The sequence below is a fragment of the Macaca thibetana genome, chromosome X, assembly GCF_024542745.1.
Source record: "Macaca thibetana thibetana isolate TM-01 chromosome X, ASM2454274v1, whole genome shotgun sequence".
Classification (NCBI taxonomy): Eukaryota; Metazoa; Chordata; class Mammalia; order Primates; family Cercopithecidae; genus Macaca; species Macaca thibetana.
Window position 1 is genome coordinate 139,092,182 of NC_065598.1, and position 72,089 is coordinate 139,164,270.

The 72,089-nt window shown below is 37.3% G+C and overlaps 1 pseudogene; it reads left to right on the forward strand.

Moving 5' to 3' along the window:
• Positions 1-42,005: 42,005 nt before the first annotated feature.
• Positions 42,006-42,711, forward strand: LOC126945920 (ribonucleoside-diphosphate reductase subunit M2-like; annotated as a pseudogene).
• The last annotated feature ends 29,378 nt before the right edge of the window (positions 42,712-72,089 follow it).

Here is a 72,089-nt window from a genome sequence, read left to right on the forward strand (position 1 = left end):
TTCCATCAATACCGAATTTATTGAGATATTCAATGCCGTCCCCATTAAGCTACCAATGACTTTCTTCACAGAATTGGAAAAAACTACTTTAAAGTTTATATGGAACCAAAAAAGAGCCCGCATCGCCAAGACAATCCTAAGCCAAAAGAACAAAGCTGGAGGCATCATGCTACCTGACTTCAAACTATACTACAAGGCTACAGCAACCAAAACAGCATTGTACTGGTACCAAAACAGAGATATAGACCAATGGAACAGAACAGAGCCCTCAGAAATAATACCACACATCTACAACCATCTGATTTTGACAAACCTGACAAAAACAAGAAATGGGGAAAGGATTCCCTATTTAATATATGGTGCTGGGAAAACTGGCTAGCAATATGTAGAAAACAGAAACTGGATCCCTTCCTTACACCTTATACAAAAATTAATGACGAGTTGATGGGTGCTGACGAGTTGATGGTTGCAGCACACCAACATGGCACAAGTATACATATGTAACAAACCTGCACGTTATGCACATGTACCCTAGAACTCAAAGTATAATAATAAAAAAAAAAAAAAAAGGAAAAAAAAAAAAAAAAAAAAAATGGATCAGAGACTTAAATGTTAGACCTAAAACCATAAAACCCTAGAAGAAAACCTAGGCAATACCATTCAGGACATAGGCATGGGCAAGGACTTCATATCTAAAACACCAAAAGCAACGGCAACAAAAGCCAAAATTGACAAACAGGATCTAATTAAACTAAAGAGCTTCTGCACAGCAAAAGAAACTGCCATCAGAGTGAACAGGCAACCTACAGAATGGGAGAAAATTTTTGCAATCTACTCATCTGACAAAGGGCTAATATCCAGAACCTACAAAGAACTCAAACAAATTTACAAGAGAAAAACAAACAACCCCATCAAAAAGTGGGCAAAAGATATGAACAGATACTTCTCAAAAGAAGACATTTATGCAGCCAATAGACACATGGAAAAACGCTCATCATCACTCGCCATAAGAGAAATGCAAATCAAAACCACAATGAGATACCATCTCACACCAGTTAGAATGGCGATCATTAAAAAGTCAGGAAACAACAGGTGCTGGAGAGGATGTGGAGAAATAGGAACACTTTTACACTGTTGGTGGGACTGTAAACTAATTCAACCATTGTGGAAGACAGTGTGGTGATTCCTCAAGGATCTAGAACTAGAATTACCATTTGACCCAGTCATCCCATTACTGGGCATATACCCAAAGGATTATAAATCATGCTGCTATAAAGACACATGCACACATATGTTTATTGCGGCACTATTCACAACAGCAAAGACTTGGAACCAACCCAAATGTCCATCAGTGACAGACTGGATTAAGAAAATGTCACACATATACACCATGGAATACTATGCAGCCATAAAAAAGGATGAGTTCATGTCCTTTGTAGGACATGGATGCAGCTGGAAACCATCATTCTCAGCAAACTATTGCAAGAACAGAAAACCAAACACCACATGTTCTCACTCATAGGTGGGAACTGAACAATGAGATCACTTGGACACAGGAAGGGGAACACCACACACCAGGGCCTGTTGTGGGGTGGGGGGAGGGGAAAGGGATAGCATTAGGAGATATACCTAATGTAAATGACGAGTTAATGGGCACAACACACCAACATGGCACATGTATACGTATGTAACAAACCTGCATGTTGTGCACATTACCCTAGAACATAAAGTATATATAAAAAAAAGATCAACAAAGCCAATAGATGCTTTTTCTTAAAAAAATAAAAAAGATAGATGACTAGCTAGACTAATAAAGAAAAAACAGAGAAAACCCAAATAATCACAATTTGAAACGACACTGGAGATATAACCACTGACCTTAAATAAATAAAATAACCATCAGAGACTATTATAAACACCTGTATGCACACAGACTACAAAATCGAGAAGAGCTGGATACATCCCTTGACAAATACATCTTTCTAAGACTGAACTAGGAAGAATTTGAATCCCTGAACAGACAAATAACAAACTGAAATTGAATCAGTAATAAATAGCCTACAAACCAATAAATAAAAAATAAAAAGTACAGGACTAGATGGATTCACAGCTGAATTCTACCAGATACACAAAGAAGAGCTCTTACAATTTTTACCAAAACTATTCCAAAATATTGATGAGGATGGACTCCTCCGCATTTCATTCTATAAGACACACATCATCCTGATTCCAAAATTTGGCATAGACACAACGAAAAAGAAAATGTCAGGGATATATCTTTGATGAACATCAATACTAAAATCCTCAACAAATGCTAGCATATCAAATCCAACAGCACATCAAAAAGCTAATTTATCACAAACAGGAATGCTTCATCCCTGAGATTCAAGGTTGGTTCTACATACACAAATCAACAAGCATGATTCATCACATAAACAGAACTAAAGACTAAAACTACAAGATCATCTCAATAGATGCAGAAAAGGCTTTCAATAAAATTTTACATATTTTATTGAAAACTCAACAAACTAAGTATTGAAGGAAGATACCTCAAATAACAAGAACCACCTATGACAAACTCACAACCAACATCATACTAAGTGGGAAAAACTGGAAGCATTCCCCTTTAAAACCGACACCATACAAGAATGCCCTCTCTCACCACTCCTATTCAACAGAGTGTTGGCACTCCTGGCTAGAGCAATCAGGCAAGATAAAGAAAAAAAGGGCATCCAAAAAAGAAGAGAGTAAGTCAAATTACCCCTGCTTGCAGATGACATGATTCTATATCTAGATATCTTCATATCTCAGCCAAAAGCTCCTTTAGTTGATAAACAACCTTAAACAACGTTTCAGGATACAAATTCAACATACAGAAATAACTAGCATTCCTATACACCAAAAACAGCCAAGCTGAGAGCCAAATCAGGAATGGAATTCCAGACACAAATTTCACAAAAAGAATAAAATACCTAAGAATACAGCTAACCAGGGAGGCAAAAAATCTCTTTGATGAGAATTACAAAACACTGCTCAAAGAAAGCAGGGATTACACAAACGAATAGAATAATATTCCATGTTCTTGGATAGGAAGAGTCAATATCATTAAAATGGCTCTACTGCCCAAAGCAATTTACAGATTCAATACTATTCTTATCAAACTACCAATGACATTCTTCACAGAACTAGAAAAAAACTAAAGCCCTATGGTATAGCTTCAAGATGGATAGTGTTATGACTCCTGCTTTGTACTTTTTTGATTAGAATTATCTTGGTTATTGGTGGTCTTTTTTGGTTCCATATGTTTTGTAATTCTCACTGTAGAGATTTTTCACCTCCATGCTTAGTTATGTTCTTAGCGGGAGAGTGGGAAGAGGGATAGAAGCAGAAAAGTAACTATTGGGTACTAGACTTAGTATCTGGGTGCTGAAATAATCTGTACAACAAACCTCTATTACATGAGCTTACCTATATAAAAAACTGCACATGTACCCCTGAACCTAAAAACGTTTTTTTTTGTTTGTTTGTTTTGTTTTTTGAAAAATCAAGTCCATGTATAATGGTAAAAGGACAAAGATGGAAAATACTGGGATGGGAGATTGGAACTGGAGTGTAGATATAGGTCTTTTTTGGACATGTCAAAGACTGTATTATTCTATTTTCACACTGCTATAAAGATACCAGGCAAGACTGGGTAATTTATGAAGACAGAATGTTTAATTAAGTCATAGTTTCACATGGCTGAGAGGCCTCAGGAAACTTACAGTTGTGGCAGAAAGTGAAGGGGAAGCAAGGCACATCTTATATGGTGGAAGGTGAGAAAGAGAGAGTGCAGGGGAGACTGCCACTTATAAAACCATCAGATCTCATGAGAACTCACTCACTGTCATGAGAACAACATGGGGGAAACCATCCCCATGATCCTATTGTTTCCTACCAGGTCCCTTCCTCAACATGTGGGGATTACAATTCAAGATGAGATTTGGATGGGGACACAGAGCCAAACCATATCAAAAGCCAAATGTCTCCTAGACTTCTAAGTGGAGATACTGCATATGCAGTTAGATTTGTGAATCTTGATGTCAGTAGTCACTGGACTTGAGATCTATTCATAAAATGAATTCATTCTTACAGCATATGTGTGACCATGGTATTGGATGAATAAAAAAAATATATATGTGTGTGTGTGTATGACCATGGTATTGGATGATTGGATGATTTTTTATATATATATATATATATGGAATAAGAAAAACAGGATGGTTCATGAAATATGTTCCATTATTTAGAGATTAGAAAGAGAAGGAAAGACAACAAGAGAGAATAAAGTGAAATAACATGTGAGCTGAAAGGCAAGCAAGGCAATTGTGGGGCCTCCAAAATACAGAAAAAATTTAAGAATAAGTGAGTGATGAATATTGTAAACTGCTTCTGAAAAGATGAGTAACGTAAGTGGAAAAAACTGGGAATGGTGGAGGTCACTAGTGATCTTGAGAGATGTGGTTTCAAGGGAGTGGTGAAGAAGAACACCTGGAAGCTGTGGGTGGTAAGACATAGGAGTTTTGATTATGAGGGAAAGTAGGTAAATCAGGAGGAAGAGTGTCTTGCATCTAGGGATAAAAAGGATGTGGGTTCTAACAGAGGGCTTTGTCTTTTCATTTTTTAAAAAAATAGGAGCTAATTATAATAGGAAGTGGTATTATTGATGGGAATTATCTAATAAGAATGAGGAAATTCATCATAAAGTAGAGAAAGTTGGAAGAAATGTAGGAACAAAGTCTTTGAGTATAGCAGAGAAGATGGGGATCCACGGCCCAAGTAGGAATATGTCAGTTGATATTTGTCTGGTATAACAATTTGAAGGGCAGTATATATGGATGCAGGTGTTGTTAGGTTGATAGGCTTGGTGGTGAGAATGTGAGAGCTATTTCTTTTTTGATTGTTTCTACTGTCTTGGTGAAATAAAAAGTGAGACCTTTAGTTGAAAGGTAAAAGTGGAAGAAGCTAAGAGAGTTTTAATAAGAGGGGAAAAGTTTAAAACACTCTTCTTGAAGGGCAAGGGAATAAATACATTGGGAAAGGCATCAGGATTCCCAGACAATGTCGAGTGCCCAATTATGTGCTTTCCTCTGGCAACACTGAACTGCTCAGGGGTAGGTTCATAGTTTGTGGGAAACTGGCAAGACAGACAGAGTACAGAGGTATAAGGGAGTGAAGGGCACACGTAATAGAGTGATTTTAATGAATTCGCGTATTATATAAACTGGGTAAGAAGGGAACTTGTGGCACACGATTGAGAATGAGCAATGGAACAAAATGTGGTATAATCAATCAATTAAAAGTCATGTTGGTTTAAAATAAATGGTGTTGGAGGTACTACAAGTGAGCTAAAAAGATGGTAGCATTGTTCAGAAAGAGGGGTCCTGAAATAGAGGTTTGGGCTTTGAAGCTGTTATCTCTGATGATAAGATCTGGAGTGTTTCTATGGTAGTGGGTAGTTGGAGTGAGGTGGAATAAAATACCCATGGAAATACTCTAGATATCAAAGATGTACGATCTATACTGAGATTCTTGACAGAAGGTATGGTAGACATAAAAATAAATCAGAAATCCAGATATCTTAACTCAAGTTTGATTTATGGTTTGAATGTATGTTTTCCAGCAAAATTCATATATTGGAACTTAAATGACAATGTGATAATAAAAGGTGGGGCCTTTAGGAGGCGATTAAGTCATGAGGAAGGAGACTTTGTGAATGGGATTAGCAATCTTATGAAAGGGTTGGAGAGACTTAGCTAGGTCCCTTTTTGTCCTCCATTGCATCAGCCATGTGAGGCCACAACATTCAAGGTGCCACCTTGGAAGCAGAGATCAAGCCCTTATTAGACACTGAAACTGCTACTGCCTTGACTTTGAACTTCCAGCCTCCAGAATTTGAAAAATAAATTTATACTATTGATAAATTACCTAGTATGGGGTGGATTGGTATTGCAGCCCAAACAGACTAAGACAGACTGTCATAACCAAATACCATAGCCTGGATGGCTTAAACAACAGACATTTATTTCTCAGAGTTTTAGAGATTGAGAAGTTCAAAATCAAGGTGTTGCCTGATTCAAATTCCCCTTGAGACCCTTCTTCCTGACTTTCAACAGCCACTGCCTTTTTGCTGTATTTCTACATGATGAAGAAAGAAACAGAAATAAATCTGGTGTGTATTCCTCTAATTTTATTTTCTTTATAGAACCAGCCTCACTATGCTGCCCAGATTCCAGTGCAGTGGCTATTCACAAGTGTGATTATAGTGTAATATAGTCTCAGACTCCTGGGCTCAAGCAATCCTCCCTTCTCAGACTCTCCAGAAGCTGGGACTATAGATAAACACCACCATGCCAGCCTCTTCCTCTTGGACACTAATGGACACCAAGCCCATCATGCGGGCTCCACCCTAATCAAAATGAACATTTCTTTTCAAATGACTCATCTCCAAATTTCATCACATTAGGGAGTAAGGCTTCAACAAATGAATTTTTGGGTGACACAAATATTCAGTTCATAACACCAACTGATAAAATCTACAGAGTATGAAGGGAAATGACAAGAAGAAAGCAAAAATCACTCACTAGTTGAGAGGGGATGCAGGGAGTCTGCATTGCCAGTAGAAAGCCAGCTTTCATTTAGACCAAGAAGATGAAGAAAATATAGAAAGAGATTAATTGTAGTGAAAATCTGAATGAGAACTGTGAGTTTCAGTTGCACAGTGGAACATTTCGGAAGATCAGAGAAGCATGGGTATTCGGTAAGATTAAATTATGTACAAAGCTACGTGGAGATAAATGTCTGTGGAATTTAGGCACCCAGTAATGAGTAAGATAAACAAGGATTATAGGGAATGTTTGGATTAGTCCGGATGGTCTCTCAGAAAAAGTGATTTCTCAGCCATCAGAGAAAAGTTAAGTAATGTTTGGTGATGCTCTTAAGGAAGGTTAGGAAGAATGTTCTGGTTCTGTTCAAAATGGCTACACATGGAGATGCAGGCTCTATGAGAGTCAGCAAAATGAGAGAAATGCTAGACTCCAGGTTTATCACTTCTACCATATACCTAGACAAGGGATATTTGACAAGACACCAAAACTCTGTCTTCCTGTTTCTTCATCTGTAAAATTGAGATAGTGATATTATCTACCTCAAGGTATGTTATTAGAATTAAATAAATTAATGTGGTACATCTAGTTCTAGATCCTTGAGGAATCGCCATACTGTTTTCCATAATGGTTGAACTAGTTTACAATCCCACCAACAGTGTAAAAGTGTTCTTATTTCTCCACATCCTCTCCAGCACCTGTTGTTTCCTGACTTTTTAATGATCGCCATTCTAACTGGTGTGAGATGGTATCTCATTGTGGTTTTGCCATCCCATTACTGGGTATATACCCAAAGGATTATAAATCATGCTGCTATAAAGACACATGCACACGTATGTTCATTGCAGCACTATTCACAATAGCAAAGACTTGGAATCAACCCAAATGTCCATCAGTGACAGACTGGATTAAGAAAATGTGGCACATAGACACCATGGAATACTATGCAGCCATAAAAAAGGATGAGTTTGTGTCCTTTGTAGGGACATGGATGCAGCTGGAAACCATCATTCTTAGCAAACTATCACAAGAACAGAAAACCAAATACCACATGTTCTCACTCATAGGTGGGAACTGAACAATGAGATCACCTGGACTCGGGAAGGGGAACATCATACACCGGGGCCTATCATGGGGAGGAGGGAGGGGGGAGGGATTGCATTGGGAGTTATACCTGATGTAAATGACGAGTTGATGGGTGCTGATGAGTTGATGGGTGCAGCACACCAACATGGCACAAGTATACATATGTAACAAACCTGCACGTTATGCACATGTACCCTAGAACTTAAAGTATAATAATAATAAAAAATAAATTTAAAAATTAATTAATTAATTAATGTATGGCTAGTGCTCGCCACAATAACTCAAACACAGTAAAAGCCTAAAGTACTACTATCAATACCATTATTAAATAACATATTTCATTTGTTATGAAAAATATATTTATAGGCTAGTTCATATCCCTCAAAGTCTTGATAAATGAGGTCCTCTCTCACATGTGTATATTAACTAAAACAGGTCTATGTCCCACATTAAACCATTTTTATCCCCCTGTACTCTTCCATTTGTTTCTCTTTTGCTCTTAATTTGCAGATCATCTGACTGCATACCAAATAAATTACATTTACACCTTTATTAGTTATTAAGTGTTTGCTTTTAATTCCAGTAACTTTCCTGAAAGTGGATACTGGTGTGATAATGGAATTGATCTGCTGCTCTAGCTTACTAGAGGACTTCCAACAGTTGAGTTTGACTATATATTCATATGTCAAGTGTAGAAGATATTCTGATACCTAAATTAGGGTTTCACATACACTTTTTTTTTTTTTTTTTTTTTTTTTACCAGAAGAGCTACTTGGTGAAAAGGTTAAGGGTACTAGAGCACTAACACCTACTAATATGAAAGCTAAAGGGCATGACAGTTTGAAAAACAGATGTTTGGTCAATGAAAAATAATTTATTTTACCTTAGACAGCTCTGCTCAAGTAATTTTTCTAAGAGTATGGGGGATTTTAGTCCTTCAGAATTTCCCCTAAAATACTTGTTTATAAAATATTGTGTTTTTATGTACAGTTGGTAAATATTTTACTCATTAATTGTAACAGATAAGCTATTTTGTTCTATATGTTTGCTCCATAATTATACATTTATAATCCTGGAAGGTAGAAATTATGATGGTGGATTCATGCCCCTACATCCCTACCTATTCTGGTAGTGACTTTAACAGGTGACAATTATGTAACTATCAATAAAAGGAAAAACTTTGATGTTATAAAGACAATGGAAGCCCTTAGATGAAGAAAACACAGTCATTCCCAGATTTTAATGCATGTTTTAAATCATTTCCATGGGAACCAACATTTGGCACGAAGGCCAAATGAAAAACAGTTTAAAGGCAGCTTCTACCAAACCAGATGGTTAATTTGTAACAGGGGACTATAACTATGAGGAACTGGGTTATATAACCCCTAAAAACCCTTGATAATGGATTCAAGTGGACTAAATCACTGGGCTCCCTTCCAATATTCTCTCAATGCTACTATATGTGGCAATAACATTATCAACCACAGGAGGAACCACCACTAATTGCAAAGTGTCTAGAAAGGTAAATGCCACAGCTAAAAAAACATAGGAGTAAATATTTCTAGACTGATCAGGATTGTGTGGGTCATGAACCCTGAGGTAATCTAAATAAATTTATGTAAAGAGAAGCAGCAAGGCAGAGGAAGAAAGTGTATTGGTTTAAGATCCCAGAACAATTAAAATAAAACTAATTATTCGGATTAACTGTCAGTATACCTTCAAGCCAGCATTGTGTAATGTCACTTTCCATTGCATAGAATCTAAGTATTCTCTGATTTTTGTGCTAAAAGGAACAATAGAGATTCAGTGAGTTACTCAAAATTACAGAGCAATTTATTGACACAGCTAGGACATTCGCCCTGGGACTAAAACTTAGGATAATCAGTACAATGAGAGTTATTTGGACACGCTGTACCCTTGAGAAAGCGCTGGATCCTGTCCTTGGAAAAACTCTTGAAACAATTATTTCCCAGGATCTTCTGCCAACTTATTATGGGAATATCTACTCTTATCATACCTATAGTCACATACTGGGTCACAGAATGTAAACAGAGGTGAGACATTATTTTTCTCCTTCCTAAAGGGTAAAATTAGTTAAAGTTACAATATTAGGAAACAACCCCCAAGACACAAATACAAATTCATACAAACACATACTATAGTGTGTTGCTATATGGAAGCAAGACATCAACATCTTGAGGTTCTATTCCTGAGGCTACAACTTTAACTTTGTTGTGACATTGTGAAAAAATCAAATTTTTCATAACTCAATTCTTCTAGTTATAAAATAGGTTTAATGATGACTATCTCAAAAAGTTATTACAAATACAATTAACACTTTAATTATGAGAAATCATATTACACAAAACCAATTTCACAAGAAGGAACATATTGCCTATAAGGCTTCATTAACTGGTGCATGTTTCATATTTCTTTCTCTTTCCTTATTCATAATAAATTATTGGTTTTATTAAAATAGTATAGTAACAAACATATTTTAGTAAAATCTAAAAGAAAAATATGTATAATGTGTAAATAAAATATACTTGTTGAAGAGTAAATTACATTCTCTGAAAATTTCATATAATTTGAGAAATATTTTTAGAAATATAAAAAATATGAATGCTAACATTTGTGACTAAAAGTTGTTTACTTCTGTCACATTTTGAAGAATTGATATTTAGCTTTTCTTCTTCCCACTGGTGATAGAATTATCTGTAAATGCCATCAACATTATTATTATCTTACCTTGGATGAGTAATTCATCATATGAAGGAAAAGGCTCACTTTTAATTAGTTTGGCTATTAAGGAAGATAGTTAAATTGTTAACAAGTTTTTGCAAATATTAACTGTAGAAAAATACTTTGAATCACTGCTTACACTCATTCAAAATGCCAACAAGACAACTTTGTCCTTGTAATTTTCTACAGAATGCAACAGAATTGGCCCAAATACTATTACTTGTTCATTGCTAGTGCTCTCAGTGGGCTCTCTCTTGGAACATTCCAGCACAGCAGGCATTGTTCAGTGCCTCCAGCCATAGTTTAATGGAGAAAGCTGTCATGATAAACTCTGTTTAAAAAAAAAAAAAAATCAGTGCAGGATCCAACAGTAGCTCTTAACCTCTGCAAAAACATGTCTTGGAATCTAGATCCATTCTCTTTGCCTTATGGAGTCATCCTGACCTAAAGGGCAAAATTCGGTATCAGAATTCTCATACCCTCAAATTTTGCTGGAAAGAGTGCCACATTAGTACTTCTATAAAGAGACAACAGTCTAAATAAAGAAAATGAATTACTCTCAAATACACTGAGCTTTTTTCCTTCAGTCTTTGTGCTTCCTTGGGATATGTTTAAAGATACTCTCAGGATTTCAATGGCAGGTCTCTAAGTGTGACCCGAAAGGCCAGTTGCAAAGAATATTGCATGCAATCTCAAAGGAATCCCCTCCCCAAAGCTGGTCCTAAATGACTCTGCTCCTGTCTCATTAAAGAATTTCTATCATTCCTCCAATCATACACAGGACATTATTTACTTCTGCCTTGTCTTATTCATAAGTCGCTGCAAATGCCAACCCAGATTTTTACTCTTTTCTGCATAGGAATTCCTCTGGGTGGGGCTCTCCCCAAGTGTACATGTTCCTTACCCACAAATAGGGCACCCTTCATTCAGGCCTTGTTCTTGCCACTTATTATAAGTTCTCACTCATCCTCTTTATGCCACCAGTTGGAATTATCTGCCGGAATTAATCAAGAATTTGATCTTTGCCTCTTCGTTATTGGCTTAGTAGCAATCCCTACCCCGAGTACACAGTGGCTACCTTGATTTCAGTGTTCCTCATAGATTATTCTTACTCAAATGCAAGCCCACATACAGAGACCGACTAATCCTAACATGGAACCCAGGCATAAGGCCAGAAGAGGTATGCCCCTCCCCAACTCTAATATTGCTGCAAGCAGTTAAAAACTAATCCAGTGAATTAACTGAAAGGTAATGGTTTCTCAGGGCAGGGCAGTAACAGTTCAGATGGAGAGAAGTGGTAGGATTCTGGGTATAACTGAAGGTAGAGCCAGCAGAATTTATTAATGGATTGAATGTGCGGCATGGAAGACGGGAGTCAAAATAACCTCCATGTGGCGGCCTGAGCTGCTAGAAAAATGGACCTGCCATTTTTTTGAGACGTAAAAGACAATGAGAGTAGTAGATTTAGGGAGTGGAAACCAAGATTTTTTTCCTAAAACTTGTTAAGTTCAAGCTGTCTATGAAGCATCTGATTTATACATGAGACTGGATGAGATCACCAAGCAATTGAGTATCAAAGACCAAGGACTGGACCCTGAGTCAGTGTTACATTAAAAGGCTGAAGACAAGCAAAACTTCCCAAAAAGAGATTAAGAAAGAACATTCAGTGATATAAAATGAAAATGAAGAGTGTGTAGCATCCTGGAGAACAAGTGAAGACAGTATATTTAAAAAGGAGGGAGTGATCAAATGAGTCAGATATTGCTGATGAGTCAAGGTGAAGTAGAGAAACTATTAGTGATTCTAGAAATGTTGAGGTCACTGGTGACTTTGGTGAGAGCAGTTTTAGTGGAATGCTGGGGACAAGGGCCTGAGTGAAGGGGGTTTAAGAAACAATAGGAGATCAAATGGTATTATTTCTAGTTCTAGATCCTTGAGGAATCACCACACTGTCTTCCACAATGGTTAAAGTAGTTTACAGTCCCACCAACAGTGTAAAAGTGTTCCTATTTCTCTACATCCTCTCCAGCACCTGTTGTTTCCTGACTTTTTAATGATTGCCATTCTAACTGGTGTGAGATGGTATCTCTTGGACTTGATTTGCATTTCTCTGATGGCAAGTGATGACCCAGCCATCCCATTACTGGGCATATATCCAAAGGATTATAAATCATGTTGCTATAAAGACACATGCATACATATGTTTATTGCAGCACTATTCACAATAGCAAAGACTTGGAACCAACCCAAATGTCCATCAATTACAGACTAGATTAAGAAAATGTGGCACATATATGCCATGGAATACTATGCAGCCATAAAAAAGGATGAGTTCATTTCTTTTGTAGGGACATGGATGCAGCTGGAAACCATCATTCTCAGCACGCTATTGCAAGAACAGAAAACCAAATACCGCATGTTCTCACTCATAGGTGGGAATTGAACAATGAGATCACTTGGACACAGGAAGGGGAACATCACACACCAGGTCCTGTTGTGGGGTGGGGGGAAGGGGGAGGGATAGCATTAGGAGATATACCTAATGTAAATGACACGTTACTGGGTGCAGCACACCAACATGGCACATGTATACATATGTAACAAACCTGCATGTTGTGCACATGTACCCTAGAACTTAAAGTATAATAAAAAATTAAAAGAATAAATAAAAAAAGAAAAGAAAGAAAAAAAAGAAGCAATAGGAGGTGAAGAATTGGAGACAGTGAATATAGATATTCTTACAATAGGTTTTCCTGCAAAGAATAAAAAGGACATGTGACAGTAACTGCAAGAGGATCAGGAAAAGCATTTTTTTTTTTTTTTTGCCTGTTTGTGGATTTAAATGGAAGAAACTAAAAAAAATAATAATGTTCCTGTGCTGATGTGAATAATTCTGTAGAGAGGTAAATATTGATGGTGCACTGAAATGAAACATGTGGCATCTAGTAGTCAAATGGTGAGATATTAGGTTGATGCAAAAGTAATTGCTGTTTTTGCCATTATTTTTCTCATTAAAAGTAATGGCAAAAACCTAATACCTGGGACCGCATTCTTCAAAGACAATAAGCAGCTGGGTGAATGTGGTGGAGCACATCTAGGAAAGTTTTCTTCTAACTGACCTAGTTGTCCAGTGAGGTATGAAGAAAAGTCATCATCTGAGCATGAAATTGGAGGAGGAGGGGGAAGTTTTGGAAGTGTGAGGAGAGAGAAAAATGAATGAAATATAGAAGAAGGGAAGGCTGAATTAACCAGGGAAGTGTAGTATGATTTTTCTGTAATAAGCAAAAAAAGCTGTGAAGTTACAGCTAATCAACTAGAAACATGCATAACCTATAGGATGCCTCTGCATGGGAGTGTATGCAGTGCAACAGTGTGTGGGTACAAAAATAGGTAATCAGGATAGCAGTCTGTGGAAATACGCAGCCAATAAAATATTTATAAACAGTTTATCTGCTTCCTTGTAGTCCCACTCTCTTCTGTTCAGCCATCCAACGTTGGAATGTTTCAAGTCTTTCTTGTCTTCTCACCCTACACTTACTTGCCTTTCTGGCAATCATATCCACTCCCTGGATTTCCATTGCCTTTCTGTATGCAGCTGACACTCAAAAGCATATCATCATATATACTAGTACCTTGATAGACTAGATGATGTGATATCTGGAATTAGCTTCAAAATGATTCTGGATAGAGATATAGTATGTGGGCATATACATAAAATAAAACTGATTATGAATTGATCTTTGTTGAAGATGCAGTATGCATACATGTTGCTTATTCTAGTTTTCTGCCTACTTTTGTAAATATTTTGAAATTTTCACAATATAAAATAAGAGTAAATATCTAGTTGCAATGCTTTTTCTCAGCTGAACCTTGCTATATGCAACTACTTAATTTACATCTCCTCTTAGATAATAATAGTAAACAGAAATGAAAACAGCTAATATGTTTTGAGTACATAACAAGTACCAGCTCTCCTCTGTGCCCTTTGTATTTATTCCTTACAATAGTTATATGAAGTTACTATTAATCATTATTTATGTTTTACAGATCAAGAACCTAAGGCACAGCAGTGTTAAATACCTTCCCTGGGTTACACAAGTGGCTACCCTTAAATTCCAATTCAGGCAGTCTGTTGCAGAGCCCTACTCAAGTATCAAAAGTACTTTAAACTCAATATGTCCAAGATGAAATACGATCTCCCCTTCCCAGCACCTGTTCTTTTCCAGTGTTCATTTTTTTCTGTTCATGTTGACTCCATTTACCCAGGTGTGAAAGCCAGAAATGTAAATGTCACTCTGATATTTTCACTCTCACCTCATATCACCTATGTAACACCAAATCCTTTTGACTACACCTACTAAATAGTTACAAAATTGATCGATCTATCTAGGTATCTATCTATCTATCTATCTATCTATCTATCTATCTATCATCTATCACTCTATCTATCAATCTATCATCTAACTATCATGTATCTATCTTTTTTCATCTTCCACCACAATTCAAGAATAAGTTACCATGGCTTCTTTTCTTCACTTTTGCAGATTGTTCTTTGCAAAAGAAAAATCTGATCACGTGACACCCCCAAAATTAAATCACTACAGAAATTCTAAATTAGGTTACAAATTAGAATACATCTCTTTCTTTTTTTTTTTTTTTTTTTTTTTTTTTTTTTTTTTTTTGAGACGGAGTCTCGCTCTGTCGCCCAGGCTGGAGTGCAGTGGCCGGATCTCCGCTCACTGCAAGCTCCGCCTCCCGGGTTTACGCCATTCTCCCGCCTCAGCCTCCCGAGTAGCTGGGACTACAGGCGCCCGCCACCTCGCCCGGCTAGTTTTTTGTACTTCTTTTTAGTAGAGACGGGGTTTCACCATGTTAGCCAGGATGGTCTCGATCTCCTGACCTCGTGATCCGCCCGTCTCGGCCTCCCAAAGTGCTGGGATTACAGGCGTGAGCCACCGCGCCCGGCCCAAAACTACCGTCCTTCGAGCCGGATAATACAATCTTTAGGTCTCTGTATATCCTGATTCCTTCCTTCTCTTTCATTTATCTCTCACCTTCACTCTGCAGTTAGCCACACTGGCTGTGTCTGAGTGCCTCTCACACACAGTGGACTCTTGAAAAAGTTTTATTTATTTTTTCCCTTAGGCTCATCCACAAGGCTCTCTTCACTCCAGTATTTACCTGTTAACCCTACCTCATTTATCATTTCTCAGCTGTAGTGACTTCTCTCATCTCCCAGTATGAGTTTACAGTTTTAGGGGTTTTTTTTTCTGTTTTTCTTTTTAATTTTTGTGGGTACATAGTAGGTGTATATATGTATGGGTTACATGACATATTTTGATACAGGCATGAAATTTGTAATAATCGCATCATGGAGAATATGGTATCTATCCTATTAAGCATTTGTCCTTTGTGTTACAAACAATACAATTATACATGCTTTTAGTCATTTTTAGATGTACAATTAAGTTATTATTGATAATAGTCACCCTGTTGTGTGGTCAAATAGTAGGTCTTATTTATTCTTTCTATTTTTTTTTTTTTGTACACATTAACGATCTCCACCTCCCCGCCATACCTCCGCTACTCTTCTCAGCCTCTGGTAACCATACTTTTATTCTCTATCTTAATGAGTTCAATTGTTTTGTTTCTAAGATCCCACAAATAAGTGAGAATATCTGATGTTTGTCTTTCTTAGCCTGCCTTATTTTACTTAACATAATGACCTGCAGTTCCATCCATGTTGCTCCAAATGACAGAATCTCATTTTTTTCCTCTGGATGAATAACACTCCATTGTGTATAAGAGCCACATTTTTTTCTGATTTATTCATCTGTTGGTGGACCCTTAGGTTGCTTGCAAATCTTGGTTACTGTAAATAGTGCTGCAAAAAAACACGGATGTGCAGATATCTCTTCAATATACGGATTTCCTTTCTTTTTGGCATATACCCAGCAGTGGGATTGCTGGATCATATGGTAGCTCAATTTTTGGTTTTCTGAGGCCTCTAAACTACTCTCCATAGCTGTTGTACTAATTTATATTCTGACCAATAGTGTATGAGGATTCCTTTTCCTCCATATTCTCACCAGCATTTGTTATTGCCTGTCTATTGAATAAAAGTCATTTAAATTGGGATGAGGTGATATCTCATTTTGGCTTTGATTTGCATTACTCTCATTATCAGTGACATTGAACACCTTTTCATATGCCTGTTTGCCATTTGTATGTCTTCTTTTGAGAAATGTTTATTCTGATTTTTTGCCCATTTTCACATTGAATTATTAGATTTTTTTCCTAAAGAGTTGTTTGAGCTCCTTATATATTCTGGTTATTAATCCCTTGTCAGATGGGTGGTTTGCAAATATTCTTCCATTCTGTGGGTTGTGTTCTCACTTTTTTGATGGTTTCCTTTGCTGTGCAGAAGATTTTTAACTTGATATGATTTCATTTGCTTATTTTTGCTTTGGTTGTCTGTGCAAGAAATTTTTGCCCAGTTCAATGTTCTGGAGATTTTTCTCTAAGTTTTCTTGTAGTAGTTTCATATTTTGAGGCCTTAGATTTAAGACTTAAATCCATTTTGATTTTATTTTTGTATACAGTAAGAGATAAGGGTCTAGTTTTGTTCTTCTGCATATGGATATCCAGTTTTCTCTGGACCATTTATTGAAAAGACTATGATTTCCCTAGTGTATGTTCTTGGCAAGTTTGTTGAAAATGAGTTCACTGCAGGTGTGTGGATTTGATTCTGGGATATCTATTCTGTTCCATTGGTCTATATGTCTATTTTTATTCCAGCACCATACTCGACTATGACTCTGTAGTATAATTTGAAGTCAGGCAATATGATTCTTGCCAGTGTTCATCCTTTTGCTCATATAAGCTTTAAAAATTTTTTCTAATTCTTTGAACAATGTCATCGGTATTTTAATAAAAATTGCATTGAATCAATACATTGCTTTGGGTAGTAAGAATATATCAAGAATATTGATTATTTCAATTCCTGGATATGACATATCTTTCCATTTTGTTGTCCTCTTCAATTTCTTGCATCAGTGTTTTATAATTGTCATTGTAGAGATCTTTAACTTCTTATAAGTTAATTTCTAGTTAAATAACTAGAATTTATTAAATAATTTTATTTGTGGCTACTGTAATGAGATTACTTTTTGAATTCTTTTCAGGTTGTACACTGTTGGTATATAGTAATGCTACTGATTTTTGTATATAGATTCTGTATCCATCAACTTTACTCAATTTGTTTATCAGTTCTATTAATAATAACTTTGTGTGGTGTTTTTAGGTATTTCCAAATATAAGATCATATCAACTGCAAACAAATACAATTTGACTTCTTATTTTCTAATATGAATGCCTTTTTATTTCTTTTGGTTGTCCTATTGGTCTAGCTAAGACTTACATTACCATGTTTCATAACAGTGGTAAAGTGGGCATCCTTGCCATATTTCAGACCTTAGAGGAACTGCTGTCATTTTCCCCTATTTAATATGATACTAACTGTGAGTCTGTCATATATAGTTTTTATTATGTTGAATATGTTCCTTCTATACCCATTTGTAGTGATTTTATCATTAAGAGATGACGGAATATATCAAATACTTTTTCAGCATTGATTGAGATTATCAGATAGTTTTTGTCCTTCATTCTGTTAATATGATGTGTCACATTGATTGATTTACGTATGTTGAACCACACATGCATCCCAGAAATAAATCCCACTTGGTCATAATGAAGGATATTTGTATTGTATTGTTGAATTTAATTTACTAGTATTCTGTTGAGAATTTTGATGTCAATGTTCATCAGAGATATTGGCCTATAGTTTTTTTTTAATGTGTCTTTGGTTTTGTTATCAAGGTAAGACTAGCTTTGTAGAATTAGTTTGAAATTTTTACCTGTTCCTCTATTTTTGAGGATAGTTTGGGTAGGATTGGTATAAATTCTATTTTTAATGTTTGGTAGAATACAACAGTGAAGCCATTGTGCCCCTGGCTTTTCTTTACTGGAAGACTTTTTCTTAGGACTTCAATCTTGTTACCTTTTATTGGTTTATTCAGGTTTTGGATTTCTCCATGGTTCAATCTTGGTGGGTTGTATGTTTCTAGAAATGTATTATTTTTTATGGATTTTCTAATTTATTGGCACATAGTTTCTCAAGTTAGCCCCTAATGATCTTTTGAATTTCTGCAGTGTCAGTTGTAATGTCTCTTTTTTAATCCATGATTTTATTTATTTTTGTCTTCTCCCCCTTTTTAAGTTAGTTTGGGTAAAGGTTTGTCTATTTTGTTTATCTTTTCAAAAATCAACTTTTGGGGACTAGGGACGGTGGCTCATGCCTGTAATCCTAGCACTTTTTGGGAGGTCACTTGACGTGCGAAGTTTGAAACCAGCTTGGCCAACCTGGCAAAATCCTGTCTCTATTAAGAAACTAGAAATAGAAATAAATCACCTTTTTGTTTTATTGATCATTTGCATTGTTTTGTTCATTTCAAATTCATTTGTCTCTGTTCCAATATTTAATATTTATTTTCTTCTAATAATTTCAGGTTTGGTTTGCTCCAGCTCTTCTAGTTATTTAAGAGTCATGCTTAAGTTATTTATTCGATGTTTTTCTTCTTTTCTATGTAGGCATTTATAGCTATAAATTTTCCTCTTTATGCTGTTTTGCTGTATGTCATAGGTTTTGGTATATTGTGCTTCCATTATCATTTGTTTCAGGAATTTTTGCAATTTCCTTCTTAATTTCTTCACTTGGTAATTAAGAAGCATATTGTTTTATTTCCATGTGTTTGTAAAGTTTCCAAAATTCCATTTGCTATTGATTTCTGGTTTTATTCCATTGTGGTCTGAGAAGATGCTTGATATTATTTCCATTTATTGAATGTTTTAATACTTATTTTGTGACCTAAAATAAGGTCTATCCCTGAGAGTAATCCACACGCTGAGGATAATAATGTGTCTTTTGTACCCAATGGATGAAATGTTCTATTAGGTCCATTTTTTCTACAGTGCAGATGAGGCCTGATGTTTCTTTGTTGATTTTCAGTTTTGGAGATCTGTCCACTGCTGAATGTGTGGTAAAGAAGACTCCAGCTATTATAGTATTGATGCCTGTCTCTTTTTCTGGCACCAATAATATTTGCTTTATAGATCTGTGTGCTCCAGTATTAGGTACATCCACATTTACAACTGTTATATTGTCTTGTTAAAGTGACAACTTTATCATTATATAATGACATTATTTGTGTCTTCTTTTGTCTTATCTCTTATTGTCTTATCCCATGAGTAAACTTTCTACTGCTATCTCTTTCTCTACCTCCACTTTAAGGTAAATAATTCTTAGATTTACCCTTTTAAGGCTATTTCTTAGATCGTGTAGTTGTACTTAATTATATTTATTCTTTTTTGTCTCCTCTGACTGTGTATTTTAAAATATCCAGTCTTCAAGTTCATGAATTCTTTCTTCGGCTTCATCAGTTCTGTTACTAAGAGGCTCTAATGTATTCTTCAGTATATACATTCCATTTATTAATTCCAGAATTTCTGCTTGATTATTTTAACTTAATTCTTTGTTAAATTTATCTGATAGAATTATTAATTTCTTCTCTGTGTTATCTTGAATGTCTTTGAGTTTCCTCAAAACAGCTATTTTGAATTATCTGAAAGGTCACCTGTCTGTTTTTCCAGAATTTATCCTTTGTGCCTTATTTGGTTCATTTGGTGAGGTCATGTTTTCCTGGGTGGTCTTGATGCTTGTAGATGTTCTTTGGTGTCTGGGCATTGAAAAGTTGGGTATTTATTATAGTCTTCACACTCTGGGCTTGTTCGTACCTGGTTTTTTTTGTTTTTTTGTTTTGTTTTGTTTTTTCCTTTTGAGAAGGCATTCCAGATATTCAATTTTTTTTCAGGTATTAGAAGGGACTTGGGCCACAGCCCAGTAATGCTTTGGTTTTTGCAGACTCATAGAAGTACCACCTTGGCGGCCATGGATAAGGTTCAAAATAATTCTCTAGATTACCAGTCAGAGACTCTCATTCTTTTCCTTTACTTTCTAGCAAACAAATGGTGTCTATTTCTCTCTTTTTTCTTATCTGCTTAGAACTGGGAGCATGGTGATTCAGGATTCCCTGTAACCACCATCACTGGGACTGCACTGGGTCAGACCTGAAGCCAGCACATCACCGAGTCTTGCCCAAGACCCGCTGTAACCTGTAACCCCTACCTGGCTGCCAGTGCTTCCTCAAGACCCTAGGGCTCTATGATCAGCAGGTGGTAAAGCCAGCCAGGTTTGTTTTCTTCCCTTCAGTGCAGTGAGCTCCCCTTATCCCTGGGCAGGTTCAGAGATGCATTCTGAGTTCCAGGAATTGAAGTAAAACACTTTTGAAATTTATCTGATTTTATATTTTAATGTGACTAACCTGGTACACAAGCACCACACAAAGTCCTTCCCACTCTTTCTTCTGTTTTCACATGCAGAAGAGCCTCTCCCTGCAACTACCACCAATACCACCAGCCACCAATGATGTTCACTTAAAGCCTAATGGCTCTTCTGTTAACCTGTGGTGAAAGCTTCCATGCCTTTGACTCATCCTTCAAGGCAGTTGGCTCCTCTCTGTCCCAGCATAGGTCCATAAATGCTGTCCAAGAGCCTAGGCCTGGACTCAGGGACCCCAAGAGCCTGCTTGTTTCTCTACCTCACTGTGGCTGAGCTTCTACTTAAGGTGCAAGACAAAGTCCCCTTTACTTCTCTCTCTCTCTTTTTCTTAAAAAAAAAAAAAAAAAAAAAAAAAGAGTCTTTCACTGTAGCCACCACAGCTGAGAGTGTGCTAGGTCATACCTGAAGTCAGCACATCTCAGAGCCCAAGGCTTATGGTGTATTCCCTGGGTATCGTTATTGGTTATTCAGGGCCCCAGGGCTCAGCAGGTGATAAATCCTGCCAGAACTGGGTACTTCCCTTCAAGGTAGTAGGTTCTCTTTTGGCCCAGGGTGTGTCTAGAAATACCATTTGGCAGCTTGGTCCTGGAATTGGGGGCCTCATGACTCTGCCTGGTACCCTATCCTATGATGGCCGAGCTAGTATCCAAGGTGCAAGGCAAAGAACTCTTTACTCTTCACTCTCTTCTCTTTAAGCAGAAGTTAGGAGTTACATTCATTGCTGTGAGCTGCACTGCCTGTGGTTAGGGGAGGAGTGTTGCAAGCACTCCTTTAGCCACTCTGATGTCTGCCCAGTTCATGTGTCATCCTAGTCCACTGACTCTGAGCCTAGCCCAGTACTAGGAGTTGCCTGGGAATTGCAATTTTTGTGTGTTAGGCTGCTTTTCAAGTTTACCTGGGATCCCAGAGCACTTTGGCTACAATGATGAGGATTGCTAAGAGACTGAAGTTCTGACTGTTGGGTTGAGTGATTCTCCTCTGGCTAGATCGGCTCCAAATGCTCCCTTCATGTGCAGGCACTGGCTGATAATAGCATGATTTCTCTCAACTGTGACAAGGCAGCACTTAGTTCAATTTAAAGTCCCTCAGTTGCTGTGCTCTCCATCTTCCAGGTTCGCAGACTGTTTGTGCTTCTCACCCTCTTTTGGGGAATGGGGGAGGGTTGGCATCAGCTATTTAAGACTGTCTTTCAAACTCTCTTCAATACCACTTTCAGGGATATAAAGTTAAAACCAGGTACTGTTATTTCTTACCTGATTTTTGGTTCCTGTCACAGTATTTTCTGTGTGTAGATAGTTGTTGAAACCTGGTGTTCTTGTGAAGGGGATGATTGGTGGGGCCTATTCTTTTGCCATATTACTCTTCCCCTAGTTTATACTTTTCTTATGTGCTCTTGTAGAAGCATATTACTTCAAGCACTTATTGTCAATCCATGTTATTATTTGGCTCTCTCTCTTTCCATCAAGGCTCTAAGCTTTATGACATCAGGCATAATACCTGCCACTTAGTAGGTACTTAATATTTTTGATTACATGAATGAATGAATTAATATACCAGTAACATCATATTTTGCACACTAAAGTTTAAGAATCCTTATTGTAAAAAGGCTACTCTTCTTTCTACTCGTCTGCGTCCATATTAATTAAGGCTACATATATTGCTAATGTCTTTCCTAAAATCCGACCGGTCCTAGTTGATAAGGCTCACATTTATAGATGGACTATATTAGTAAGTCCGTCAATATCAAGGGTTAGACAGACTGGATGAGCAACAAGAAATCTCAAGAATCCTGGTTAGGATCTTCTGCTTTAGAGAAATGTTACATAAGCATACCACAAAACATGCATAGATATATTAAAAGCAGCACTGTTCATATGAGTGAAAATTTTCAAACAATTCAAATGTCATCAACAGTTAAAAGAAGAGATACATTGTAGCATGTACCATACAATAGAATACCAATGATATGGTTTGCCTCTGGGTCCCCACCCAAATCCAATCTACAATTGTAATCCCCACATGTTGGGTGAAGGACCTGGTGGGAGGAGACTGAATAATGGGGGCAGACTCCCTTCTTGCTGTTCTTGTGATAGTGAATAAGTTCTCATGAGATCTAGTTGCTTGAAAGTGTGTGGCACCTCCCCTTCTCTCTCTCTCTCTCCCTCCTACTCTGCCATGGTAAGATTTGCTTGCTTCCCCTTCAGTTTCCACCAGGATTGTAAGTTTCCTGAAGCCTCCCAGTCATGCTTCTCATTAAGCCTTCAGAACTGTGAGTAAATTAAACCTTTCTTATTCATAAATTACTCAGTCTCAGGTAGTTCTTTATAGCATTGTGACAATGAACTAATAAAGAAAATTAGTACCAGGAGAGTAGGGCATTGCTATAAAGATACCTGAAAATGCAGAAGCCACTTTGGAACTGGGTAACAGGCAGAGGCTGGAAAAATGTGGATGGCTCAGAAGAAGGCAGGAAGATGAGGGAAAGATTGGAACTTCCTAGAGCCTTGTTGGATGATTCTGACCAAAATGCTGGTAGTGATATGGACAATGAAGTCCAGGCTGAGGTGGTCTCAAATGGAGATGAGGAACTTGTTAAGAACCGGAGTAAAGGTCACTCTTGCTATGCAAAGAGACTGGTGGCATTTTGCCCCTGCCCTAAAATTAAAGCTTATATTTTAAGAGGAAAGCAGAGCGTAAAAGTTTGGGAAATGTGTAGCCTGACCATGCAGTGGAAAAAAAAAAAGAAACAAAACATTTTCTGGGGAAAAATTCAAGCTGGCTGCATAAATTTGCATAAGTAGAAATGAGTCTATTGTTAATAGCCAAGACAATGGGGAAAATGTCTCCAGGGCACATCAGAGGCCTTTGTGGAAACCTCTCCCATCACAGACCCAGAGGCCTAGGAGGAAAAAATGGCTTCCTGGGCCAGGCTCAGGGCCCCACTGCTCTGTGCAGCCTCAGGACATGGTGCCCTGCATCTCAGCTGCTCCAGCTTCAACTGTGGCTAAGAGCGGTCAAGGTAGAGCTCAAGATGTTGCTTCAGAGGGTGCAAACCCCAAGCCTTGGTGGCTTCCACATGGTGTTGGGCCTGCAGGTGCACAGAAGGCAAGAGTTTACGAAACTCTGCCTAGATTTCAGAAGATTCCTGGATGTCCAAGAAGAAGTCTGATGCAGGGGTGGAGCCCTCATGGAGAACCTCTAATAGGGCAGTGCTTAGGCAAATGTGGGGTACGAACTCCCACAAAGATTCCCCACTGGGGCACTGCCTAGTGGAACTGTGAAAAGAGAACCACCATCTTCCAGACACCAGAATGATAGATACACTGACAGCTTGCACCATGTACCTGGAAAAGACACAAGAATGCAGTGCAAGCCCATGAAAGCAGCTGCATGGGCAATTCCATGCAGAGCCACAGGTACAGAGTTTCCCAAGGCTGTTGAGCCCACCCTTGCAGCAGTATGCCCTGGATATGAGATACAGAGTCAAAGGAGATTATTTTGAAGCTTTAAGATATAATGACTGCCTTGATGGATTTTGTAATTGCATGGGGCCTGTTGGACTTTTGAGGTAATGCTGGAATGAGTTAAGACTTTGGAGGACTGTTGGGAAGGCATGATTGGCTTTGCAATGTGAAAAAAAAATGACATTTTGGAGGAGCTGGGTAGGAATAATATGGTTGGCTCTATGTCTATACTGAAATCTCATCTTGAACTGTAATCCTCATGGGTTGGGGGAAGGGCCTGGTGGGAAGTGATTTAATCATGGGGATGGACTTCCTCTTTGCTTTTCTCATATGGTGAGTGAGTTCTCATGAGTTCTGGTTGTTTGACAGTGTGTGGAATTTCCCACTTTGCTCTTTCTGTCTCTTGATCTGCCATGGTAAGACATGCTTGCTTCCCTTTCACCTTCCGCCATGATTGTAAGTTTCCTGAGGCCTCCTAGTCATGCTTTCTTTTAAACCTGCAGAACTGTGAGTCAGTTAAGCCTTTCTCTTCATAAATTTCCAGTCTCAGATAGTTCTTTATAGCTGTGTGAGAACAGACTAATACAACCAATTAGCAATCAAAGTGAGCAGAATAAAGCTATACACAGCAATGTGTATGGATCTCACAAACATAATTTGAAATTCAGATCTGTATCACAAGATACACAAAATTATTTTGGTCTTCTGTTTCAAAAGTAAAAATAACTAAATTATAATAATTAGAGATACATACTTAGGTAGTAGAACTGTGAAGAAAATAAGGAAGCTAATCACAATAATTATGATAAAATTATCTGTAAACTTTAGAACCTTTCAGGAAAGGAGAGGTTTGTAATCCAGTAGGGACACATGAGAGACTGTTAAGGTGCTGGCAATGTATTATATATTTTTTGGCTTGAGATAAGACTACATGTGATTTTAAAAATAGCTATTTATTAAAGTATAAATTTGTGTTTTGTATATTTCTAAATGCACATCACATTGTGTAACTAAGGAATTAAATACCTATTGATTAAAAAGAGTCATTCATTGTCTTGAGACCTGCTTAAATCCATAGTAATTAAGTCAGAGACCCAGAGCATGGATCTAGTGTACTCGTGGAGCCTATTGGACCCTTTCTGAAGATTCCTAAGCCACTTTGGTGTCATTTATTCATTCATCTGGCCATTCATTTATTTATCCACAGACTATTAGAAACAGAAGAGAGTTTGAAGACCATTCAGTACAATTCTCTTGTATGGCAGATGAAAATTATGGTCCAAAAATAAAAATTGCCTTGCCCATGGTCAAAGAGCAGTTTAGTGAAAAAGTGAACACTCTCACTGTAGAGATTTCAGGTAACCATTATTGCAATGGGCTGTTAGTTTGGTTCTAACATCTGTTCTCCCTTTTTCTATAGTAGTAGAACTTTTGTCTGAGCACATGGCCCCTCCAATTGACTAAATTTTCCAAACTCCCTAATAGTTAGATGTGATAATGTGACGAAATTCTGAACAACAGAGAGTATATAAAAATGTCATATCTTGTGGCTGTTCTTAAGAACTTCCTGTAAGAAATGGCTGAAACACCCACTCTGCCCTTGTTCTTTATAAGTTTTCCTTTTTCCTGTTGCTTGGAATATAACTGCTATCATCTTGAGCTATGAAGGTACAGAAAGGCAGAGTATTGAACTGGAATAAAACTGAGTTCCTGTGGACCTAATGGAGCACAGCTGACAGGTCAAGCCAGGACTGCCTTCCCCTTGGACTTTTATATGGAAAAAAGGTCTACAATATTTATATTACTGTTCCTTTGGGAGTTTCCGGTTAATTGCAGTCAAGCCAAACCTTATGGATACAGATAACAAATGAATACATATTAAATTAAATTGGTCAAAGTTTTTGATGCATGGGGTCATGTTCTTTCTACCATACTAGTGTGCTCTTTTTGCACACTGTCTCCTAAAATAACAAAATCTAAAGTCTCCATGTTATATCAACTCTGTGTTTTGAAAATCTTCTCTAGCTCAGTTATCAACATTGGATATGAAAAGGATAAGATTATTTAATTTAAAAACATGGTGCAAACCAAGCTTCAAACTCATAAATAACTTCATTTTGGACATGGAAGGTATACTGATGATTTGGAGATAGGCTAAATTACTGTACATAAATCCAGAAAATTCAGCTGATAGTTGCTCAGATATTGTTTTCAATAAAGGTTATTCTAAGTTAAAATGCATTTTTGAGGTTGCAGCAGTTAGGTGTCATATGTATATCTCCAAGGATGTTATGAGGTTGGTAAATAGTTTCTTGTTAAGTGCCTTAAGCATTTAGAAGAAAAAAAAATTCTGTAAATGTAAAGTGCTATTAGGATCTCTACAAATTGAAACATGAAAAATGGATGCATATTAACATCTGACTTGGGCATTGTTTAGCAAATCCAAGCTGAAAATTAGAAATCAATTGTGTATAATACAAAGGCATCTAAGTTTTAAGATGAAAGATAAATATTAAATATGAATGTACACAATTAAGTAGGGAGAAAGAGCAACTTGGGAATGCAGGATTCACTCACAATTTTGGACTCGGGCGTGTGAGGAGTTTCCCTGCAAAGCAGCTGTATGCTGTAGATGAGACATAGATCCCACTGAGACACAGACATTTGGAGAAGGCATAAATGTGTTTTAAGTCGCTCTGGCCTCATCGTTTCGAGAAGGATTGAGCAGTTGTGAAGCAGTGAGAGCTTTGGGTTTTTTTCTTGTGGGTTTTGCTTAGAATCTACACTTAAAAGGGTTTGCAGCAGGTGTTGTAAGAAGCAGCCTATTGAGTGTCAGTAAAGATCCCTTACAGAAGGAATAAGGTTCATTAGAAAACTCAACCTTGTGGTAAGTTGGCCTGAACTTGTCAGGCAGGAAAGGGAGACTAACAGAAGAGGAAAGAGGGATGACACAGTGTTGCAGTTGGCCAGTGTTCAACAGATGCATATTGCTGCTGGGGCAATGACTCCCACAGTCTACACTGGGTCTGATCCAGATGCATTCAGCTTCCCCTTTTGAATAGTAAATCTAATTAAACCCACCAGACTTCTCATCTTTCCCAAGCTGTATACTGCTCCCTATGCAGGTATTATTTCAACTTATTCCATCACATTCTTCCCATCCTGCTGTGTCCCTTCATCCCCCTTGACTAACCTTTGCTTCCTTCTCCCAGAAATTCTTTCTTTGTGGTCCTGACAGTTGAATTGCTTTGCAAATTTAACCCCTTAATAATGCATTTCTTTATCTTCTGTCTTAACTGAAAACCAGCTGTCCATTGAGTCTATCTGCATGTCCTGCAATATGATGTGCCGCCAGGATAGCAGGTGAACTATGTATTTATTTCAATTTCCAATGTTATTTCCATCCTCTTGTAAAATCTCATGTGTTCTATATACACCACCTTTGTATTCTTCTGTGTTACTCTTATCTATGGATTCTGTGGGCTAAAAACTTGGGTGCCTGACCTTCTCCTTATTCCAAATCCTGTCACTATCTATGTGATTCCACATCTATGTGTAAAATATATCCAATGCATAGACCTCTAGGTTTCTTACTCATTTCTAGTGACTTTCACGTCTTCTACACTCTCTTGTCACAGTCAGATTATTGTCTTCAATCAGAACATCTCTACCTTTTATCCTTTTATAATAGAATCATATTCTCCACACACTAATTCCAACCAACCATATTTCTAGTTTCTTTACTCCTTTGTTATTCCTACATTTGCTCTGTAAGTTTAGAAAAACTTTTCTGCCCTTTATTTCCATTTACTCTGAGTTTATAGACTTTCTCTTTCCAACCTAGACTTCATGATCAGTCACTCAAACAACTAGCCGACAAAAATTTTCAGATCCCAGAAATATTCAGTTGCCTGAAGATTCTAGGTTTTCCTTTGCCTTATTTTCTTTGTGTTTATTTCCACTGTTGGTACTTCTCCAATTTTTTTGCCTGGTTAATTCATACCCATCCTTCAAGACTCAGTTGCAATTTAAGGGTTGTTTTCCTAGACATTTTGTCTCTTCCTTCTCCCCCATTCTGCAAAAAATATCCTCCTTCTGTGCTCTTTTGGTACTCTGCTACTTCCATTCCAAAGTGCTTATCACACTCTATTAAATTTCCATTTAGTTGTCTGTCTCTCTCAATAGACTGCAAGATTCATGAGTTAAACATCTTGTCTGTCTCAACTTTAGCTATACTCTTAATACCTAGATCTGTTCTTAGCACAATTTCAGTGCTCAGGAAATACTTAATAAATAAATCCTCAAAACACCCATATCTTTCAAATTTTCATGCCTTTTTATTTTTTCCCTCAGCCTATATTATATTTTGCCTCTATCCACGTCTTCACCTGACAAAACCTCAGCCCAGGTTACACCTCTTCCAGGAAGTCTTCTCTGATCTATCTACCTTTCTCTGGACTCGCATAACAACCTGTACATCAGCATGTCATTTTTCATAAAATATTGTAGTCCAACTGTTGATGAGGGACATTTTTTCTCCATAAAAGACAGTGAATTATAAAGAAGAAGGACTATAACTTATTTTTATATATATATATTCCATCATGAACTAGAATGAGGTCTAGCCCAGAAGACCTTAATAAATGTTGATTTAAACATATGCAAAATTATATTTTATCTGTACAAAGCCATTTATTTCATCCAATAGCGTAACTTTTGACCTGAGTCAGATGATCCAAGTTACCTATTTTCTCTCAACAGGCTCTGGGAAAACCACAAAGGAATGGATTTATTCTTAAGTGAGACTCATAAATGCTCTTGATCTGAGCACTTGGTTGTTTCCTGCTGCTAATATTTAGTATGCAGACATTTTCTGCCCATCCCATGCCTAAATATTTGACTAGATTATTAAATATCTACATTTCTGTGTCTCTTCTGTTTCTATAAATGTTAACATTTCTGACTGCTTAATTTTTTGACTCCTCACTTGACTTTGTTATCTTGCCTGTCCACCTGATTTCTGAAACATCCTCTCTCTAGACTTTCACTCTTAACATGAAAACCCTAAGCCCTTGACCTTGAATCCAGTTTGCAGTTAAATTTTCTTTTAGTCAAACATCTGCAACAAATGCCTTTATTTTGGCAGAGACAGCATTATGTAGAAATTAATGCCATAAATATATTTTTATATTAAAGAATATGTCTTAAAACCTGATACCTTTGTGAGGATCTCTCTTACACCAGTCTCAATGGAAAGAACAGTTATCAAATTCTCTGATGCCAAGACCCCTATGTTAGCTCCAATGAGGAAGAGCTTCAAATCCTGCCAAATTCAACAATGTTCCAAAAAATCCCATCTGGGACCCAGATGGAAGGCATGAGCCTATGATCACAGTCCCCAAGGGTTTTGGATATGATACGTGTCAGCTTTCTGTGCTAGAGATCAGGTCCAGCACTGTCATGGTCTTTGCATAGATTTCACTAGAGAATTCCTGAGCAACAAGCAATATCAGACCTTTTTTTAAAGGTGTAGGCTCTCAGTGAAATTGCCACGATATTGTTAAAGATCTTAGTTCAAATCTGTCTGTTCTGTTTGATTCTGTCCTGAATCCTGCTTTCACAATCAGTTTGCTTTCACGCCCTTTTGCCTCAGAGAACTTTCCTGAATTGGACTAGCTGCTGATTCCTCTGGCCTCTAAACTCAAGTTAATACCCCTGGTAGTTTTCACCTTTACCTTAACCATAATCTGTCAGTTCATCAGAGAGAAGAGCAAAAGCCAAAAAGACAACAGAATAGCTGTATCACCATGACCACCACCAGGACACAGCAACAATAACAAAGGCTGTAGCGAGCTACACAGAAGAAGGTAATGCAGAAGGAAATATAGGTTTGAAATATCAGTAATTGTAATAACTAAAAATTGAACAATTACTAGCAAGTATATAAAGCAAAAGAAAATCACCTAGGTTTTTTTTTTATTATTATTTTTAATGGTACTTAACACTATTTTTTTTTTTTTTACAAAAGTGATTCTGATTGTTCATCAAAATGATTGGTGGGGTTTTTCAGCATATGAATACATTGTCATATCTAACCTGTAGTCTCACTCAATAGGTCAGGGATAAAGTTTCAGATCAAGTAGTAATGTGAGATAGTGTGGTACAATATAAAGGTAACAGGGTATGGAGTAAGATATATCTGTCTTTGAACATCAGGTTGGTTACCTACTAGTTGTGTGTGATCTTGGACAAGTCATTTGATCTCAATAAATTTTAGCTTCCCAGTCTGTAAAATTAGGCATCTTATTGCCTATTTCAAAGAACAAAACAAAAACAGTAGTTTAAATAAAATACAAGTATATTTCTCTCTCATATTTATTTCTGTGGCCTTCCAAGTCTTGTGAATCTATATATGACCGTAGAGTCTACAAACACTCTAAAATGCTATGCAAAACTACATAGGTATGATTCATCCATTTATTTTTAATATAGGCTCCACCCTAATCTAAATGCTTAACATACATTAACTCAGTTCATCTTCACAAAATCTCTGTTACATTTGTACCATTTTTATTATGCTTCTATTGCAAACGAGGTAACTGAGTTACAGAGAGATGAAGTAACTTCCTCAAGGTCACAGTGTCCTGGCAGAGCTGGGTTTCAAATCCAGACAGTGCATCTCTAGAGTCTACATGCTTAAACTACTGCTGTGTGCTACCCCTGCTCTACCTGTGGCTTGAATCCGGAACTTTAATGGGATTTTTAAAGGTTTCTGTGACATCAAATAGGGCTAAGAACTCAGTCTTGGGGGAAGAACACATAGAAACTAGTAAGTATACGAATGTGACACATGATATAATAAATATTTATGACTGGTACTATATGAGAAAGCACTAAGAAGACAATATTTAAGTATTACTGAAAGAGTAGAAAAAGGGGAAAATAGAGCATTATTCTATCAACATTGAACACAAGCATAAAATTTTAGTAAGTTTCCAAGGATATTGTTCTTGTAGCTTAGACAGAAGCACAGCACAAACATAGTCATGTGATTTTATTGATATGTAATTGACATTGCTAGGCCATTGTGGTGTTATTACAGTTTAACATTGGAAGCATTGGAGTTGGGAAGTCTGTGGTATTAAAGACTGACTAAAATGTATGATCACCCATAATATCATTTTTAACCCTGGCACCAGGCCCAAAAGCCTTCTACTCCCCAGGGTCTTAGCATATGTATTCCTCTTACAATTTAAGGTTGTTGCTATATCAGACATTTTGGGTTATTCTAAATTTATGTTGAGCTTTTATTCCACATTGTTGTTTTACTTTTCCATTTTTCATGTGTAAAACATTCTCAGATACAGGAATAAAGCATGTGCATTGTGTAAGGGTGTTGTTACTTTCTGTGAAATTTACCCAAGAATCAGGATATGACTTAGATTGACATTTTTCTTTGGTTATTTGTGAATCTGTAGCCTTATATGGCTACATTTATACGTTTAATGAACAGAAACAGCCCACATATTTTTGAATGTGGTAGCTTAGTAACACGACTGTATTTTGTAGTGAAATATACACACACATACATACAGTGAGAGAATATTCTTATTTCTAATAGATATTGAGAAATGAGTTTACATCAGTTTAACCTTGTAATTTTTCTTCACACTTTTTCATTCTTTTTACCTGTTGTAAAACCATAATTTCTTTGTGATATGCAATTAAATAATTGTTCCCAACACAATTCAATAATTAACTTAGACCTTGCTTGGTAAATAGCTTCAAGGGTTATTTTATAAAGGACTGAGTTTGGTAGATTCCTCAATCTTGGAATTCTTTATCAAATAGAAAGTTTAGGTTCAAAATTAATGTAGTTATCATTTTTTGACATGGTTCATTCATTCAAAAGGCACATCCTAGGCATCGATTGTATGTAGGGCAATAAGGAGAATAGAGGAAAATATCTAAGAGTCTCAGACTCTTACAAACTAGTTGTGCGGTCAAGATACATCCACATGTGAAATAGTTCAAGACTCACCTAGTATAGTACATAATTAAATACAATCTTGGGTAAGAGCCACAGTGAGTGACCTGGGTTTTCATAGAGTGCAAAGGGTTTCAAGAAACAACAATGAGTGAAAGAGGTATAATTTGCGCTATCATTTAAAATTGGTAGGATTTGAACGTGAACAGAAAAGAGAGGAAATTACTCCAAGTACGTGGGGTTGGGTAGGGGTGCATTGCTACCTTTTAGTTGGCAAACCCACCCATGACCAAGGCTAGACCTTGGGCATCTAATAGAAAATAACTTCTAACACTCTCACAGTCATTACCTACCAGACATTGTTCTAGGTAACCTACATGACAAACTCATTGAATCCTAATGATCGAATCTGATCATTAAACTGATAGATATAGAGGCTAATAACATACCCAATTAACAACTAGAAAGTGGTAGAGCTGAGAGTCAAGCCATGCAGTCTGTCTTGAGAGTCTGGGCTCCTCCTAACTGCACCTCTGGCATTTCTCACACTTTTTGGTCTCGGCATCTCAGTTCACTGATAAAAATATTTGAATGTCCCAAGGGCCTTTTATTATTCTGAGTTATGCCCACCAATCATTTCCATATGAAAAATTAAACTGAAATAAAAATGCTTATTTATTAATTCATAGAAATTGAGAACAGATTCAGGTTGCCACGAGCTATGGTAGAGGAAGGGAAATGGGTGTGGCTATGAAAGGTCTCCATGTTTATGGTTCTGTATATTCTACATCTTGATTGAATCAATGTCAATATCCTGGCTGTGATATGGTACTACAGTTTTGCCAGATGTTACCATCAAGGTAAATGAGGTAAAGCATACACATCATCTTCCTTCATTATTTCTTACAACTCATTTCATGTGAATATACAATAAATCATCTAAAAGTAAATGTCTTAATTAAAATAGCTATAACAAAACCACTACATCCACACACACAGAACATTTTAATGGAAATAATTACATTTTCCAAAAATAAATTATTGAGAAAAGTGCTATGGCTTCACATTACCACAAATCTCTTTAAGGCCTTGTTTAATAGATGGTTGGACCCTCATATCTGCTTCTACATTCAGCCTATTGCAATATCACATGACGTGGAGCATTTGAAACACTTTGTACTTGTTAAAGAAAACGAATGCAAAAGGCATGAAAGATTTTAGTGTTATGGAAAGGTTTTGATTTTGTGGATCCTTTAGAAAGATATCAGGGACCACCAGTCATCTCGAGACCACACTTTGAAAACAGATATCCTACACTATACTGTCTCTTGATATTAATGTTTGATGCTGGTGTAATATTAATTGTGCTAATATTTCTTCTTCAGCTTCAAGAATTATTGCTAAGTTACTCCCCAAGTCTCTGGTGAAGTGTTTGAATGCAGAACTTGTTTTGCAGCCTGACAGATCTAAAATCTCCCAAATGAGCAGACAGTAAGCAAAACAAACTGTTCAAACTCTTGCAATTTGCTTGCTCCCTCCCTGCTGAAGATTTCTGGCTACCTTACTTCAAAGGGAACACTGTGTGAGGAGAGCATCTGTGGGAAGAAGATAGCAAGATAAATATGGCAATTAAAGAACCTTTGACTTGAAATGTTTTTGCAAAATGCCACGATACTTCTGCACTGGGACATAGTGTCATTGGGACAGGTAAAAATAAACTGGAACACTACAGTTGGCAATGATGTCAGAACACCTTAACCCATCTGAAGTCTTTTCTACTACTTTTTTCCTAATCTGCTCTTGTACCCTACCATTAGACAAAGTTAAAGAGAAAACTCTGACATTTGAAATAGAGTATAAATCTGAATCAATCACCACTTTTAGCTTTGCAGTAGATTCAATCTCAAACTGCACTACAAATGCTCACCACTAAATTGAGGAATTTTCTCTTTAACTATGGCTAATATCAAAGCTAGGGAATTGACAATGCTCAATAAAATACTATAAGAGACTTCATGAATATATTAGATTTAAAACAAAACTGGATCAAATAAACGTTAAGCATTCAGCAGACCTAATGGGACAAAATCAGTCAATTAATAGTATACGAAATTTGAAGACGAGAGGGGGAAAAATAATCTGAAAGTTTAATTTTGTGGATGGAATTAAATTAAAACTGATTGTAATTAATTTTTCCTTTGCATTTTATAACCCAATTAATTTCCCAAATCTAGTTTATATCTCTGAAACAGGTATTCCTATACTTCTCAATTTTCATTTAACCTAGTTTAATAATAGCTACTATTTATGGAGGGCATAACACTTGTCAGGGACTTTGACACACACTTTTTAACATTCTCTCTATTTTTCATAAGATTACTGAAGAAAAGCTGTCATCATTCCTATTTTATAGCTTGGAAAATTGAGGCTCAGAGCGATTAAGTGCCCTGACTGAGATCAGATGTGAGAATGTAGAGGAAATAAGATTCAAGATCAAGCCTGGATTGTTCATTTCCAAAGCCAAGGTATTGTGTTGCTTCCTCCTTATATTTGTGCATTTGGGATGACTTTGAATGGGACTTTATACAATTTTATTAATTTATGATAAAATTCCTAACCCTTCTTGACTGTGAAGGTTTAAGTCATGAGTGGCAAATAATGTTCTTATTTCCTTTGATGCTTTATGCTCTAAGATTTGACTTAGATTTTTTTTAACTCCTTAACTTTTATCTGTGGGAGGTCTTTCAATTGCATTAATGAAAGGTCAGGCACACAAATTTTACCAAAGAGTACTATCTATGGCAGAAACACTTAAACATGCAAATAACAGCCATTCTCCCTAGTTTTCTAAGCCAAAATCCTGCCTAGCAATTAGTATGAAGTATATACTTCAAAAGAAAAACACTTCCAGAGCTGTGGCAACATAATCACTTACTAGGGCTGCTATAAAAAAGTATTACAAACTGGGTGGGTTAAAACAACAGAAATCTACTCTTATTGTTTTGAAGACTAGAAGTCTGAAACCAATGGATGGATTGGGTTCTCTTTCCTCTGAAAGGCCCTAGGGAAGGATTATTCTTTACCTCTTGCTAGCTCTCATGATTGCTAGTAATCCTTAGTATTCTTTGACCTGCAGTTGTATCACTCTAGTCTTGGCCTTAGTTATCATATCTTCTTCCACCTGTGTGTACTGGTGTCTTCATATGACATTTTCCTCTGTGTGTGACTGTATCCTAATTTCCCTCTTCTAATAGACGCTAGTCAGTTGATTAGGGCCCACCCTGATCCTGATGAACAAATTCTGGGGAAACACTAATCAAACCTCTATAGACAGTTCAGATAATTAGAGGAGAGAAGGGCTCAAGTGAAGGATTCATATAGCATTTGTTTCTTAGAAGTTCCAGGAGTAGGCTTTAAGATCCGTGCTATCATTTCATAAATACCCTTATTTGCAAAGAAAATTAATTGTTGAGTAATCCCCATGTCAATTTTTGTCACATCAAGATAATTACCCTGTCCTATACTCTTCCTGGGCACGTGTCTTTATCTGAATAATTTTATTTGATTCTTGGTTCATTATTGTATCTCTCTCCACTAGAAAGTAAGTTGTTTGAAGGCCAAAAAGAGTACCTGGCATATAGACACTCCATAAATGCTTTGTAAATGGTTGGATGGACGTCGAGATGAATTCTGGTTTTTAAAACGTGACTTTGATTAGAGTGTTCACCCATGCTGTTCTTTCTACCTCCATTTATTAATTATCCAAACATTGACTGATCATATGCTATTTACCAGATTCTGTATTTAATACTGAGGATACAATTGCAAGCAAAAGCAGATTTATATTCCCATATATCCTAGAATTTGCAGGTTAATATGGATTGATCATTGACACTCTAAAGAATTGTTCATAAACAAAATATCTGCAGGGCATCTACAATACATCTAGATCTATGGTTGTATCATGGGTACATACATAATCATAAGACTTACCCCTTGTCGATCTGCTGCTTAGAAACCACCTTTGAATACAAAACTAAAATAAAAGTTAAAAGCTAAATAATGTGAAATCATGCCTACATTCAAAGTGACCAAAGAAAAATAGACATAGTCTTGTTTGTTGGTGAAAATGGGACTGGAAGTTAATATTCTGACTAGGCAGAGGGAAAAAGGATTGACATTCTAGGACTATAAATCTGACTTTGGCAATGGTATCAAATATACTTAAATATCAAGTAAGTCAAATGCAATGATTTTACATATTTTGACTGAGCAAATGATATTTAAAAGGGAGTTATTTTAGAGATGATTCAGTGATGGTTTACAGAATAGAGTGAAGACAAAAACCAAGATCCACAGTGATCCTAACAACCTGGACTGATAGACTGAATAAAATAAACAGGATAAATTCTAAGAATGATACATTAATTTTTTATATTTAGATTGCTTACACGAAATACATTTTCAATCAATGATCATAAGGTGAAATGGAGGAAATTCTTTGTCTGACAAAGTCAATCACAATATCTAGTGGTGTTCTCCAGTTTTCTTCTTAGCATCCAATACAAGTAGCTGCTACAATAATAAAATATCAGATCTCAGATTATTAAATTAATAATTCTTCTGTTATTGTGACTAGTCAGGCTGCAGTTTGAAGACTGTTTATACCTGAGCTCTGCCTTTTAAAGTCCATGTACATATTGGAATGCATCTAGACGAGAAAAGCTAGGATACTGTGTAATTGGGAAATTATAAGGGAAATGGTTAAAGAAAATGAACAAATATACTGTGAACAAGTATAAGTAAGGGTGATTATTATTATCAATATTCAAGAGCTATTATATCGAAAAATAATAGATGTGTTGAGGGTTTTTTCAAAAATGTAGAGTTGTGTATGCAAAAGGGCATGGCCTCCAGAACCAGTCAGACATGAATTCCTGCTTCTACTATTATTAGCTGTCATAATTGAGATAAGTTACTAAACTTACTTTAAGTTAGATTAGTTTCTTAATCTACAAATTAGAAAAATAAGCATGCTTTTCTCCCTCACAGGGTTGTTGGATAATTAAAATAAATAATAAAATGAAATGAAACAAAACAAAAATAGGAAAAGCGATTACATTTAAGACAAAAGGAAATATGACGCAGATTTAGTCAACAAAGTAAGAATACTTGAGCAATCTGAGCTTCTCCAAGTCCATACATCTATTCATTCATTCAAAAACAATTTTATAACCTGCAATGTGATGAGTGCAATACTAGGTACTAGTGATACAACAGTAAATAAAGCAGACAAAGATGCTGCCTTGATGGAGCTAACATTCTAGCAATGGAAACAGACAATAAGCAACCATATATAAAATATAATTCCAGGCAGTGATAAGTGCCATGAAGAAACTAAATAAGGGTAAAGGTCTCAGTGCTAGAGGAACATTTTAGATTGTATGGTCAGCATAGGCCTCTAAGGAGATGACATTTGAACAGAGTTATAAATGAAGTGACAAAGTGAGCCAATGGAGTATCTGGCAGAGGTGCTTCAGCCAGAGAAAGACTACCATGTGCATAAACCCTAAAATGGGAATAAGCTTCATGTGTTGAGCAACAACAATGAGGATAGTATGGCGAAAGCAGAGTCAGTGAGGGCATGTTGATAGAAAAAGGTAAGGAAGATTGCCAGGGGCCAGATCATGCAGGGCTTTGTAAGCTGCTTAGGAGATTGTATTTTACTGTGAACAAAGTGTTGATGAGATATAATCTGATAAATATTTTAAAATCTCAAGCTGTATATTTGGATGAGGGTAGCAAAGATCCCAAATAAGATAGTTGTTTATTTCTTTCTGAATTAAATGTGTGGGCTGGTGTCCTAGCTCTGCTCCATTAAATTGTCAGGACTCGTATGCATGTGTGGTATTCTTTAGTGTCAAGGAACCAGGATCATTATATCCTGTGGCATTCACATAGTTAGGAAGTTGCCTTTATCTTCATAATTGACAGCATTATGAACAAATTTTACAGAAACAAAGAGGTGAAGAGGTGATTAAGTCTTCCTGAGAGACTAGAGGATATTTCAAAAAGCAAGAGATGATTTAGATTGGGTCTCTGAAGGTTAGAATATCACAGTGTGGGGAATTAAGAAACAATTATACTTAGATGTATATCAGTGCATGGTGGGTGGGGAGAGACATATCTATTATGGACACAATAAAAGTTACATTAAGAAGTGATAGGAGACAAAGTAATATTCATGTTTTTTTGTTTCTGTTATGTTTAAAGTTCCATGATGAGAAAGGAGATATAAACGATAAAGGGATAGTTTCAATAAGGAGGGATTTAAGCATAATAGAGGATCTATGTGTGTGCATATCCTTACAACAAAGTAAGGTATTCATTATTATGGAGACACAGAAGAGAGAGAGATTGTCTATCTTGTTTACGTGTTGCTCTTTTTTGTTTAAGTGCCTTGACCTGTTCACTTATATGCACCTCACTGAAATTTGAGCTCCTAGAGGGCAGGGATCATTTATTAACACATATTTATTGAGGTGACAAAAATTGTTTTAGGTGCTGGGATGTATCAGGAAATATAATTTCATTATTTTAAATATGTAAATTAATTTTTAAATTATATTGCCTTTTTTATTATTTAGCCTTTCCACATTGGAACATGAGAACACCCCTTTAATCATTGGAACATCCTTTTAATCAAGTCACCTTTTATATTTCCAGGAAGCATTTTGAGTTTCTTCATGTAGATCCTAAATTTATTCCTAGATGTTCCAATGGATTTTTATATACTTTGTCTTTATAAAGGTACTCTAAACGTAATTGCTTTTTGAAAATTAATTATACTCATATAATCACACATTCATTCATTTAATAGTCAGTGACTTCTATGTTATACCAGATACTTTTGTGGGTTGTATAGATACAGCAGTGAACAAAATAAAAAGAAAATACATGCAACTTACTTTTGTGGTTGCACTTACCTTACACTTCTAGTAAGGGTGTTCAGAAAAATATATGCAATGAATAGGTAAAACAGGGTGTGTGTACAGTGTGTGTATAATGATGTGCTTCAAGTAGCAAAATGAAGGAGGAAAGAGAGATAGAAGTGGCAGGTGTGTGTTTTTGTTTGGGGACATGGGAAGGATGTTGGTGAGAGTGGGTGTGTTGTATTTTTTATTTTTTTATTTTTGACCATACAATTTGGTTTTATTAACTTTAACAATTAAAAAACAGAAGACTGGGCACGGGGGATCACACCTGTAATCCTAGCACTTTGGGAGGCCGAGATGGGCAGATTGCCTGAGCTCAGGAGCTGGAGACCAGCCTGGGTCACATGGTGAAACCCCGTCTCTACTCAAATACAAAACGTTAGCCGGGCGTGGTGGTGTATACCTGTAGTCCCAGCTACTCGGGAGGCTAAGGCAGGAGAATTGCTTGAACCTGGGAAGCGGAGGTTGCAGTGAGCCAAGATCACTCCACTGCACTCCAGCCTGGGTGACAGAGCAAGACTCCATCTCCAAGGAAAAAAAAAAAAGTCTTATAGGAATTGTAAAATTGACTACAACATCAATAACGAAGAAAACTGACAATAGAACAGATCAAATGTCAAACAACCAGTAGACAATACAAACAATTAACAAAGGTGTCCAAAATTTAATTCTTTCATGCAATGTCTCAGCATTTTTTTCCCAACATAAAGCCAGATTAATTCAAATTAGACCTCTTAAGAATATATATTAGTTTATACTTCCTTCTGAAATTAATATCTGGATGGAAAATGTATTAATAACTTGTAGACTATCCTACTGAAGCTCACGACTCCACCACATGATGCTCACGTTTAGACAAATGCTAGAATTATAACACACTACCTGATGAGTATTTCAAAGTATAAACTACAGGTAAAATCTAAAAATAAATAAATAATAAAAATATTTTCTAAAAATGATGTAGTAAATATAAATGAACTAACTCAATAGTACCTACTTACACATAAATTAAACAAAACAAGAAAAAACAACCTTTAGAAGATACAACTTCAGTTCTGATTTTACCATTTAACAGAAGCAAGATCTTAGATGGTTCATTTCGTTCAAGGATGACTTGAAAATTTAAAATACCACCTTAGCTCCCACGTATAAAACACACTTCAAGGGTTTTTTCATATGAACTAGAAGTCGGGGAAAACAAAATGTGAGAAATAAAATGATATGGACCCTCACACATATTAAGACCCAGAACATGCTTAAATTTCCATTTTTTTCTTTCTTTTTTTTTTTTTTTTTTTTTTTTTTTTTTGTAGACGGGGTCTCACTCTGTTACCCAGGCTGGAGTACAGTGGTTCAATCTCAGCTCACTGCAAACTCCTACAGGTGCCCACCACCACTCCCTGCTAATTTTTTATATTTTTAGTAGAGACGGGGTTTCACCATGTTAGCCAGGATGATCTCGATCTCCTGACCTCGTGATCCACCCGCCTCGGCCTCCCAAAGTGCTGGGATTACAGGCGTGAGCCACTGTGCCCAGCCGAACATGCCTAAATTTCTAATGATTTAAGTTAGAATCTTCTTGCCCTGAAAGATACTCCTTTATCTTTTATCCAACTCTTATCCCATAGTACTCTATCTCATGTGGGATACAGATCCTCATGACACTCTACCTAGACTACAGTATAAATAACAACCTGTCTTTTATGTGGTACCAACCGAATAATACCTAAGTATGCACAGGATTGATTTTAAAGTTGAATAAACAGTATTTCAATTCATTAAAGAAAATAAAACTTGGAAACTATATGCTTAATCTACACGAGTTTAATTACTTTAGTTACTTAGTAAATTTCAAATTAATTCCCCTTGGTGGTCAATAGAATACTTTGTATTTGGTGTAGAAACCAAATAAATTAGGCTAGTACCTTAACAGTACAAACAATATTTGTGGTTGTAAAGCCAAAATTTCATATACAAATTAGTTAACTAAACTTCAAAATCTGTTTGTAGCAGTGGGCTGCATCTTTCAACTGCCTGTGCTAGGATGTGAATGTTTAATCCTACTGGGCCAAGCTCACTAGAGGGTTGCCACTCACTTTAAAGTCAAGATTACCACTGTCAACTGCGATCCCACACAAGCAAAAAACGGACAAGCTCTTTTATAAGAATTTGAGTAGCTTTTGTCTTAAAATTTCTCTCTTTCTAGGTGATACCACTAGCATTATAAATCAACAGTATTGATTGTGAGGTAGCTATACAGTAATAAAGATGCTGTTAATGAACACTATGGACAACTGATGGTGTAGCTAGTTGATACACTTTAGTTGTTTTCTTTTTGATTAGAGGGAAAAAATCAGCAAAATAACATCATATATTAAGCTTATTTAGAAGTCGGCATCCAAAGTAAAAGAATTATCTATTGCACTTGATATCACTGCCATCTTTTGATACTCACCTACCCTCTTCTCAAAGAACTTTATCTTTCCTTCCAGTGAAATATTCTCCATTAAGTCTTAAAAACCCAGTTCCATCATAAGTCTGTTGGCCACAAACTCAATGTATTACTTCATTAAAGTGCAGTTCATCCTAATGAGGTTCACTGGCAAGTCATCAGTGAGGAACTCCTGTTCTATCCTAGCAGCATTGATAATTATTTGCTTTACTATCTGCTCTGATGGTCTGTCATGATATTTGGAAAACGTATAAGAAAGTAGAGGTTTCTTTCTGGATGGCCCAGGAGGTGAACCTGTCCAAGGACATTTGGCACTGGGAAGCCCTGAAGACTGAGGAAAGATATTTTATATCCTATATTCTGGCTTTCTTTGCAGCATGTGATGGGATAGTAGACGAAAACTTGGTGGAACAATTTGTTCAAGAAATTCAGATTACAGAAACCTTCTGCTTCTATGGCTTCCAAATTGCTACAGAAAACATACATTCTGACATAAATAGTCTCCTTATTGACACACATTAAAGATAACAAAGAAAGGGAATTTCTCTTCAATGCCATTGGAACAATGCCTGTGTCAAGAAGAAGGCAGTTTGGGTCTTGTGTTGGATTGGGAACAAAGACGTTACCCATGGAGAACGTGTTGCAGCCTTTGCCCTAGTGGAAAGCACCTTCTTTTCTGGTTCTTTTGCACTGATATTCTGGCTCAAGAAACAAGGACTGATGCCTGGCCTCACATTTTCCAATGAACTTATTAGCAGTGATGAGGGTTTACACTGTTACTTTGCTTGCCTGAATGGGTGTGTTTTAAAGTTAGTCAGTGATGCCTTCTTAAGTAAAAAATATTTGGGCAATGACTTAGAGAATGTGAGAGAGTCAACAATTTGAATAATATCTAAGGGAGGAAGAGTGTTTTTAACAGAGGGAACACCAAGTGCTGTCTCGAGACAAAGGTTTGTTTGACTGGTCATTTCAATAAATAGCAAGAAGGCCATTGTGTCTTATGCTGAGTGCGGATGAAGTGGAAAGCTGTAAGGGATATGGACAATGAAAAATTTCTGGCAAAATTCTAAGGGCCTTAAAAGCTATTATAAAAACTTTGGTTATTTTATTGAGATGGGTAGCCAGAAGAGAAATCTGAGCAGAAGAATTACATAAACATATGTTTATTTGTAAAGGATCACCTAGCTAATATGCTGAGAATAGACATTGGAGAGAGTTAAGTACAAAAGCAGGGTGACATTAGAGATGCTATTGCAATAATCCAAGAAAGAGAGGATAGTATCTTGGTCTAGGCTGGTAACAGTGGAGATGATGATAAGGGACCATATTATGTACATGATTTGAAGCCAGAGACAATAAAATTAGCTGATGAATTAGATGTGAGATACTAAAGAATGAATGAAATCAAATATGAATGCCTCCCAGGAGTTTGGACTGAATTATTAGAAGAATAGTATTGCAATTACTTGTAATAGCCAAGTTGGGGGAAGGATCTCACTGGGGAGGAAATTTCTAGGGTTTAATTCAAGATAGTAATTGGGTTCTCTCATCATTACCTTTACAGTGTAAAGGAAGATAATCATTACATGATTTGTAAAACGTTTGTAAAATGAAACTGAACATGCAGGAATTCACGAATGTATTAACAAATTAGCCAATAAACAAGAATATTTGCCCTAGGCTTTGCTGTAATTCATGAATGTTAACTGATCCACATCATGAGCCAGAGTCAAATGACACATCTGGGTATGATGAAAATAACAGAAAGATTAAACAAAAGGTTGAGACCATAACCAAGCCCAGTAGAGTTTGTCATTGCCAACATATCAAATCAAGAGACAGTTAAAAGAGAAAACCAAGAGTTCACAGTAGAAATGTTGCATATGATTGTATGAGCAATGAAGCAGTAACAACAACAACATATGAAAGAATGATACAAAATTACAGTCCCAGCTTTGACCTTCAAGGATACTTTTGATGTGCCGTAAAAATAATTTCAGGTGTTACACTTTAAGACACCTAAAATGGAGGTAAAATTCTGAGAATTAAAAAAAAGAAACAGAAAAATACAGGAAATCAGTACACTGAAGAGGTATCTGCACTCTCATGTTAATTGTGGCATTGTTCATGGTAGCCAAGATTTGATGGATTACTATTCATCCAGAGTGTATCATCCTCTTCAGAAGCCTCATCTATTTGCTTCAGGTGCTAGAACATCGTGGTGAGGATTTGTACCATGAAAATTTCTAGAGACCATTGGTCTGGGCTGGGCAAATATTTTTTAAGACCTCAAAAGTACAGGAAATTAAAGCAAAACTGGACAAATGGGATCACATCAAGTTAAAAAGTGTCTGCAAAGGCAAGGAAACAATCAGCAAAATGAAGAGACAACGCACAGAATGGGAGAAAATATTTGCAAACAACACATCTGACAAAGAATTAATTACCAGAATATATAAGGAACTCAAACAACTCATCACAAAAAAAAAAAGAAAAGAAAACAAATCTGATTAAAAATAAGTAAAAGATCTGAAGAAGCATTTATCAATACAGAACATAGAAATGGTGAAAAGGTATATAAAAATGTTCAAGATCACTAATCATCAGGGAAATGCTACAATGAGATATCATGTTACTCTAGTTAAAATGACTTTTATCACAAAGGCAATAGCAGATGCTGGTGAGGATGGGGAGAAAAGGGAAACCTTGTACACTATTGGTGGGAATGTAAATTAGTACAGCCACTATGGAAGACAATTTGGAGGTTCCTCAAAATAGTAAAAATAGAGCTATCATATGATCCAGAAATCCCACTGCAGGGTATATACCCAAAAGAAAGGAAATCAGTATATTGAAAAGATATCTGCACTCCTGTGTTGGTTTCAGCACTGTTCAAAATAGCCAAGGTTTGAAAGCAACCAATGTCTCCATCAACAGATGAATGGATAAAGAAAATGTGGTACAGATACACAATGGAGTATTATTCAGCCACAGAAAAGAATGAGATCCAGTAATTTACAACAACATGGATGGCATTGGATATCATTATGTTAAGTTAAATAAGCCAGGCACAGAAAGACAAACATTGGATGTTCTCAGTTATTTGTGGGATCTTAAAAACAAAAATCATTGAACTCATGGAGATAGAAAATAGAAGGATGGTTACCAGAGGCTGGGAAGAGTAGTGGGGGCTGTTAATGGGTACAAAAAAAATAGTTAGATAGGATGAAAAAGACCTACTATTTGATAGCACAACAGTGTGAGTACAGTCATTAATAGCTTAATTGTACATTTTAAATTAACCAAAATTATGTAATTAGATTGTTTGTAACACAAAGGATAAATGCTTGAGGGTATGAATACTCAATCTTCCATGATGTGATTATAATGCACCGCATGGCTATATCAATACATCTTATATACCCCATAAACATATACACCTACTAGGTACCCATACAAATTATAAATAACAAATTTACAAAAAATAAAAAATTAAAATTACATTCTCAAAATCATCAAAAGCTATTGACTGTTGCTACTGCTTATGGTGTGAAAAAGATCTTGGTGGTAAAATAAATAGGTTAACCTTTAAAAATTCAGGCAATAACAAATGCTGGAGAGGATGTGGAGAAAAGGGAATCCTCATATACTGTTAGCAGGAATGTAAATTAGTACAGCCACTATGGAGAACAATATGCAGGTTTCGCAAAAATCTAGTTTATTATACATTTAAAAATAAATAGAAAAATGGGATTGGAATGTATCTACCACAAATAAATGATAAATGTTTAAAGTGATGCGTATCTCAGTAACGCTGATTTGATATTACATATTGTATGACTGCATCAAAATATCCCATGTACCTCATAAATATGTACAACTAATACAAATGCATAAATATAAAAGTTAATAATCAATAAATAATATATCTTACCTCAAAGTGTTGTTGTAAGGCTTATGTGTTGAAAATGATAGCTATCATTTTTATATTTCTATTTAGCATAAAACTTGCAAATATTGCTGAGTTTAGTTATTTAACTTTGGAATAGGTACTGTAGTACAGCTCCGATAAGCACATATTAACTGCAAAAGGCAAGAGTGTGTAGGTTAAGATGAATAAAAAAGCTAAAGTTAACCCCAAGGAAAACGAAAAAGGCTTCTGTTATTTGCACCCTTTCTTTCAGCATTAATCAAATATTATTTTTAATTCAGGTAGGATAAATAGCTTTAATATGTTGAATGGGGAGTCCGTGTGACTGTATGTGAGCACATTTGTGTATATCTTGAGTTCTAGTAAGTACCTGATGTTATCCACAATATTTTAGGCAAGTCACTTTATTTCTTAATCTCTATGAGTATCAATTCATTCAACAATGTAATTAATTGGCCTAATTATTGTCAGTTATCTAAGTATTTTTTTTTTTTCTGAGAGAGTTTCACTCCCTTGCCCAGGCTGAAGCGCAATGGTGCAACCTCGGCTCACTGCAGCCTCCACCTCCCAGGTTCAAGCAGTTCACATGCCTTAGCCTTGCGAGTAGTTGGGATTACAGACATGCACCACCATGCTTAGCTAATTCTTTTGTATTTCTAGTAGAGACAGGGTTTCTCTATGTTGACCAGGCTGGTCTTGACCTCCGAGCCTCAAGTGATTCACCTGTCTCAGTCTCCCAAAGTGCTGGGACTACATACGTGAGCCACCATGCCTGGCCAGTTATCCGAATATTGCTAAGATTTCTTCTTCTTCTAAACATTCCATGATGATATGATTTAAATGAATAGGGCCCAATGTGTCTTAGAATGACAGGATCACAGTTTTAAAAAACCTAAATGACTAGATAATTCAAACAGTGCAATACAGCATGTTAAAAGAACAAAGAACAAGAATTATATCATCATCTCAATAGATGTAAAAAATGTATTTAATGATATCCATTTTTTATTTAAAAAAAAACCTCAACAAACTAGGAATAGAAAGAAACTTCCTCAACCTGACAAAGGGAATCTACAAAAAACTCAAATATTACATCACACCTAATGATGAAAGAATGAAAGTTTTTTCCCCTAAAAACAAGGAAAAAATGGAGATGTTTGTGTTCACCACTTCTATTAAAAATTGTACTGGAAATAATAGCCAGGAATATTTAAAAATATAAAATATCCATATCAGAAAGTAATAATTGCAAATATCTTTCTATTTACATATGACATGAGCTGTGTACAAAAAATCCTTAGCAATCCAAAAAGAAACAGTTCAACCAGGTTGCAGAAAACGAGATTAATATAGAAAAACCAATGATATTTCTCTATACCAGTAAAAATATAAAAAATGAAATTAAGAAATAATTTTATTTACAATCAAATACCTAAAATAAACTTAACAAGAGAAGTGTAAGGCCTGTACACTGAAAACTATAAAACATCATTAAAATAAATTGAAGAGGGTAATTTTGAATAGAAAAATATTCCATGTTCATGGGCCAGAAGATGTAATATTATTTACACGGCAATACTCTTCCAATGGATCTACACATTTAACACAATCCCTATCAAAACCCGAGCTGGCTTTTTTTTTTTTTTTTCCAGAAAATGATAAGCTGATCTTAAAAATCATATAAAAATGTAATCAATCCATAAAAGCCAAAAGAATCTTCAAAAAGAGTAATAAATATAGAGGACTCATACTTCCCCATTTCAAAAGTTATTATAAAACTACAGTAATCAGGATATTGCAGTACTGGCATAAGAAGGTTCAATACAGATATAGATATACATATACATGTATAATCAACTGAATAGAATTTAAAGTCCAGAAATAAACTGTCACATTTATAGTAAACTGATTTTTAATAATAATGCCAAGATAATTTAATGGAAAAATATTATCTTTAATAAATAACAAGTGAATATCCACATGCAAAGAATGAATTTATACCTTTACCTCAAACCATATAAAAAATAACTCAAGACCAGGCGCAGTGGCTCGCGCCGGTAATCCCAGCATTTTGGGAGGCCGATGTGGATGGATCCCTTGAGGTCAGGAGTTCGAGACCAGCTTGGCCAACATAGTGAAACCCCATCTCTACTAAAAATACAAGAAAATAGTGGGGTGTAGTGGCGGGCGCCTGTGATCCCAGGCTGAGGCAGGGCGCCTGTGATACTTGGGAGGCTGAAGCAGGAGAATTGCTTAAACCTGGCAAACCGAATGTAAGAACTAAAATGATAAAATCCTTAGAAATTAACATAGGTATAAATCTTCATGACCATAAATTAGGCAAAGACTTATTAGATATGATCCCAAAAGCACAAGCAAAACCATAGATGAATTGTACATTATAAACAGTGAAAATATATTTGTTTCAAAAAACATCATCAAGAAAATGAGAAGACAACCCACAGAATGAGAGAATATGCTTGCAAAGATACATCTACTAAGAACTCTTATAGCTCAATGTTAAATACACAAAAAATAACCAATTAAAAAATGAGGAACGTATCTGAGTAGACATTTCTGTCAAGAAATTGTCAATAAGTATACTAAAAATACTTCACATTATCAGCCATTAAAGAAATGAAAGTCAAGACTGTCACACTACTAGGATGGCTGTAATTAAAAGTAGACATTAAAATTAAAATATTGATGAGGATGTGAAGAAACTGGAACCCTCATACACTGCTGGTGTGGATGTAAAATCACACAGCCACCATGAAAAACAGTTTGGCGGTTCCTCAAAAAGTTACACATAGAGTTACCATGCAACCCAATAATATACTCCCAGGTATACATCCAAAAATATTTTATTAAATAACTCTATTGGTTGAAGAATGGTTAGTTTTTCCAATTTAAGGAGAAAGTAAAATAATTTAATTTTTTGCTTCCCTAGACTAGTTGATCTTTATACAGAGACACAGGTTCACAGCATAAAGACAAAAGAAGCTTTAGAACTATTGCTGATATCTTTTCAAAACCCAGTGAGTAAGAGCTCCAACCCAAAGCACACTACCTCTCCACAGAGTACATGATATGTATTGTAGATAATTGGGATGTGTTTTCTTTCTTTTGAGATGGAGTCTTGCTCTGTCGCCCAGGCTGGCATGCAGTGGCGTGATCTCACTGCAACCTCTGCCACCTGGGTTCAAGCTATTCTCCTGCCTCAGCGTCCCATATAGCTGGAACTACAGGCACGCGCCACCACGTCGTTAATTTTTGCATTTTTAGTAGAGACGGGGTTTCACCATGTTGGCTAGGCTGGTCTCGAACTCCTGAACTCAGGTGATCAGCCTGCCTCAGCCTCCTAAAGTGCTAGGATTACAGACGTGGGGATGTGTTTTCTTATCAAAAGTCTTGGATGTTTTCTTCTTTGGCCAAATGAGAGCCAGTATTTCTGATATGAGATATGAACATTTGTACTAACATCAACACAAGCTGTGTGTCTGTCTCATTGCCTAAAGACAAACAAGAGAGCATGTCACTGAGGTCTCAAACTCATAAAGTCAGTTGAATGTAGTCCTCTTGTTGAGAACAGAAAGGGGAGAAAGATAAAGAGCAGACAAATTATTTTGATTATGACCAGCTTGTAATTTCCAAGCATATCCTCATGGTCAGACATCCAAGGATTGAGCCACAATGGGCAAAAATAGCTCACCAGTTCTCTAAATACACAGAGCTAGATTCTAACCAGACATTTACATTTTAACCATAATATTATAGTCTAAATTCAAACTGTTTGATTAGACTAAGTTGCATTCACCAATGTTATATCTTAGAAGTAGATGATGTAATTACTCTAGAAAATAGCCTAGTGACCCAATGACCAAAGAATGTAAGTCTTGACTCCAGTGTGTGTGTGTGTGTATGCGCGCGCGTGCGTGTGTGTGTGTGTGCGCGCGCATGTGTGTGTTGTCCTGTAGGGTTATTGACCCAAGATTGGGAATTTGTCTCAGAAGTTACTTATCAAGAGTTTACCACAAACGGACACATGTGGAGTTGGGGAGAGAGGGTGTAATAATATGTCCTTAGATTTACTAGTAAAAATTTAGGGTCATAATGTAAGCCCTACAGTTAATTTTAAATACTATGGTTTTATTTTCTCCATATGCAGGCTCTGATAAAGAAATAGGGATATATTATTTAGAGGAGTTAGACATTCTTCAAACTAAGTGAATTTATGGGAAGCAGATTAGAAAGATCTGAAATCTGATTGATTGCAAGTCTAAAATATGAAGGCACATTAGGAAAATCACATGCCCTGGAATCCCTTCCTTTATAGAAACAACAAATAATGTGTTTGATATCAGTGTACATGGAGAATAGCATTAGATATGGTGGTTATCCAAGAAATCTCAGCACAGAAATTTCTGGTATAAGGCTTGATGACACAAACTGAACAGGCTATTTACTACCTTTACTACTGGCTGTATAATTTCAATTATTGAACTGACTGGCTAAACAAGCATTAATGTGCAGCTGAAAAACCCTAAAGAAATTATAGACAGGCTATTAAACTATGATTTATGAAATCAGCTTTTGTTCAGCCAAGTGATTAGAATTTAATAGGTTGGCCTACTTAGCTCTGAATTGGCCACAACCACTCAGAATAAAAAACAATTTTATGATAAATAAGCTTATGAAAGGATTCATATCTCATATCCTAATAGGCCATTTATTCAATTATAAAACAGTTCTTTGCATTTCAGTGATAGGTATTTCAGGGAAAATAAAATAGTGTGAAATGTGGGCCCTGACCTCAGGAAGTTTATTTGGTTTAACATGTAACCCAGCTGTGTACACCAATACTTACATTACAGGGCCCCATTGCAGCTTGAATACAATACTGTGGAAGTCAGATGTGGACAAAAATTCTGTCAGCTGAGAAGCTAAGAGAATATTTCAAAAAAAGTAGCACTTTATTAGGCTTTAATGGTGTGTCTTGTTTGAATATAAAGGAACTGAGAGTTTCATAAAATATGCATGGAATAGAAGACTAGGCGACTCTATTAAAGTCCACTAAGAAGAGTAGAGGTAAATAAAACTGGATTTAGAAAATATAGGGTCAGATACTGAATAACTGAGATATGACTTCTGAAGTGGGAATATCGCAATATGTGGTGGTTAATAGTTTCCATTGGATTTAATTAACCAAATACTTGCCAGGTGCCTAATATGTGCCAGATGCTGGGAATTATGGGGTAGAAATATTTAAGGCAAGGAAAGAAAATAGACAGTTGTTATAGTCAAGGTGTATGGTAATGAGGATCAGCATGAGGGTGCAAATTGGAGAAGTCAAAGATTTTTTTAAAAAAGGCCAGGCACATTGGCTCATGCTTATAATCTCAGCATTTTCAGGGGCCAAGGTGGGCAGATCACTTGAGCCCAGGAGTTCCAGACTAGCCTTGCCAACATGGCAAAACCCCATCACTACAAACACACAAAAAACAAACAACCAAAAATTACCCAGGTGTGGTGGCACTTTCCTGCAGCAGTCCCAGCTACTCAGGAGGTTGAGGTGGGAGGATCATCTGAGCCTGAGAGGTCAAGGCCATAGTAAACCAGGAAGAGTTCATTTCCTTTTCAGGGACATGGATGAAGTTGGAAACCATCATACTCAGCAAACTAACACGGGAACAGAAAACCAAACACCACACGTTCTCACTCATAAGTGGAAGTTGAACAGTGAGAACACATGGACACAGGGAGGGGAACATCACACACTGGGGCCTGTCAGGAGGTGGGGTCTAGGGGAGGGAGAGTTTAGGAAAAATACCTAAGGTAGAAGACAGGTTGATGGGTGCAGCAAACCACCATGACACCTGTATACCTATGTAACAAACCTGCACGTTCTGCATATGTGTCCCAGAACTTAAAGTATAATTTAAAAACACACACACACACACACACACACAGAAACCTCATTACTGGGTATATACCCAAAGAAATAGAAATCATTCTATTACAAAGACACATGCATGCACATATTCATTGCAACACTATTCACAATAGGAAAGGCGTGGACTCAACATAAATGTCCATCAATGATAGACTAGAAAAAGAAAATGTGGAGGTTGCCTACTTTTCTCCAATTCTGTGTCAGATTGTTAGGGAATCTTGGTTCTATGCATTGCACTGTATCTGCCAAAAATGATACGGTGAAGTCATAACTCCTAGTACTTCAGAATGTGAGCTTATTTAAAAATAGGATCTGTTTAAGTGTTATTCATTAAGATGAGGTCTTACCAGAGTAGAGATGGCCCATAATCAAAATGACTGACTTCCTCATAAAAAGACTGCCATGTGAAGACACAGAGATACACAAAGAGAATGCTATGTGTTGATAAAAAACAAATATGGGAGTTATATAACTGCAAGCAAAGAAACGCCAAAATTTGCCAGCAAACTACCAGAGACTAAAACCAGAGATGGAAGGAAAAATCCCCATTATTTAAAAAGTACCATGGCTTCTGACACCTTGGTTTTGGACTGGTAGCCTCCAGAACTATGAGACAATAATTTTGTTTGTTTTAAGCCTCCCACTTTATGGTACTCTGTTACACTGGTCCTAGTAAACTAATACACCTGGCACCTCTACCATTAAAACACATTCATGATTCAATAACCTTTAATCATCTACATTGCTAAGTCTTTTATCTAATGGGTTTCATATAAGCTTTTTTGATGAATATAATACACTCCTAGAAACCATGTATCTATGTGAGAAACCATTTAATTTCTAAAACAGTACTAATTTAAATAGTAAAATAATTATGCATTCTACGCCAGCCAAAAATATCTCAACATTTAACACAGAATAAATAAAAGTTGAACGATGAAATTCAAGTTCATGTAAGTAATGCATACAAATTTCAATTTAAATGAAGGTTTTCTATGTTAAGTGTAATGCAGTGAGGATTTACTATACTCACCAAGGGAAGAAGAAAAGACGTAATAGTGGGTGGCAATTCGTTGAGAAGGAAAGGCACAATATTTCTTTAGAAAGTGGTGAGAACTCAGATGATTGACCTTCAGGCAGGCATTTAATATCTTATACCCAGTAGGGTGAGCTAATCCCAAAGACAGGTAACTATTTTTTTTCCCACATCTTTTCAAGCCTCTTCATCACAACCATATTTTACTTATTGCCTAAAGCTTTTCTTATTCATTTTATTTTTTTCCTGTGCTATTTCTTCATCAAGTTTTCAAACATTTGGGAATTTATAGTGTTCTTGCACTATAATTGTAATAAAAATAAAGTTACAATATAGAAAAACACTTTAGGTCCAAATGGAGGTTGAACATGGCAGCACCTTCAATTCCATGGAAATAGTGAATGTGCACAATTGACTAAAGAATAGCAAAATATGCTATATTTTCCTCCCACTCATGTGGTGTACCTACACCAAGTAAAAGTTTTTAGGTTCATCCAAGTATGATACACAACTGAAATGTATTCTACATGACATATGCTGACTAGAAACTGTTGGATTGAGTAAATGAGTAAATCCTTCCCTTGAAATCAAATGGCAAAATGCCATTTCTTATGTACTTATTTATTGTGTTATTTGTGAAAATTCTTTATGTTTCTGCCTCATACTCCCCACTGCCTCTCCCAAAACAACCTACCTGAAATGTGCTGCACACTTTTTAAGGGTTCTTAAGGCAACATTGTGAACTGACTAGTTATTATGTTAGCTAAATCTGTTTTGTTCAGTGTCACTCACATCATGTGACTCTAAATATTTCTTCTCTCTGACAATGTCTGGCATCATATCTCTACCCTTTAAACGTGGGTATCTTAAGAGTTCTCTAGTCAATAGCTTTTTTTTCCTTTTTTCTTTTTCTTTTTTTTTTTTTTTTTTTTTTTTTTAGCAGAGAGTACAGTTCTTAGAAAATTATTAGATCAGATTAGGGATATTTCAAAATATTTCTCACCTTTTAATTTCTTTAAAGAAATTCTAATCAGACTAAATATCACAAAGATCATAGGCATGAAGGCTTTGAATTAATCATGTTCTACTTGCACAGGAAAATATATCAGTTCATTTCAGTGAGGGTACTGTCTCAGACCCCATGCTCTGTTGGGCAATCCACCCTTATTGACAGAGTTGTCAGATTTAGCAAATAAACATACAGGATGCCCAGAAAATTTTAAATTTCAGATAAACAACAAATAAGAAGATATACACTATTTGGATGCAATTTTGGGGACTTAACAATATGTGGTATACACTTTTATTTTAAAATATTTCTTATTTACTTGAAATTCAAACTTAACTTGGTGTCCTATATTTTATCTGGCAACTCTATTGCTATAAGATGGGGCATCTGTTAAAGAATTGTATCTTAGCTCATGAGAGGCTGCCAAACCACCTGAATTATTCTTTACATCACTCCCCTGAGGCACACAATCCTTATTCACCAGGGGCTCTATAATAAGCAATTTATTCAATACACATCCACATAAACTGACAGATCACTTACTAAGTACTGGGCATTGGGATCACAGGGTAAATAAAGCCCACTCCCCACCCTGGAGAAGCTCACTATCCAGGGAAGGAAGTAAACCTGTAAACAAATTCTTACAAAATGGTGTGCTTAGAATAGCAGCAGTAACAGTTTCCGAGGAAGCATGAAAGAAAAAAAAAAAAAGCCCATAACAAATTGTTTCTGAAACCATAACTAAGATGTTCTGAGTTTATAACAGTCTGTAATAATGAGAAACAGATGTATACAACTTCGCTGTAGACGATATGCACATCTAATTGTTAAAACACCTCTTTGCATCCTTAAATGTTGGAATATTGCTGGAAAACCCAGGCCCTTGACTGAAGAAAATGACATTCTCCTGTGTTAAAGACAGATGGTTTAGGCCTCTTTAATCCATGCAACCTATCTAAATATATTTTTATTCTCAGTGTCTATGCACACTGCTGGTTTATGGTCCTTGGTTGGAATGTTAGCCAAGTCATTTTGTGCAAAAAAGAAACTGCGTAGGCTAAAGCTTGGATGAGCTCACTAAAATTACTTTCTATTTTGGGTCTCTGAGTGGCTGTGGTTTGGGGATCATAAAATAAGATGGTTTTGTCTTTGGTCACAGCCCGTATAAGTTTTACATACAGAGAAAATAGAGAAGGTTGTGTAAACAATAGCTGGAGAGATTATTAAAAAAAAAAAAAAAGGGTTGTGAGAAAAGTCCATTAAAATTGCTTTTCTCTCTTTTATTGGCCAGCAGGTAGTAAAATTTTGAATTGATTAAGCCCCACTTCAACAGGATAATATATTGATTATCATTTATCTTAAAATTTGGTTTACATTTCTTGCTTTTGTTATTAGATGAATATAGATAAACTAAGAAAATCTATAGAATACTGCTGTTCCAAATATCTCACAGTCAAGAATAATAAAGCTATAGCAATCTACATGTTTAGGTCTAGTTGCTTTAGTTTTTGTTTGCAGTAATGTGAAACATATTAAATAATAATTAATGTTAATAATTCATAGTTGAGGATCAAATTCTCATTAGTTAACAGGTTCAAAATAAGGTTTGTCATGATTCATTCTGCAAAACACGAGCATTGCTATACTAATCTTTCTCTCTTTTCTATGTTATTTCTAGCAAAGGCGCTCATGTCATAAGGAGCTTAGGTAAGATTTAGAGGGGTGACTGAAATCAGTTTGGTATTAGCTCCCACTCACAACATAGGAACTGCTCCTTTAGAGACACCCAGGTGCTTGCAGTCATTCTGATCCAAAGCTCCTAAAAAACATTCAGTAACAATGAAGAGCTCACAGTGTCTCTGGAAGATATGACAATTTGATGACCCACATACCCAATTCACATACATGTATATCAAGGTCCTTAAAATCTATCTCTTTATACTTATTTTGATTCAGAAATCAAACTCCAATCTTTAGGAGGTAGTCTCTATCAGACCTGCACTTGGGACCGGTGTGATTATTAGAATTACATGCATCACCGGAACCCTAAATAAAACCAATTTGTTCTCTGAGCACATTTATTTGAAGGAATAGCTACTAGAGAGACTATAAATTGATATATAGCTTTCTGGTCATGTCCTGACATAGTCTTTCTGTTACTTTTCTTCTCTATAGATCATATCTATATTTTTATTAACATAAAAATGATAATGCATACTCAAATATAACAAATGTAAAAAAAAAAGTCAATTCCAAATGTTTAACTTCAGAGACAGAGGTGCAATTTAGTTTTTAAGTCTTTACTAACACTCAAGAAAATATTAATATTTCAGGTCTGATTCATTCATTCACTCAACAAATGTTTATTTAATGGCTACTAAAGTGTTAAGCATACTTTAGAATCAAAATAACAAACAAAACATTATTATTTGGTTAATATAGACAATATTAAAGATAATAAATCCATGAACTCATGTTCAGGATTATAAAACATTGTTTTACTCTAACAATCAAATATTTTGCTAAATATCTGAACACCTAAAATGAGCTTGAAGTTGCCCAGACGGTAGAGAAGATATTATTTTTATAATATATAAGAAAATATTAGAGAATACAAAATAAAATCACCTAGATCCTTTGGGAGAATGGAAGCTCATTGGGTTTACTATGTAATGCTTTTTTGTTTTGTTTTGTTTTTTGTTTTCTGTTTTTTTTTAAGTGGTGTCTACATTAGAATTCTTCGTTTAATCCATTTACTTCCCTGTACCTTGCTCCTGACTGGATGGTTATCGCAATGGTTAGTTTCCCCTCATTTAAGAGTATGTACATAGCCACCAAATGGGAGAAGTGATAAGCTTATGTTGTAATTAAATCAGAGCAAGTGACATTATAGATAAAAAATTGGGCATAATAATTCAATCATTGTATAAATCAAGAGAAACTACTGAAACAGAAGATTTGGAGATCGCTGGCTATGAATAAACAAATTACTCATAAATTTTACTTCACAGAAAAAAAGAAAGGGATATATGAGACACATTGAAAGCAAAAGGTTTTAAAATTAAATTTAAGCAATTTATGTATGTATGAGATAAATATACATTTGGAAAAGGTAAAAACATCACTTTCTGAGGGTTCAAAGGCAAAAGAAGACATATCATGGTAGTCAGGAATTGTTTTATAGAAGAATTTGGATTTGGCTGGGCGCGGTAGCTCACACCTGTAATCCCAGCACTTTGCGAGGCTGAGGCAGGTGGATCACCTGAGGTCAGGAGTTCGAGACCAGCCTGACCAACATGGTGAAACACCGTCTCTACTAAAAATATAAAAATTAGCTGAGCATTGTGGCGCATGTCTCTAATCCCAGCTCCTCAGGAGACTGAAGCAGGAGAATCGCTTGAACCCAGGAGGCAGGAGTTGCAGTGAGCCGAGATCACACCATTGCCATTGCACTCCAGCCTGGGCAACAAGAGCGAAACTCCATCTGAAAAATAAAAAAATAAAAATAAATAGGTTTCAAGAGTGGATAGAATCCTTCAAGTAGAATTTTGGGATAGCAGAGAATTCTATCAAATGTAATAATATAAGATAAATTATGCACGTGGAAAAGTATAGGGTATATTTAGGGTGAAAAGAGTAGCCCAAGAAAAGAAGTACAAGCAGGAAGAGTCAGTATAAAACTGGAAAGATAGATTGAATATCATATTGTAAAGTACCTTGAATCATAGGGTAAATGGAGTTATCTAAATTTTTTTATATATAAAAAGAAACATTGAGATGATGGCCAAGTGCCAGTATACAAGACTGCCTTTATGGTTCGTGGAATTTTTTCAGTGGTTTCAGTTTTGTGATGAATAATAAATTTCCTTATAATATAAAATTAGATCTAAAAACAGTCAACTGATCTTTACCAAAAGAGAAAATTACAATTCAATGGAGAAAGGATGGCCTTTTCAGAATGGTGCTGGTACAATTGGAAATTCACAAACCCATACCATAGGAAAAATGAATCTAGACACAGACCTTATACTTTTCACAAAAGTTAACCCATAATGATGAAATTTTAAGGCATGATGTCTAAGAGAAAGTCAGAAATCATTTGCGAAACTTACCTACTATAAAACATTTACATCTAATGGTTGGGAAAAGCTGAGGCACACGTAGGCATGGACTTGCACTTCCTGAGACACCTCATCCAGCTCACTCCAGCAATAACTCAAGGTCTATTAATTCCTCCCTAAAGGAGTTGTTCACACATTGATTGCCCCAACTTGTACAGCTTCCAACTGAGGGACTGCATTTCTAACTTCCAAAATCTGGGAAAAAAAGAGCTTTAGGTATACGCAAGTCTCTTTAGGACAAAGGGGAAACATGATGGTTTTATGTGGGCACGAAAGTGAAACAGGAAAAGTTCCCTTGTCTCCCTTACAGAAGGAGTGTTGGGGATGTGGCTTGCTTCCTTGGTGCCCTGCTGATGAAACCTCTAGGAAGAGCATGCAGACCAGCAGGTTGTGGGGCTCTGACCCCACAGCTGCATCTAGGTAAATGCCAATAGGTCCTGAGGCCCCAGTGGGTGTGTGCTACAAGGATGCTCTTTTAGTTTAGCCATCTATAGGCGGCTTGTGTTAGTCAGTTCAATGAGACCCCCTGCCTTATCGCAAGGACAGAGGGCTTTCTGTATCCCAGGGTTTCTTGCCTTGGTGTACCGGGAGAATCAGAGGACATGTGGGCTTGAAGAATGAGTGTAAGGTTTTATTGAGTGGAGGTAGCTCTCAGCAGATGGGGGAACCAGAAGGGAGATGGAGCGGGAAGGTGCTATTCCTTTGGAGTCGGGCTGCTCAGTGGTCCAGTCTTTCCTCCCTCTGCCCCAGCGGAACTCCATGTCATTCCTCCTATCGATGGCCTGTCGGTGTGCTCTTCCGCAGGTGTCCTCTTGATGTCCAGCCACTGTGTCTTCTTCCACTGATGTGTTCCTCTCAACATCCAGCTGCTTGTGTCTCTGGCTGCTAGGGTCTCGGTGTTTTTATAGGCACAGGATGGGGGTGTGGCAGGCCAGGGTGGTCTTGGGAAATGCAATATTTGGGCAGGAAAACAGAAATGTTTGTCCTCACCGAGGTCTGTGGGCACAGATGTGATGGTGGAGCCCTAGCCAGGGCCCTTCCCTTCCCAGCACTTCCCTGCTCTGCCCTCTGTTACATACTATTTTCCCCCTCTGAAGAGGTACATTTACCTGCCATTAGAATATGGACGATGACTGGTCTTAGCTGCTTCCTGCTGACAGGAGGCACTGTTTTATTGAAACTGGCCCTCCCAGAGGTCTATGCAAGGGTTGCTAGCAAAGGGGAGCCATCGTCCGAGGCTCCGGTGGTCTGAGAGTTTGGAGTTTGATGGCTTCTAGGTGTCAGAGAAAAATCAAGTTTTATAAGGTTAAGTATGCATGGGTTAAACACGCGTATTACATAAGGAAATAATCTAGTGCCAAAGGTTACAGAGATAAGTAGTAAAATATACTAGCAATAATATTGCACCCCGAGCTGTTTCAATCTGGTGAAAGAAATTAAACCTTGCATGGGAGCAGATAAACTTTTAGAATGAGATAAGTGTTCTTGACATGTCTTTAGCAGTTAATAGGTGCACCCTGGGAATTCTGGGGTTTGTGGGCTTTCATGGTGGCCACTAAAGCTTCCGTCTCTTTCCTGTATTTCCTCTATCTTTCCTGGGCCTCCCTGTCTCTGTTATAAAAGACCGAGGGCTGAGCACGGTGGCTCAAGCCTGTAATCCCAGTACTTTGGGAGGCCGAGGCGGGTGGATCACCTGAGGTTGGGAGTTCGAGACCAGCCTGACCAACATGGAGAAACCCCATCTCACTAACAATACAAAATTAGCCGGGCATGGTGGCACATGCCTGTAATCCCAGCTACTCGGGGGCTGAGGCAGGAGAATCGCTTGAACCCAGGAAGCAGAGGTTGCGGTGAGCCGAGATTGCACCATTGCACTCCAGCCTGGGCAACAAGAGCGAAACTCTGTCTCATTAGAAAAAAAAAAAAATGAGGTGGCCACTTTCAGGAGAGTCCTCTAATGTGCTATCTGGTCCTAGGGCCAATTTCTGCAACTGTCTCCTGATGTCAGGAGGTGAGTACTAAATTTTTCCTTTAGGATTAGGTGTCCCTCGACTAAATCAGGAGATAGAGAGGTGTGCTTTACCAAGTCCTCTCTTAGCCTTTCCAGATAAGCAGTAGGATTGTCATCAAATCCCTGGTCAATCATAGACAACGTAGTGTAATTGAGAGGCTTGGTCTTGGTCCTATGTAAACCCTCCATTATGCACACCTGAAAGTGTCTCCTTTTCCAGTCTTCCATCTCGTCATTGGGATCCCATTTCAAGTTATTCACTGGTACTGCTTCTCTTCCAGTTGGATAATAGTCACCTCCCTTCCCTGACACTATATGTGATACAAAACTCATTCCCAAATCTCTCTGCTGCTTGCAGAGTGGCCTGTTTCAGTGTCCATCAGGTTCTGATTCAAAAGTAAAATAACGTATCTCCAGGAGAATTCAGATATCTTGGTGAAATTCTGGAAAGCCACTATATATCTATCAGGGTCATCTGAACACTTGCCAAGGTCCCCCTTAATTTTCTTTAAGTTCTATAGGGAGAAAGGGACCCGGACCTTACTGGGCCCAAAATCACTGGGCATCTGTTGGAGGAGCAACAGTGAGACTGGGGCTTGTTTAGGGTGAGGATTTCTAGGATAGGGCAAATGAGAGGCTGAAGCTGGATAGGGAGGTTGGGGTGGACCCAGAGGAGCTGGGCTGGAGAGATCTGGCTCCTCTGCTGGGGAATCAGGGGATTGGTCTGAGACTCGCGCCTTTAATTCTCTGGGCTTGTCCCTTATAGCCTTCTTTGAGATTGCAAACAGGAGGGCTGGATCAATTCTACATTGTCAGCAAAAATGTGGATTCCTCTGCAAGTTATAGAAAGCCTGCACATATGGGGCCTCAGACCATCTGTCCTCATGTCTACAGAAAAGTTCCAACTGCCATATGGCATGGAAATAAATGGTTCCTTCCTGAGGCCAAGCCAGTCCTTCCTGTAAATCATAAATTGGCGAAACCTTTGCGCAGACAGCAATGAGGCACTTTTCCTCTCGATTCTGAGGGTCTAAGCAGTTCCAATGTTTCAGGATACACTCCAGAGGAGTGTAAGCTGGGGGTGGTGAAGAGAATTGGTTGCCCATTCTGAAAGACAGGGAATACAGGCGTCTCTCATTCCTTTCTTTCTTTCAGTGAAAACTTACGGTGTGATGGAGAGAGAAAGCAAGAGTCCTTTCTTCACTTTCCACCTCTTATCCCTTAGCCCCGGCAACGTTGGCAGGTGCTGGCCATAGGTAGTGATGCGGTATGTACACGTGAAGCAAGGAAAACCTGGAGAATAGGAATTAACCGCCCTCACCTCTGCCTCCCTTTCTCCCAGCTGTCAGCAGACTTTGAGGTCTCCGGGCGTGTTTATGCCATCAAGCATGGCCTCCTTCCGTGGGGTGGGGGGTTTAGTTGGCAGGAATTGGTTTTGCCCATTTACATGGAGCCTGTTGCCTGGCTTTGGATCCCTCTGACCTGGTCTTTCTTTCTAGGGCCTCAGCCTGAAGCTTCAAATCGAATTTGGGACTCAAAAGCTATTTTAAAGGCTGTTTAGAGTGTCTCAAATAAGCCCTGCTGAATTTGCAGTTATCAGCCCGCAGGGGTTGCTTCACCATTCACTTTCCTATCAGAAACAGAGCTGGCGGTGGGGGGTGGGGGGTTCTCACTTAGAAAAGGAAAAAAGAGAAACAGTTTAAGGGGCAAAAAGGGGAGATCCTGGGGGAATAATACCTTGGTTAGGGCAAGTGCGCCTTTCTAATCTTTATATCTTTCTTCTGGTTCAGATCGGATTGGATTCTTTGGCAAGGGGAGAAAACGTTCCATTGGTTCTGTGAGAAGTACCCACCCATTATCCCTGTGGGGTCATGGCTACTACTGCAGCTTTCTTCCTCCCCCACCCCACCGGCCGCCCCCCAGCTGTTGGGTGTGGCCTTTGCCTGCTGCAGGCAATCCCAGGAACCTCAGCTGGGAGGAAAAAGGATAACGGGAGGTGCCCTGAGTCATGCGTGCCTGTGGCTGTCAAGATGGAGGCATAGACCATACCTCTAAGAACAGTTCTTCTTATTTGCATCTTTGGCAGTAGAGCCAAATGCTCATTTTATTTAGTAACATAGCCGCAGCCTGTAGCAAAACTCTTAACATTATAAAGAAAGAGATAAGAGCCATTTCAAACTATGTGAGAGAGAAAAGAGCTGAAGTCTGGGGTTGTTGACCCGCTGGGTTAGGGCGGAGTTTTTAAAACACTGCAAAGGGAAACAGAGCCCTTACTGACAGGAAAGAGAGAGAGGTGGCAGGTTTTAGGAAGAGAGGCAGATCCAACAGTTTCACATTCACTCACACTCAACCTTTGGAGATCCTGGTGAGGTCCCAGTTAAAACAGGAAAACTTTCCTTATCCCCCTGGCAGGGCATGTGCATGGGGTGTGGGGCCCTGACCCCACTGCAGTGTTTAGGGGTGAATGTTCACAGCTGAAGCCCCAGTGGGCATGTGTTACAGATGGCTCTCTTAGTGTAGCCGTCCATAGTTGACTTGTTTTAGTCAGCTCGATTAGACCTTCTGCCTTATTGCAAGGACGGAGGGCTTTCTGTATCCTGGGGTTCTTGTCTTGGTGTACCAGAAGATTTGCATCACACGTGGCCTTGGAGAATGAGTGCAAGTACCTCTCAGCAGATGAGGGAGCCAGAAGGGAGATGGATTGAGAAGGCAGTTTTCCCCTGGAGTTGGGTCACTCAGTGGCCCAGGTTCTTCTCAGACCGCCCAGGCCAAACTCCACATCATTCCTCCAGCCAATGACCTGCCAGCCTGCTGGCGTCTGTCAGTGTGCTCTTCCGTCAGCATACTCCCCTCCACGTCCTCTCAACATCCAGCCACTTGTGTGTTCTTCCTCTGATGTGCTTCTCTCACCGTCCAGCCGCTTTTGTCTCTGCACTCTAGGGCCTCAGGGATTTTATAGGCACCAGATGGGGACAGGGCAGGCCAGGGTGGTCTTGGGAAATGCAATGTTTGGGTAGGAAAACAGAAATGCCTGTCCTCACCTAGGTTATTGGGCACAGGCCCGGGCGTGGAGCCCTAGCCGGGGACCATGCTCTTCCCTTCTCAGCACTTCCTTGCCCCCTTTCCATATGAGAAGTACTTACAGAGGCTTCTTCCCCCAGGGGCACTGCAGAGAACGGGCTTTAAAAATGCCGCTCCCTGTTTTACTCCAGAAGATGTTTTTGAGAGACTCACAATGGCTACTTGAAGGCTGCAATTTTAACTAACATGCATCAGAGAGTTAAAGAGGCATAGAAACATTACTGTGCTGCCAGCCTGAGAAGCTGACTAGCACTTCCAAAGATTTCTACCCTAACTTACCCTAGTGATAGTTCCCAGGTTTATTAAGCTCTCCTGGAAGTTTTTCCAGACATTGAGCACCCTAACTTGTATCACTTACACTTGAGGGACTGCATGCTAAACCTCTTAGCTATAAGAGAAGACGACACTGGGCATGTGTGTATCTCCCTAGATTACAGAACATAGTGTAATTTTTTTAAAGTAAGCAAGTACTCATAGGGGTTACACCCCTAACCCCAACTGGAGCAATGCAGAGAATGGGCTTAAAAAGGAAGCTCCCCATATCTCCTCAGAAGGGGTTTATGGCACACTCTTTCAGTGGCTGCTTGATGGTCTGCCTGCTAACTAACAAGCATCAGGGACTTAAAAAGGTAATCACAATACAGCCTTCTGCAGCCTGAGCAGTAGCTCAGCACTCCTGAGCTCTTTCTCTCAGATCACTGCAGAAATAAATTCTGGCTTACCAGTTACTTCTGGAAGGTGTTTGTCCATTCACTGAATATCTCCACTTTTATAGCATCCACCCGAGGGACAGCATTCCAAACCTCCTATCTTGGAGAGCAAAAGGGACTAGGCATGTGTGTGCCTCCCTAAATCAGAGAAAATTATGTGGTTTAAACAGGTGCACAAACACTTCCAGGAACCACACATTCTAAGAACAGTGTCAAAAAGAGACTGGGATACACAGCTCCCATTTTCATTCCAGAAAAGTTTTACTGCATAGACTTCCAGTGGCTACTTGATAGCCAGGCCTTTAACAGACTTACATCACAGAGCTAATGTTGAAAACAAACAGTAGCCCTGAGGCAATCTGAGCAGGAACTTAGCATGTCCTTACCCTTTCCTCCAGCTCATTTGGTGATCAATACAGCTCTACCCATTTTTTTGCAAAGGATTTTGCCCATGCACCAAATGCCACAACTTCTGTATCTCCCACCCAATGAATTGTATCTTTAAAGACCTAACTTTAAGAGCCAATTATTCCTGACTCCTTACACCCACATAAAACAATGAAGTCAATATACAATGGGTCCACTTCCAGCAGCAATTTTCCAAAATCAAAGGGTCCCGCGCAGAAGTGACTACAGATATTTGTCACAGATGCTCTCCCTGGCTAAGTGCAGAGAAAGTAGGAAAATAATACCCACACTCAGTTTCAACAAGAGGACAGAAGGAACTAAAATCTAACACCTCAAGATTTCCAGCTACATCTAGAGCATCTGTTTTCTGCCTTAGTAATTACAGTGTTCTGAGAGTACATGACATATCTTAATCTTCAGGGGGCTACAAAAATATAAACAGCAATCTGGACAACCAGAATGATTTGAGATGCATCTTAAAATTTCTGGTCAAATGGATTAACAAATTATTCTCCTGTACAAGGATAGTCTGAAAAGACTGGGAGAGGTGGTTACCATATTTTTTTTGGAGAAACAAACACACAGAGTCAACAAAAATTAAGAGACAGAAAAATATATTCCAAATAAAACAAAAAGATAAATCCATAGAAACCAACCTGAGTAAATTTGAGATATGCGACTTATCTGACAGAAAATTTAAACTAATATACATAAGGATGCTCAGTGAGGTTAGGGGAGCAGTGCAAAAACAAATTAACACCCTGAACAAAAAAATAGAGAGTATAAAAAAGCACCAAGCAGAAACCATAGATTTGAAGAATATTATAATTGAACTAAAAGATGCAATAAACATATACAACAGCAGACTAGAATAAGCAGAATAAAGAACTAGTGAACTCGAGGGCAAATCACTGAAGTCATCCAACATGAGGAGTGAAAAGAAAAAATAAATAAGAGAGAAGATAGCATTTGGTATACCATCAAGCAGAACAATTTACACATTATCAGCTTGCCTGAAGGAGAAAAGAGAGAGAAAAGAACAGAAAATATATTAAAAGAAATAGCGGCAAAAAACGTCACAAACTTGAAGAAGAAAAGTAAAAAGCCAAATCCAGGAAGCTGAAAGGAAACCAAATAAGATGAATGCAAATAGCCCCACACTAAGCCACATTATAATTGATTTGTCTGAGTTAAAGACAGAAAGTGTTCATAGCAAGAAAGGAATGGTAAATCATCACATGTAAGTGGAAACCTATAGGACTATAATGGGTTTCTCAGCAGAAACCTTGCCAGCCAAGCATTGAATGTTATATTCAAAATCCTGAAAGAAAAATAGCCTGCCAACAAAAAATACTGTGCTCATTGATATTGTATTTACAAAATGAAGTAATAAAAATTTTCTGAAACAGTTTATAGCCACTGGACCTACATTACAAGAACTGCTAAAGATGATAAAGGAAGTTCTTAAAGCTGAATAAAGAGGACATTACTTGGTAACATAAAAGCACACGAAAGTATAAAGCTAACTGAAAAACGGAAAGTACATTGCTAAATTTTGAGTACTTTAATACTGTAACATTAGTGGTTAAATTAATTCTATCTCTAATATCATGGTTCAAAGGCAAAACTATTAAATACAACTGAAGCAATAATAATTTGTTAAGGTATAAAATGTACCAAAAGATGTAATGTATAAAATAAAAAATATAAAATGAGGGTGAAGATGGAGTAAAATTGTAGAGTTTATATAAGCAATCAAAATTAAAGTTGTTATTAAATCAAAACAGCCCATTATAAGTATAATACCGTTGTCTTGCCAGTGCACCACACTATAGCAGTCTCTCATTGTCTGAGATAATACTCAGAATTATTTTTCTTACATCCAAGATGATTAAGGAGCATGGACACAATGGTGAGGTTGGGGCAAAAGTTTAATAAGTGAAAGAAGAAAGCTCTCTGCCAGTAGAGAGGGGGCCCTGAATGGGTTGTCCTTTATGAGGTTGGGTTCTGAGGGTTTTATGGCTTGGGAAGTGGAAGAAAGATGCATAGTCCATGGGATGTTTTGGAGAAAGCATGATTTAGGTTGGCCCAGGACCTTGGCCCACGACCAATTAGGAGCTGAAGTAATGATTCATGGGGGCTACTCAGCTTGGCCCAGTACCTATCAGGAGCTGAAGTGAAAGCTTGGCTCAGGTCCAATTAGTAGCTGAAAGGATAATTCATAAAGGCTGGGCTCACAGTCCAAAAAAAAAAACAACAACAAAAAAAGGGAAAGTGCCTACCAGAACCCACCAGAGCCCACAGTGTTCATGCCCAGAAAAGAAAAATAAATTTGTTCCTGGTGGCTTCCTGATTAAACAAAGGACAAAAGTATTTGTGTGTCAGGCCTTGTTCCCTTACCGGAATGAGCCGGAGGTTTGTGCAAGTTTTTATCTGAGTAGGCTGGAGGTTCTCCTAACTGTGCATCCACAGGTATGTCTCCAGGCACAAACCCCTGTGCTACTTCTGTTATCAATGCCACAGTTTGATTTTTTTCCTGGGCTTCTTTTCATGTTATGTGGGAAAGAGGCACTGACCCATGGGTCAGGGGCTCTCCAGAGACCCTTTGCTTGCTGTCTACCTAAGGCAAGCTAGCTAACTTCTCTCAATATGTTTTATGTAAACCTCAGGGTAACCACTATTATAATTATAATTAGATAATTATGATATTATTATTATCTATTATAAGCAAAAGCTTATAATATACACAAATAATTATTAAAATATTCAAAGTATTATAACTACAGAAAGCCATGAAATCACAAAGGAAGAAAGCAACAGAAGAAACACAGGGTTCAAAAACAAAACTCAGAAAACAATTTTTAAAATGGCAGAAGAGTATCCTCACCTATGAACAATTACTTCAAATGTAAATGGATTATATTATCCACTCAAACCCAGAGTGCCAGAATGAAGAAAACAAAAAACAAAAAACATGACCCAACTATATTCTACCTACAAGAGACTCAGTTCACCTTAAAAGACCCATACACTGCAATCAAAGAGATAGAAAATGATATTCCGTGCAAATGAAAACTAAATGAGATTAGAGACAGTTATAATTATTTTAGACAAAATAAACTTTAAGTAAAAAATTGTAGCAAGAGATAAATAAGGTATTTTCTATTGTAATAAAGTGGTAAATTCATTAAGAAAATACAGTTGTAAACACATATGCACCCAACATCACAGAACCTAAATATATAAAACAAGTATTAAGATATCTGAATAGAGATAGACTGCAACACAATAATGATAGGGTACTCCAGTACCCTATTTGCAATCATAGACACATCATCCAGACAGAAAATTAATAAAAATACAGTGGATGTGAATTTCACTTTAGACCACATGAAACTAACAGACATACACAGAACATTTCATCCAACAGCAACAGAATACATATTCTTCTATGTGCATAGGGAACATTCTCCATGACAGATCATATATTAGGCCAAAAAGTCTTAACAAATTTAAAATCAAAACCACCTCAAGTATCTTTTCTGACAACAGTGGTATGAAAATAGAAATCACTAACAGAAAAAAAATTAAAAATACAAATATGTGGAAATTAAGCAATATGTTTCTGAACAATTATTGGGATAAAAAATAATTTAAATAATAAAAAATACCTTGAGGAAAACTAAAATGTAAGCACAACATACCAAAACTATAATATACAGTTCTAAGAGCAAAGTTCATGGCACTAAGTGACTACATAAAAAAAGAAGAATGAGAGAGGGGCTTAAGGATTGCTGACTACAGGCACCTGGTACTCACTTCCTCTACAAAGAAGAACCAACATAGCAAGTAGATAATGACACTTCAGATAGACCATCTAAGAGAAAACACTGAAATTGAACAGGGTGATGATAGAAAACACCTAACATTAGGAAGTAAAAGGAAGCAAGGCACCCTCCTCAGCCAGAATTTTCTGGAAACCTGGAGAGGATTTATGATGTAGGAAAAGGGCAAATAAGTGACCACCAGTTGTGCACATTTCTACTGTAGACCCTTGCATCCTAGTCATAGTAAAGTCCATAGACCCTTGAAAGTCTACACCATAAATATATTTATACCACAAATACAATCAATTCCATAGATACATCTTAAGGATGAAGTCCTGCCCTATGAAAATTGGTGCAGTGGCTCAAGCCTGTAATCCCAGCACTTTGGGAGGCCGAGACGGGTGGATCACGAGGTCAGGAGATCGAGACCATCCTGACTAACACGGTGAAACCCCGTCTCTACTACAAAAAACACAAAAAACTAGCCGGGCAAGGTGGCGGGCGCCTGTAGTCCCAGCTACTCGGGAGGCTGAGGCAGGAGAATGGCGTGAACCCGGGAGGCGGAGCTTGCAGTGAGCTGAGATCCCGCCACTGCACTCCATCCTGGGCGACAGAGGGAGACTCCGTCTCAAAAAAAAAAAAAAAAAAAAAAAAAAATTGTAAAAAGCAAGTGTTACAGCAGATGTGCAAACATCAACGTAAGCACCACCAAAGGAACTCAATAATTCTCCAAAACATTCCAATAAAAAAGAAATTCATGAAATTTTGGAAAAAAATTAAAATTATGGTAGAAAGGTAGTTCAGGGAGATACAATAGGATGAGGAAAAACAATACAAAGTAAACAGAAAAAAAATTCAGAATACGAATTGGAAATTTAGCAGAGACAGATATAATAAAAGACAATCAAACTGAAAATTTCACCTTGAATAATTCAATAAATGAAATACAAAATACATCTGAAAGCATCAACAATAGACTAGGTCTAGCAGAATAAACAATTTCAGAACTTGAAAACAAGTCTTGAAATAACATAGCTCAATTAGAAGAAATAAAAAATTATAATAAAAGAACAAAGCTTATTTAACATAAGGAACATCATAAAGTGACCAAATATCCGAAGTATTAGTGTCCCTGAAGGCAAAGAGATAACTAAATGGATAGAAAATCTAATTAACAAAATAATATCTAAAAAATTACCAACTTTAGCAAAAGATTTGGACAACCATGTACAGGAAACTCAGAAGTCCCCAAAATAATACAATGCAAAAAGTGATTTTCCATAGAACATTATAGTAAAAATGTCAAAAGTCAAAAAGATAATTATAAAAAATAGCAAGAGAAATGCATTTAGTAATTTATAAAGAAACCTTCAGAAGAAACTTAACAGGGCAGGAGAGAATAGAATAATATATTCAAATTACTGAAGGAAAAAAAGCTCTACAAGATAAAGATACTATACCCAGCAATGTTATCCTTCATAAATTAAGGAGAAATACAGTCTTTCTCAAACCAGGAAAAGTTAATTTATTACCATTAGATAGTCCTTACAAATAATGCTTAAGATAATTCTACACCTGTAAGTGGAAGGACAATATTTATCATAATGAAAACACACAAAAGTGTAAAACTCACCAGTAGAGCAAAGACAGAAATGAGGAAGACAAAGAACTCAGTGGTTACACTGCAGAAAACCAACAAATACCAAATGGTAAAAATGAAAATAAAAAAGGAAGGAATATATATATACATTTCCTGAAATCCCTTAATAAGATGACAGTAATAACCTCTCACATGTCAACTATAAGCTCAAATGTAAACAGATTAAACTCTCCACTTAATAATTTGGAGGACTGGATTAAAATTAAAATTAAAATTCTCTACATAGCTATTTTGAATGATCTCTCCCAAAGGTCACATATCTGTTTCTCAAGGATTGGTTGCTGGTGCCTTTTTTTTGATGCAATGGAATCACCACCCTGCATCTCTCACACTCTTGATGGTGGCACTAATTTCTGTAATCACTCCAGGGGTGCAATATTGTTTTGATTTACTATTTTTCTAAGATAGAGGCAGCTCTAATGGCTTCCATTTGGCCTTTCCCACCATAAAAGTCCTCATCCTACCAGTCAGGGAGCCAATGTGGGGTTCTGCCTGCTCTAAGTATGTCCATGCCAATTTTGCATTCTGGCACCGAGGAAATGACCACACAATGAGTCGGGACCCACTGGACCCACTGTATGGGGGGGGGGGGGGGGGGGGGGGGGGGGGGGGGGGGGGGGGGGGGGGGGGGGGGGGGGGGGGGGGGGGGGGGGGTCAGACCTGAGCTAAAAATCTATTGATTACCTGGCCTCCATAGGCTCCTATTTTAACTGGAGGCCCACAATGAGTTTTCTGTCCCCTGGAATCAATGTCAGCTTAGAGGCGGTGTTCAGTAGTCCCCAAAATGTTTGATTATTTCCCTTTCTCCAATGCACAATTGCCCTGGTAAAGGGCTAAAAGTCTCCTTGGAGAAGAATGGGAGAAAGATTTACTGCATAAATTATCGGTAATGTAGTGAGGTCCTTCCTCAAGGGGACCTGGCCTCCCCTTCATTCAAGGGGTTCTGGGTCTGTAAACTGGCTCAAGTCTATAAATTGATTGAGGGGCTGTGATTCTGTTTTTATAATTCAAGTTAGTGTTTTTTATATTCGACCTAGAAGTTTTCTGCTTCTATAAATTAAGTAGGAATGTGGTAGGCTTCTTTATCTATCTATCTATCTATCTATCTATCTATCTATCTATCTATCTATCTATCTATCATCTATCTATATTTAAGTATTAACTCACATGATCACAAGGTTTCACAATAGGATATCTATCTATCTATCATCTATCTATATTTAAGTATTAACTCACATGATCACAAGGTTTCACAATAGGCCATCTGTAGGCTGAGGATTAAAGAGAGGCAGTTCGAGTTCCAAAATTGAAGAACTTGGAGTCCAATATTCGAGGGCAGGAAGCATCCAGCAAGGGAGATAGATGTGCCTTGGGGAAGCTAGGTCAGTCTTTCTTTTCTTATTTTTCTGCCTGCTTATATTCTAGCGGTGCTGACAGCTGATTAGATTGTGCCCACCCAGATTAAGCCTAGCACACTGACTCAAATGTTAATTTATTTTGGCAACACCCTCACAGACACACCCATGATCAATACTTTGTACTCTTCAATCCAGTCAAGTTGACACTCAATATTAACCATCACAGCACCCAATGTTCAGTAATGCTGTAGTGTTTATATTCTTGTAGAGGTATCACTTCATTGAATAAGATTCAGAATTCTCTGGATTACCAAAGATCCATGTTCTGTTTTCTTACTTTCTCCCAAGCAAACAACCTGTCTCTCTGTTATGAGCCATCTAAACCTGGGGGTGGAGTGCCACAAGCACCCTTGTGGCTGCTACCAGCATAATTGTGTTGGGTTAGACCTGAATCCCACACAGCACTGGGTCTCACCCAAGACCTGTTGTAACCACTCCTTGGCTACTGCATATGTTCACTTAAGTACCTGGGGGTTCTACCATCAGCCGCTGGAAAAGCCAGCCTGGCTCGTGTTCTTGCCTTCAGGGAAGAAAGGTCTCTCAGGCTCTGGGTCTGGGGTTGTCATCCAGGAGTCTCAACTTTCAGTTGGTGCTGTTTTTCTCCCAGAGTTATGATTTAAACTTGCATGTAGTGTTTATTGGCTAGGCTTAACCTGTACAGTTATTCAAAGTCATATATTTTACTGAGTCCTGTTGTAGAATGAACATAATAAGGACAGAATAAAACAGCTTTATAGGACCAAGGTCCCTTTCTCTTACCCTAGGAGACAGAGAAGCCTGGGTGCCAATAGTTCAATGAAGACTCTTGAAAGAGATGAACGTCTCTTTGCAATTCTAGGTCAAGTTAGCCCATATTAATATATGACTCAACAAAAGATTAAAAGCTTCTAGATAAATTTCGTCTTCATGATACATCAAAGAAAAGTATTTCCTGTGAAGAAAGTCATTGGTAGCTTAATGGGGATGGCATTGAATCTATAAATTACCTTGGGCAGTATGGCCATTTTCACGATATTGATTCTTCCTATCCATGAGCATGGAATGTTATTCCATTTGTTTGTGTCCTCTTTTATTTCATTGAGCAGTTGTAGTTATCCT